The sequence below is a fragment of the Podarcis vaucheri genome, assembly GCF_965113315.1.
Source record: "Podarcis vaucheri genome assembly, chromosome: 13".
Taxonomy (NCBI): domain Eukaryota; kingdom Metazoa; phylum Chordata; class Lepidosauria; order Squamata; family Lacertidae; genus Podarcis; species Podarcis vaucheri.
Genome location: NC_138751.1, coordinates 51,532,591 through 51,604,679, shown reverse-complemented (window position 1 = coordinate 51,604,679; position 72,089 = coordinate 51,532,591). Strand labels below are relative to the sequence as shown.

The 72,089-nt window shown below is 43.3% G+C and overlaps 1 long non-coding RNA gene across 1 annotated transcript; it reads right to left on the bottom strand.

Annotated features, from left to right (window-relative positions):
- Positions 1-25,161: 25,161 nt before the first annotated feature.
- LOC309516426 lies at positions 25,162-68,949 on the bottom strand. The gene is made up of 3 exons (XR_014212908.1): positions 68,904-68,949; positions 27,982-28,345; positions 25,162-25,992 (listed from the first exon to the last, which is right to left on the bottom strand). It is a non-coding gene; the product is annotated as an uncharacterized lncRNA (long non-coding RNA).
- Positions 68,950-72,089: the final 3,140 nt, after the last annotated feature.

Genomic DNA, 72,089 nt, shown 5'->3' with positions numbered 1-72,089 from the left:
ACCCTGATGTTGGGAAAGATGGAGGGCACAAGGAGAAGGGGACGACAGAGAACAAGATGGTTGGACAGGGTTCTCAAAGCAACCAGCATGAGTTTGACCAAACTGCGGGAGGCAGTGGAAGACAGGAGTGCCTGGTGTGCTCTGGTCCAGGGGGTCACGAAGAGTCGGACACGACTAAACAACTAAACAACAACCACTATGCATACCTTCTTGCCCAAGCATATTTAAAAGCCTCCCCACTTAGAAGTTGGGAGAATCAGCTTTCCTACTAGTTCAGATGATCTCAGTAGCATCTTCAGGGCTCCCTGATTCCTAGAAATTTTCATTCATCCCTTATAGCCAGGACAACAGTGTTCCTGGAAGCCATGGGGTAATTTCTTTTGACTGAAGCAGTCATAGAATCATAGAATTGTGGAATTAAAAGGGACCCTGAGGGTCATCTAGCCCAACCCCCCTTCCCCGCAATAAAGGAATCTCAGCTAGAGCATCCATGACAGACAGCTGTCCAACCTCTGCTTAAAAACCTCCAAGGAAGGAGAATACACTACAGGGGAGGGGAGTTGGAGTCCAAACTTCTGGAGAGCAACAGTTTGAGAACAGCTGCCTTACTAAAAACTTGACATATATATGAATACTTGTTCTCATTAATCGAGAGCAAGATGACAAGGCACGATTCTGGGCATCAAGAGCAAGGTTTACTGCCTGCCAAGCACTTAGGTGGATTAACCAGGGAGCATAGCTAGGCCTTTCCTCAGAATTCCTTACCACAATGCAAAGTGTTTATTCTATCTGCTGACATGGAAATAACTACATAATGCATTTCAAATTTCTTTTAGCTCAAAATGCACTTTGAATAAAAATGTGGAGACTGCTGGGTGAGAGGTCACAGGCACACGAGGAAGTATACAGAACTGTTAAAGGTGCCTTAATGGCATTTTAGTGTAGGCAGTGAGCAATCTAGAGTACAAATAAGTCTCCTTTATCCAAAGGGAATGCTCTAACAGTTACTGCAACTGAGGGAGCATATTGTGTCCTCCTCCGCTCCTGTTATTAGTGTCTCTCTGGGCCCTTATTAGAGTCTGTCTCGGGGGAAAAAAGAACCTTTCCTATGTTCCCAGAGTTAGATTATAATATTGGGTGTATAGAACTTCCCTGTTAAATCTCACAAAGGCATAGACTATTAAACACTGAGAGCTCACCTCAATCCTGTTAAATATAATAGAATTAATTGACACAGGAATGGAAAATGTATGTGTTTTAATGAAGGTTTTAAATGGAAAATGGCTAAATGTATATTGCTGAAGGTTTAGCATGGGGAAATTCTATTGCTAACATTGGGTTTCTTTTCTGCAATAGGTTTCTAAAGGACTCTGAGCTGTAACTCAGGTAATGATTACCCATTGATTGTTTTTCTACTCTGTGCTGAGAGTGTACCTTTGATCATGTGATGAAGGTATTGAGTTGCAAATTTGCCATCCGGAAAGGGTAGTGGCTGTTAGCCTTTCTCTGAAGGCAACAGAGAACAAAAGGATGTGATAATGGCCCTCCAAGAAGTTGCATAGCCTTCCAGCTAAGGCAGGATGGAATGGGGGAGAGAGACACCGATTCCATTTTTTTATCTTTTATTTCTAAGGTGCTGAGTCTGTGCTGAACAGCTCAATGCATTGTATGGATGTATCTTTGATATTTATGTTATGTTCTTAAAGAGTTCTGCAAATAAAAGTCTGAATAATGTTTTCATGGGTCTGGACAATGATTTCTTCCAAAAAGAGTCAATTCTTAGGCATCCAGGCACTTCAACTTGCACAATATTGATATCTGCATTAAATCCTATCTGCTTTCCCCCCAAAGCATTTCCCAGTTCAGTCCTGTTCCTTAGGTGGAAAATGGCACTAACAATGACCACATGCTATTATAGTCGCCTGCCTTCAAAAGTATGCTTATTTCAAAAGTTTGCAGAAGAGGGATGGAGAGAGAAATCTCTGTGAAGGGTTCCATGTCATTCCTGCCAGAATTACCAATATTCCTTTATCTCTGAGCTTTATAGTGGCTTAGTGCTGTTCTTGCAGATGTCTATGGTTCACGAGGCACACCTATAGAATACAACTGTGTTCTCTAACAATACTAATTGAACAAACTTTGAGAAGGAACATATTGCCTCAAAAGTGAGGATCTCTCTGTTGGACTTTGATGGATGGTCTCCATTACTGAGATTAAACTTTCCGCTTTTGGAAGACAACTGCATTACTTAATAATGTGGAACATTTTACAATGAGAGGGTGTCAGGTAGACAAATGATAGTATTTTAATCAATTAACTTAGCCATGTTATCAAAACCCACATGAAAGGTCTACACACTTAGATAATGTCACATTTTAATGGCTTATAATTAACACAGTAGGGGAAAAGAATTGGATTCATCCCAGCTGAGAAGAACACAGCATCCTATCTTAAATGAAAGAAAATATTTTGAGATATTATGTGATTCTTTCCTGTACTTCAGGGGAAAAAACAGTCATTTAAAATTATGAAGTTTCTCAGCTGAATTTGCTCAGAGGTTTACGAAAGGCAAGAACACTTTAATAACTAGAAAGTCTTGCGCCTTTCCCCCTTCCTTCTTTCAAAACCTTTTTCCTTTTGTGTCATGACTTTTAGATTACAAACCAGAAGATGGGACTGTGTCTTATTATTGACTTTTATAAGTTGTTCTGGGAGTCTTGTTGTTGAATAATGGGGTAAAAATGCTTTTTTAATAGCCTTGCCCAAATGAAGAATATTAGAAAGTGTAAATATATAAACATGGTAGGCCAAAAAGGGAACTGAAGATAAAAAGTGGTGTTTTAATAAGAATTTATTTAAACTACAGTGGTGCCTCGCAAGACGAAATTAATCCATTCCGCGAGTCTCTTCGTCTAGCGGTTTTTTCGTCTTGCGAAGCAACCCTATTAGCGGCTTAGTGGCTTAGCGCTATTAGCGGTTTAGTGGCTATTAAAGGCTTAGCGGCTATTAAAGGCTTAGCGGATTAGCGGCTAAAAGGCTATTAGCGGCTTAGCGGCTTAGAAAAAGGGGGGAGCGGGGAAAAATCGGAACACTCGCAAGACGTTTTCGTCTTGCAAAGCAAGCCCATAGGGAAAATCGTCTTGCGAAGCAGCTCAAAAACGGAAAACCCTTTTGTCTAGCGGGTTTTCCATCTTGCGAGGCATTCGTCTTGCGGGGCACCACTGTATAAGGTGTGACCGAAAAGTTTGGTGAATGGTCACAGTAATTGGACAGCGAGAAATATTCAAACATACAACCTTACAGGCCTTCAAAGTAGGCCCCCTCTGATACAATGCACCACTGACAACGTTCATAGAACTGTTGGAAACTTCTGGAGAATTCCTCTTTTCGTACTGCTTTCAGTTCAGCAGCTTGAACTTGTGAAATGGGAAATCCGTGCCCTTTCAGTGCAGATTTCAGTTTTGGAAAAAGAAAGAAATCTGGTGGGGCCAGATTGGGAGAATATGGAGGGTGGGACAACTCAGTAACCTCAATAACGCTTTCACACGGAATATTCGATTCTTCCACCATCATTCGGACGGACAAACGCCAATTCCGCATCAATAGCTCACAACCTCTGTTGACATTTGCCGCCTTTCTGCTCATCGACAGTCTGCCAGACTTAGGGTCATCTTCAATGGTTTGCTGCGCTTCACAGAAATGCTTAAACCACTCGTACACTGTCTTTTGACGTTACAGATAGGTAGCCGTGTTGGTCTGCCATAGTCAAAATAAAAAAATTCCTTCCAGTAGCACCTTAAAGACCAACTAAGTTAGTTCTTGGTATGAGCTTTCGTGTGCATGCACACTTCTTCAGATACACTGAAACAGAAGTTGCCAGATCCTTCTATATAGTGAGAAGGTGTAAGACCTATTGCAGTCGTTAAGAGTCGTCAACAGGCTCATCTCAGCTATCTGCCAATCTCCCATTCCCACCACCCTTCTGAGTAATACCCCTTCCCACCTTCTCACTATATAGAAGGATCTGGCAACTTCTGTTTCAGTGTATCTGAAGAAGTGTGCATGCACACAAAAGCTCATACCAAGAACTAACTTAGTTGGTCTTTAAGGTGCTACTGGAAGGAATTTTTTTATTTTGACTGTCTTTTGAGTTATAGGTTCATCTCTGTACACAATTGTGAGCATTTTGTGGGTTTCTGATGCTGATTTACCCAATTTGAAACAGTATTTCATATTGACTCTCTGCTCCATTTTCAATCACAATACACTGCACTGTTAACAGCTACTAAACACTTAACACTTGAAAGTAGGCCTGTCAAGAAATGCTGAGACACGTGTGAATATGTTAGCGGAGATACAGACGAATGCCTCCCACGTGTCGCCGCAAATCCAGCAGTTCCCATTATCGCACACAGGTGAGATTCATCCTACTTCCCAGTCACAGCTTGTAGATCAGAAGTTGGAAACCAGAAAGCCACAGAAATGATGACCAACATTTCATGGGTTCATGGTCCTGTTCTGGCTTGTGCCAACAGAAGGTGATAGTGCTTATCACAACATCTCAAAAACCTTGACCTACTATGTCTGGCACATCAAGGTTTCTGTCACCACCACCACTGGTATAAGCTTTCTGTTATTAAAGGCACAGTGGCAACTCTGGTAAGAATAAGAATACTGTTAGCTAGCAACTCTAACAAGGGAGAACATGTGATGTCCATCTGCAACAACTTGAGCAGTGAGTTGACATCCGTCTCTCTCAGGAGTCAATGGAACAGTGTGCCTTTGATGGTGAAGTCAAAACACTGGAGAGTTACAGTACCTACTGTGGCTGTAGAGACCAAAATGGGAGAGACAAGATTTACTGCAGTTAGGGCAGATTAAGGTGCCCAGTTTCACTGGTGTGGATGCACGATGTCATTTCTTCTCTCTGTGCTCCTGCCGGTGGTCATTCCTCCTCTGGTCAGTGCTGTGGATATATGACCTGGCTGGCCATCTCCGGACACTGAGATCACCTGCATGGGATTCCTGCCAGACAGATTCAATGTTGTCAGCCTTCACGTTGAGGACTCACAGCTGAATGTGTGAACTGCGTATATTGAACTTTAAGGCAGGGGTCAGCAATCTAATGCCCATGGGCCACAAGCGGCCCATGGGGGTCATTTAACCCACCCATGGACCCCCGCGGCACACGAGGAGACCCCTGCTGCCCACTCGATTGGTTCCCAGGCACCACACTAAACCGGCACGGAGAAGAGCAGGGACCAGCTTCCACAATGCTGGCTGGCTTCCCATTGGCTGCAGGAAGCTCCTGCAGCCAATGGTAAACTGTGCACGCCTCCTCCACGCTGGAAGGAGTGCCAGAAATAGTGTTTGTGCATGTGTACATGCACACTCCGGCCCACTGCAGCGTCTGCGGGACCGTGAACCGGCCCAAGCCACAAAAACTTTGCCAACCCTTTCTTTAAGGTGATATGGGGATGGTGCCAGAAATAAGGCAAGGATACAAACTGGTTTGCTGGAATGTATTTTTTTTTCTTACTAGATGCCTGCCAATGGTGTCTTGACTAGTAAATGCCATTGCACGTGAGCCGTCTAACTGTCTGTTTGCAGACCATAAGAATGAAACATCTCTCCCCTAACATCTTCTTTTGGTCTTTCTCATGCACTCCTTCCTTTTTTTCTTGCACATGCATCTTTTGCATATCTCTGTGTACCCAAGTCTCTGTCTCTGTTGTGTCTCTCATCCTTGTCATATGCACTGTTAATGGTGGCTTTACTGCCAAAAGGACACCACAATTTAGACTCCCCCCTCCCCAGAAAGATGATTTGCTACATTTTCCACTTGTATTTTTGAATATCTGATTTATTATCCAAGCTTTTTAGAGGGAAGAAAGCATAATGTTTGGACAGCTTATAGATGCCTTGAATTCATGCATAATTCAGTGCTTGCAAACCTTAAATGACATAGCATTAGGCAATTTGGGGAAAATTGCAGGAGAATAAGAGTGATGTATTATCAGACAAATTTGCTGTTAATCTACAAAGGTTGGTTGTTTGTCAAGCTGTTTGTGAGTTTCCAGATGACCTTTAGAAACTGAGGATGAATCAGACTAATAGCGTGAATAATGAAAGTCTTTCAACAAGTGAGCAGAATATATCTCTGAACCCTGAGAGTACATTAAATTATCAAGGATTGTTTAACAGGGAAAAAAACAGGTTAATTAGAGGCACAGTTAATGTCGAAGCATGGGTTAGTAGTTTGGGGTGTATGTCACAAAATGCAAAGCTCAATGGAGCAGCCCTATTCATCGTTTACTTGCGTGTAGAACCAAAGGGTGCAGAACAAGGAGGGTAGAAGCTTTGCATCCACCTCTGACACCATTTCTGCCCCTTCCCACTAACTATGTGTTGCACACAGTTGTGTGAGCAGAACACAGAACTTGTGAACTCCTGCTCACATGCAGCCAGGATTATTTGGGTGACCAGATCACACGGACCCACTATGCACAAGTAGGAGCTTGTGGGCTGGACTTTCTGCTCACACAACTGCCATGGGCATAGCCAGGATTTTTGTTGGGGGGCAGGCCTGTTTTTGGGGGGCAGAACCTCAGTTTGCTATGTATTTTCATTGATTTTTATTTATTGGGACCAGGTGTCCCTCCCTGCCCCCCCCCCCGGCTACATCCATGACAACTTCAATGGTTAGTGGGTGGAAAAGAGAGACACATTGTTGGGAGCAGGGCTAAAAGCACAGCCCCTCTCCTTGCTCTACAGCAGGGGTGGCCAACTCCCAAGAGACTGGAATCTACTCACAGAGTTAAAAACTGGCAGTGATCTACCCCCTTTTGGGGGGGTTCAGGTCAAAGTTGTTGAGCTTTTTAAGGGAGGAGGTAAAATGTTGAGATTTTTCTAGGGGAGCCACAGTTGTTCAGCTTCTTTGGGGAGAGTCAATGATCTACCAGTGATCTACCTCCTACCGAGAGCCAGTTTGGTGTAGTGGTTAAGAGTGGTGGACTCGTAATCTGGTGAACCAGGTTCACGTCTCCGCTCCTCCACATGCAGCTGCTGGGTGACCTAGGGCCAGTCACACTTCTGTGAAGTCTCTCAGCCCCACTCACCTCACAGAGTGTTTGTTGTGGGGGAGGAAGGGAAAGGAGAATGTTAGCCGCTTTGAGACTCCTGAAGGGGAGTGAAAGGCGGGATATCAAATCCAAACTCTTCTTCTTCTACCGCAGACATGCAGTGATCTACTGGTAGATCACGATCTACCTGTTGGACATGCCTGCTCTACAGGATATAACAAAAAACAACCCCCCCACACAACTATTATTATTTAAACAACCTCTCCCTCCCCATCCTGTGGTTCTGATAACACACCACCATTTGACCTGTTGAAGTTGTCATTTGTGCAAGCAAGAAAGCTGCCATTGGCTCTAATGGACAACTCCCCATGAAGCAACCGACAGCATTGGGTCTGATGTCTAAACTGGAAGATCTGGGGCTTCCGTTATCACTTTGTGGGTGGATATTGGACTTTTTGTCAGACCGCCTGCAGAGGGTTCGGTTGGGCCCTTATACCTCTAATATGCTTAAGACTAACACAGGAACACCACAGGGATGCGTACTCAGTCCGCTCCTTTATATTCTCTACACGTACGATTGTGTCGCTACTCACTCTAGTAATAGGGTTGTCAAATTTGCAGATGACACAACTGTGATTGGGCTCATCTCTGAAAGGGAGGGTGAAACGGATTATAGAGATGAGGTGGAGTGGCTGACAGAGTGGTGCAGAGCTAACAACTTGCTCATAAATATAAGGAAGACAAAGGAGCTTGTGGTGGACTTTAGGAGACAGAAGAGCAACGTCCAGCCACTTTTGATTGATGGGGTCTGTGTGGAGAGGGTAACAACGTTCAGATTTTTGGGCATTGAATTACAAGAGGATCTGTCCTGGAGTGTCAACACAAGGGGGCTTGTGAAGAAGGCGCAGCAGAGACTGTACCTTTTGAGAATACTAAGGAAAAATCATCTTCCGCAGAAACTGCTGCTTGCCTTCTATCACTGTGCCATTGAGAGCGTGCTCACTTATGGCTTATGTGTGTGGTACGGAAGCTGTACTGCCCAGGACAGGATGGGGTTGTGCAGGGTTGTTAAGGCAGCAGAGAGCATTGTTGGCTGCCCACTCTCCACCTTAGAGCAGATTTATGCCACAAGGTGCCATAGGAAGGCACTGGACATAGTAAAAGATCCATTGCATCCTGGTCACTGTCTCTTCGAGCTCTTGCCGTCGGGACGGAGATACAGGACGATGAAGACAAGAACGAGCCGTCTTAAGAACAGCTTCTTCTCCAGAGCGATCTCGGCCCTGAATGGGAAGCCCGGACTTTGAAAGTCATCTAATCTTCCTTCTGTATTATACTGTATTGTTTAATTGGTGTTTTTATGGAGCAGTCAAGTAATTTCGTTGTCCCCGAAGGGGGCAATGACAATAAAGATATTATTATTATTATTATTAAGAGTGGTTTTTTTAATAAAAAAAATTAGGATTGTGGTGCAGGAGGAAAGGGTTTTTAAAAGACAAAGACAGAACCCCACCACACCTGCGTTGTAGTTTTGATCCTGATTGAGCTTGTAAACAGATGCTATTTTGAATTTTTACAATCAATAGGCAGTCCCACGCTGCACATTCAACATGCAGTGCCATTTGGCTCAAGCTACAACCTCAGAAGCCTCTTCAGATGCAGCAGCAACCTGCAACTCCCCATGTTACACTCAATCCGTGACTTCCGGGTGTGAGACCCAGGACTGGCTCAAGATGTTTGGCTGCCTGAGGCAAGATGGTACACACAGAAACCTGCTGGACTGTTGGCTAAATCTTACCTGGCGATGGGACAGCGTCCTTCACTGCATTTGAGGCAGCAGGGTAGCCTAGGGGACACAGCACAGCTCTGTCCTCCAGCGGCTCATCATTACTATCCATCCCCTAGCTTCTGACGCCTAAGGTGGCGGCCTCACATTATCTAATAGGAGGGCTGGCCTTGGAGAGTCCAGATTAGATACCAAGTAAAATAGGTGTGCAGCAAGATAAACAACAATGTAGGGGCAGGTATTCTCCTGCCTCTTTCAATGAGAACTTTGCAGCTTTGAGGAGGGCTGTTTCTTACGTGTCTTTGACTTCTGCCTACCTGAGGTTTTCCTTGGTGTGCTGGTACCTGTAATTTGTTTGAGCGGAGTCCATTTTGTACACAAAACCATCAGCATGCAGTGACCCGAGTTCAGTACTTGAGGAAAGGCTGATAAAGTAAATTTCGTATTCATAACTGTTCCATTGGGATGCTTGTATCATAAAATGCAAACATACAATTTACTGTGTTCCCGTGCAACATGTTGCTGTGTATTCATCTTAAGAGTGGAACACTTTATTCACATTAATGGGTGGATTATTTTCTTCATTTGTATGGAAAGCTGTGACAAAAAAAACCCCCATAAAATGTGTATGCCCCACTTAACGATGTTTATTGTGCAGTAAATGCTTTCCTCCAAAATAGTGCATAATTCAAAAATTACAACACCGTAAATTCTTAAACCAGAATATCTTAGTTGGTCACCCCCCACAATATGGGTATTTTGAATGTAGACAATAAGACCAAACCCACCAAAATCAGTCCTAAGATTTTTTTTTTAAAATACTGTTCCACATTTATATAGCCCAATAGAGTATTACTAGCAAATCATTATCTTGCAGGCTTTTCAGCCACCCTGGATGATAACCTCCTTCTCCATATTGCATTAACCTGATAAAAGGCCAGTCAAGATGTGATGTTCTATGCAACCAACAGGCTCTTTTTTGCCATGCAGCTAGCAACCAGGAAGAAGTCTGAGTGGCCTCTTGACTATATGAGTAGAAAGGAGGTTAACTCTTTCTCTCCATGCCATAGTCCCAACAAAAGCACCGTATTTTTCGCTCTATTAGACGCACCGGACCATAAGACGCACCTAGTTTTTAGGGAAGGAAAACAGGAAATAAGAAAGCAACGCAAAGCATCCTGAGCGAAGAGGGACCACTCCTCCCTCTTCGCTCAGGAGGCTTTGCAGGGCTATCCCTGAAGCCAGGAGAGCAAGCGGGATTGGTGCGCACCTCCTGGCTTTCCCCCCACCTCCCGCAAGAGCCACACACTCTTTAAAGGGAGCGTGGCTCTTGGGGGCTTTTCTGGGAGGTGGGGGAAGGGACAGAGCCGTGCGCTCTGTCCCTTCCGCCACCTCCCGCAAAAGCCAGGGATAGCTGTGCGAAGCCTCCGCAGGGCAGCGGGGTGAAGGCTCCCTGCTGCCCTGCGGAGACTTTGCACAGCTAAGGCAGAAGCTAGAACAGCAAGAGGGAACACTGCGCAGCGCTCCCTCTCGCTGTTCTGGCTTCTGGGATAGCCTCTGGCTTCTGGGAGAGCCTCGCAGCCTGCATTCGCTCCATAAGATGCATCACACACATTTCCCCTTACTTTTTAGGAGCAGAAAAGTGTGTCTTATAGAGCGGAAAATACGGTACTCTCTCTGAAGCTGCTATCTGCATTTCCCGGAAAGCCTCCATTGGTACGACTGAGAGCTTCCTTGAAAGATAAATTGCAGCTTCCAGGAGGTGCCTTTCCTTTCCTGTCTTCAGTGCTTCCTCTAAAACGTAGATGAATAGGAGGAAAGAGAGAGAGCTATAGGGAGCCCCAGTTGATGAAGGATCTCTGCCCCACCTGACAAAGTGTCAAGGCAAGAAGAACAGCTGAGCTAGGAGAGGCTTAGTAACACACACTTGTGCAATTATTCATTGAAATCAAAGGATTAGACTAATAAGGATGGAATAAGATCACTGTGTTCTAGGAGCCAAATCCTGAAGATATACATACAGTGGTACCTTGGTTCTCAAACGCCTTAGTACTCAAACAACTTGGAACCCAAACACTGAAAACCTGGAAGTAAGTGTTCCGGTTTGTGAACGTTTTTCAGAAGCCGAACATGCTCTATTTTGAGTGCTATGATTCCGATTTGAGTGCCACACTTCCGTTTTGAGTGTTATGCTGAGGTCTGTGTGTTTTTGCTATTTCTTTTGCGTTTTTGTTTTTGTGGCTTCTTTGTTTTGTTTTTTTGTGACTGTGTGGAACCCAGTTCAGCTACTGATTGATTGATTGTGTGACTGCAGTACATTGTTTATTGCTTTCATTTTGTGGATCAATGGTCTCGTTAGATAGTAAAATTTGTGTTAAATTTCTGTTTTAGGGGTTGTTTTTAAAAGTCTGGAACAGATTAATCCATTTTGCATTACTTTCTATGGGAAAGCGTGCCTTGGTTTTGGAACACTTTGGTTTTGGAACAGACTTCCAGAACAGATTAAGTTTGAGAACCAAGATACCACTGTAGCTCAGTAGCTAAATTATCGGGGTAAGAAGCGTTTAGAAACATCATTTTCAGCCCTACACTAGCAGGGAAGCTTGAGGGGCCACCATAAACTAAACTTCAATTCTGGAGGAGCAAAAAAGAAAAATTCTCAAAAACTTAGTTCCTTCCCTATCTAGCTACCTCCTTTCAATATGCATCCTTAAACTCCCAATGCCAAGCCTTAAAAACAGGTACAGTGGTGCCTCGCAAGACGAAATTAATTCGTTCCGCAAGTTTTTTCTTCTTGCGAGTTTTTTGTCTTGCGAAGCACGGTTTCCCATAGGAATGCATTGAAAATCAATTAATGCGTTCCTAGGGAAACCGCCTTCAGACCAGGTCCGGGGACAGTCTGTCCCCCGACCTCTTCTGAAGGCTGGGGGGGGGGAAACAAGGGCTTTTCTTCCCACTGCCAGACTTCAGAAGGCTGTTCTGAAGGCTGGCGGTGGGAAGAAAACCCCTTCTTCCCACCTCCCGCCCCGCAAGCTCCGGGGACAGGAGGGCTTTGCTGCCGACCGCCAGCATTTTAAAAGCCCCAGCTGTCCCGGGGCGATTTTAAAATGCTGGCGGGCGGGAGCGAAGCCTCCGCTGTCCCGGGGAGATTTTAAAATGCTGGCGGGCAGGAGCGAACGCTTCGCTCCCGCCCGCCAGCATTTTAAGATCGCCCGGGGCAGCGGAGAAGTCTCCGCTGTCCCGGGAAGGCAGGCAGGGGGGAGCAAAGACTTTTGCCCCCTGCCGGCCTTCAGAAGAGGTCCAGGACCTCTTCTGAAGGCCGGCTGTGGGCAAAAGTCTTTGCTCCCGACCGCCAGCAATTTAAAACAGGTCCCCGGAGATTTCCCTATGGGCTTTCGTCTTGCAAAGCAAGCCCATATGGAAATTCGTCTTGCGAAGCACCTCCAAAACAGAAAACCCTTTCGTCTTGTGGGTTTTCCGTCTTGCGAGGCATTCGTCTTGCGGGGTACCACTGTATTCATCTTTTTTAGCTTTACAACAGTCGTTGAAGAGGGAGGGAGGGAAGAAGTAAGCAAGAGGCTTTGTTTGACATCTCTGAATTGTCAGTGGGGACAAAGACCTACCTTGTGAATAACAAATAGAGCATGTGTTCTGTCGAACTTGCAGCAAGAATGTAACTGTGGCACAAATGTACTTATAAGCAATATTACTTCTTGCTTGTTTCGAAGCTGGCAATCCATTTCTCCGGGGATTAAGTATTCACGCAGTTATCCAGCTGTAAACATTTGTGCCAATCAATTATTTCTGTGCCTCTTGACACACAACAACATTTCTGCTTTGTAGCTAATGCAAGAATGTGTCAGAAAGGAGTGGCAGTAATTAATAAGGGTGTGCATCAACTCAGTGTGCGCCCCAGGTGATGGAGTGAAAGAGCGATTCGGTGAAGGTTCTCATGTTCTGAGTCAGAACATGAGGGGGATCAGGGACTCGCTAAGCTTCCAAATGCTTCTGAGAAGGGATTGGGAGAGGTTCCGGGAGATATTTCATCTTGTTGGGCAGGTCCAGTTTATAATCACAATGAATTATTTCTCCAAGGCATTTTATTCACAGTGATCTGGGGAAGGGATTAAAAAATGTGGCTGTGTACAAATCATACATTTAATTCACCCCCCCCAAAAAAAATCCTGGGAACTGTAGTTTATCTCTCACAGCACTACACTTCCTAGCACCCTTAACGAACAACAGTTCTCATAATAATTTTTTTTTTGGGGGGGTGCTTTAAATTGCATGGTGTGTACACAGAGTATGTTTGCTTTTCATGTAAATCTATGCCATTCCCTATGCAATCCAGTGGAGAGATCCCCGTTGTATCTCCAAAAATCCATGGGTAGGTGATAGAAAACCACCTTCACTGATGGCCCTTCAGGAATCAGGGTCCTTGGTGGGAGGTGGCATTTTCCCACCCCCAGTCTTTCCTAGGGATCCCCCTATGCAAATCAATAAAGAGAGAAATTGCTCCCACCTTCTCACTATATAGAAGGATCTGGCAACTTCTGTTTCAGTGTATCTGAAGAAGTGTGCATGCACACGAAAGCTCATACCAAGAACTAACTTAGTTGGTCTTTAAGGTGCTACTGGAAGGAATTTTTTTATTTTGCTTCCAGGGAGAAGAGGCTGTATTCCAAATTATTTGTGCTAGTGGGAAGCCGTCACACATACACCCAATGGTGCTTGGGGCAACTGAATCGTTGACAATTCCTCGCCCCAGATTTTCCTGGGAAACCATGATATTTTTTTTCAATACCACCCCTGACTCATATGAGTCTTATACCCATCGCAAAATAGTAGTCTGTCCTTGTGGGAGAACAGCAAACAGCTTTTGTTCTGAAATCTGACAGGCTTTATCCCTTCAGAAATGGCAACCACGCCTGCAAACTCCATGCAGTTAGACTTCTTATTAAAATAATAATAACCAGACATTGGATTTTTATTATTTTTGTCCCCTGCATTAAACTCCCTGGCTGTATCTTCCTACCATTTGTCAGGCTTAATCCATCCTCGAGAGCTCCTGTGCCGATAAATTTCATCAACTTTGGCTAAAAGGTTAATAAAGTATTAGCTGTTTTATATTCACAATTATACTGAATGGGAAACACCGAATTTTGTTTTATACAGAGCAACTCAGAGCACGTTCTGGAACACAGATTGATGTATTGAGAGCAATGCAGAAATCTACTAGAATTTTAAGAAATGCACAGATTGAAGGAGAATCTTTGGGGCCCATGACCACGCTCAGTAATTGCCAGAAAAAAGTGAGAAACCTTGTGGGATGAATTGCCTTTTTTTAGCATGCTGCTCTCTTTAGGGTCCCTAAATTTTAGGGGTACCCAAATATTACTCTTATTAGCACCCTGAGGATGGAAATGGGATTTTGTCAGCATGCTATAATGAAGACTTTGTTATCAAATGTGAAATCATACCATATTTTGATTAGTGCCAAAAGCAAGACCTCCATTTCAAGGTCTCCCTTCCCAATGCTGTGCGAGATTTCCTCTTCACATCATGGCGGCATAAAATAAGATGACTTTAGGGGGGGGCGGCGAGCATAATGCAATGACAATATGGCGCATGGCAAATGATCCCCCACATTAAGAGGGAGAACTTGAGACAGGAATGCCATTTCCTCTGGCAGCCCCATGTCGAGTGTAATGTGTTCAGCACAGCTAGTTATCTTGTGAACTGATCTGAGCTTTTCAAATCCCTTCCTAATATTTTCCATTTATGCTCCACTTCCCATTGTTCAAAGCATTTCACATAAAGCTAACGGATTTAATCCATGTGTACTAAGGGGGGTGGGATTAAATGTAGGTTTTTCTTTTCAAAGCTTGACGATTATTATAATTATTAAGACCAGGTTGAAATCCCAACCCCTGTTTCCCCGAAAATTTTCTCCTCCTGTGAAAATTGGGGAGGGGGCAATATTCTGCTGTTTCGTTTGGGGATGAAGATAAATTTCTCAAAAAAATACAGGAAGGCTTGCTGCTTTCCTTGCTTATTCTCCTCAGGAAGAGCAGTCAGCAAGAATCTGTAGAAAAGAAGAAGAAGGGTTTGGATTTGATATATTGTGTCCTTCCTAAAAGAGGGCATGTGTTGTGGTGAGACCTGGAGACTGACCTCCTGGTTGTGGGTAGGTCTATTGGATAGCCACAGCACCCGATTGGTAGGTCCCTCATTGCTGGGTGTAATCTGGCCAATGGGTGCAGTGTAAATGGATCAAGGGACCTATATAAACTCATGCATGTGTACCAGAGCTTCCTCTTTCAGCTTGTACATTTGAACACCGCCCACCTCTCCCTAATTTTAGGGCATTTTGCGATTGACCTTGCTATGCCGTTGTGTGTCGTCTGTCGTTGGGACAGGGGCATGGCAGGAATTTTCCACACTTGGCTGATTGGCTGTGGCCATTTGGGTTTCGCCTGCTGCGTAGCAAATCATCACAACTTGTAAGGTTGCGGATAGGCACTGGTTCAGGTGATAGGGATGGGAGAACGCTCTCGCCATCCCTATGTGAAGGGTATTCTGTTAAAGGATACAGGGATCCAGGGATTCAACTTGGTTTGGTCAACCCACAAAAGAGTCTGTTCCCAGGCTTTTCACCTGCCTCAGGTGTTCACCCTTGGCTGACCTATGATAGAGCTCTGGGTCAACGCTACCTGCAATGGTGTAGGGAGCTAGTTGACCCAGAGCCTATGCAACCGCTCACTTTTCTGTAATCAATAAAGTTGTGGCCCAAATTCTGCCAAAACCTCAAACTAAATTGAGTCAAATGTGTCTTTATTTAAGGGGGAGGTTTCTGGGTCTGAGCACGCAACCCACTTTATCACTACCCTAAGGAGTCTCAAAGTGGCTAACAATCTCCTTTTCCTTCCTCCCCTACAACAAACACTCTGTAAGGTGAGTGGGGCTGAGAGACTTCAGAGAAATGTGACTAGCCCAAGGTCACCCAGCAGCTGCATGTGGAGGAGCAGGGAAGCGAACCCGGTTCACCAGATTATGAGTTCACTGCTCCTAACCACTACACCACGCTGGCTCTCATGTGTGACATGTACTGCTTTCTGGTGACCACACTTCCCAGAGTGCATTGGAAGTGATGCAAAGAGATAGGACCTGGTATCACTCCAAGTCAAGGATGGAGAGAAAAAATGGCACCCCAATACACTTTCTTGACAGTACACTCACTCAAACATCATGCTGGGTTTTCTACCGTTAATTGTGAGCTACAATACTTCCTTTCCCCCTGCCCCTGTTTTGCTGACCATAACAGCAACAGCAACATTTGTTTTTTTGGTACTGTTTGAGAAGTTAACGGGCATTTGATGGGCAAGATTTCCAAGTTCAAAAATGAAATCTATTTTCTTACATATTTACCATACTGCTGAATGCTGCTTATTTCTGTTCAGTGGTGTTATACCTTTGCTGAAAACGTTAGTTTAGGTAATTGAATCAGTATGCAGTTATTCCCCTCCCTGCTGCCCTTTTCAGAGGACTGTGTGAGCATTTTGCATCTTTTTTTTCTGAAGAAAGCTGCACCTGTTTTTATAACGCAGTGGCAGTTTTTCTTAGTAGAACAATGTGTGTGTGTGAATCAAATTTCAGAGGGGAGGTTGTGGTACATATGCAGACATCATATGATTAATTAATTAATTAATTAGATTTCTACCCTGTCTTCTCCCAAAGAATCCCTGGGTGGCATGTTAAATCAGGCCATTGCTCATCTAGCACTCTTCCATGTGCCACCCTGTACGAGAGCCGTAGCTAGGTGAACCGTCCAGATTGTGCCCCCTAGTCACGGATAAATTAGTTCTTCTTTTCCGTCTCTCCTCCAACCCTCCAACCATTCAATTCACCTTCTATTTAAAACCTTTTCTTATGAGGCAATAATGGATTTCTTTCTTTCTTTATTGACAATTTTTTTAGCCAACTTTGCCCTGCCCCCTCGCCTGCGTCCCTGGCAGCCTTGCCACCCCCTAGCTACGGCCCTGCCTGCACCCCTGCAGTTGTGATGCCTCCTCCATTTAAATTTTCCTGTTGGAAGGGGTGTGTGTTATACAGTGGTGCCCCGCAAGACGAATGCCTCGCAAGACGGAAAACTCGCTAGACGAAAGGGTTTTCCGTTTTTGAGCTGCTTCGCAAGACGATTTCCCCTATGGGCTTGCTTCGCAAGATGAAAACGTCTTGCAAGTTTGTTTCCTTTTTCTTAACACCGTTAATACAGTTGCGACTTGACTTCAAGGAGCAATTCATAGAACGCAGTGTACATAGTAGCCTTTTTTGAGGTTTTTAAAGACTTTGGTGATTTTTGAAGCTTTTCCAAAATTTCTTTTGCAGCCATTTGGTAAGTTATGGTAAGCTTTTAAAACTTTTTTGGGGGGGTTGGATTTTCGGTTGGGGTGTTTGGAATTCAAGGACTTGGTGTTGGGAAGGGGTTTGCAAGAATCTGAAAGCTTGTGTGTTTTTTTCCTGCATTTTTATGATTTTCTGTGACCATTGGGCCACTCTGCTGTTTTTTAAAAAACAGTCTGGGTTTGAATTTTGAAATGCTCTTTACAGTATGTGTGACTTTAAAGAGCACTTAATAAACTCTTGTTGTACCAAATTTGGCTTTGTTTGGACTTTTTTTGACCATAGGAACACATTAATTGATTTTCAATGCATTCCTATGGGAAACCGTGCTTCGCAAGACAAAAAATTCGCTAGACGAAAAAATTTGCGGAACGAATTAATTTCGTCTTGCGAGGCACCACTGTACAGCTGAAATTTCAAGCAACTGGCCTCTAGGCTTGGAGTGGGAAAAGTAGGAAAGAAAAGGGGAGCTTTGTGTGGCCTCACCTCGACCTGCTTTTGGAATGGATCTGTGATCAGGAAGGGAGACCCTGATCCACCACCCAAACTCTGGGGCACACAACTGCCCTCCCAGCCACTTTGAGCAAAACTCTTCTACTTCATTGCTCTCCCATCCATTCCCCCCATTCATGTGTTCACCATATTAATATTTCTGCAAGGAGGATGGCTCCTTTACGCAACCACATGTGGCATTGATGGAGGGGGCAGTGCAGGAAAAGAGAAAATCACCACATAGCATGGGTTGTTCCATGTGTCTTTTCCACATCTGCACCATCAAGAACAGCACAGAATGCAGGACAGGACTTGCCCATATCTGCGATCCCCCTTGAGCTGCGCCTGCTCCACTTGCACATCAATCACATGGGGCTGTTCTTGCCAGGACTACTTCTGATTGGTAGCTGTGTCATGGATTTGTGTGATACCATTTCTGAATTAAGTTTTGCTCATCATTCCTCTCCAGCAGGCCTTCTACCAGTGTATCTGTGATTCATCGGCAACATGGCATAAATGCGTGCATAGGATTGCTGTTGGTTAAATGCAGATGACACCAAACTGGGAGGGGTGGCTCACACCCCAGAGGACAGGATCACACTTCAAAACGACCTTGACAGAATAGAGAACTGGGCCAAAACAAACAAGATGAACTTTAACAGGGAGAAATGTAAAGTATTGCACTTGCGCAAAAAAAATGAGAGGCACAAATACAAGATGGATGACACCTGGCTTGAGAGCAGTACATGTGAAAAGGATCTAGGAGTCTTGGTTGACCACAAACTTGACATGAGCCAAAAGTGTGACGCGGCAGCTAAAAAAGCCAATGCAATTCTGGGCTGCATCAATAGGAGTATAGCATCTAGATCAAGGGAAGTAATAGTGCCACTGTATTCTGCTCTGGTCAGACCTCACCTGGAGTACTGTGTCCAGTTCTGGGCACCACAATTCAAGAAGGACACTGACAAACTGGAACGTGTCCAGAGGAGGGCAACCAAAATGGTCAAAGGCCTGGAAACGATGCCTTATGAGGAACGGCTAAGGGAGCTGGGCATGTTTAGCCTGGAGAAGAGGAGGTTAAGGGGTGATATGATAGCTATGTTCAAATATATAAAAGGATGTCATATAGAGGAGGGAGAAAGGTTGTTTTCTGCTGCTCCAGAGAAGCGGACACGGAGCAATGGATCCAAACTACAAGAAAGAAGATTCCACCTAAACATTAGGAAGAACTTCCTGGCAGTAAGAGCTGTTTGACAGTGGAATTTGCTGCCAAGGAGTGTGGTGGAGTCTCCTACTTTGGAGGTCTTTAAGCAGAGGCTTGACAACCATATGTCAGGAGTGCTCTGATGGTGTTTCCTGCTTGGCAGGGGGTTGGACTCGATGGCCCTTGTGGTCCCTTCCAACTCTATGATTCTATGATTCTATGAAATGGTAAGGTAAAGGTAAAGGGACCGTCTTGTTCAAGTTACACTGCTTTCCAGTTTGTTTCAAGGCACAGTTAAAAGATAAAGGGACCCTGACCATTAGGTCTAGTTGTGGCCGACTCTGGGGTTGTGGCACTCATCTCGCTTTATTGGCTGAGGGAGCCGGCGTACAGCTTCCGGGTCATGTGGCCAGCATGACTAAGCTGCTTCTGCCAAACCAGAGCAGTGCATGGAAATGCCGTTTACCTTCCCACCAGAGTGGTACCTATTCATCTACTTGCACTTTGATGTGCTTTTAAACTGCTAGGTGGGCAGGAGCTGGGACCGAACAACAGGAGCTCACCCTGTCATGGGGATTCGAACTGCCAACCTTCTGATCGGCAAGCCCTAGGCTCTGTGGTTTAACCCACAGTGCCACCCGCGTTAAATGGTACATTTCACTATTTTGCAATGGGAAGAAGACCCACGTGTAGAGCTCTTTTTCTAAATCTCAGAGAGGTCAAACCCATTTAGTAAAGTTGTCACCTACGTGCGCACGAGATTTTTGTAAACACAATGGAATATTCAAAGTTCATTTCTGTAACTTAACAGGAGATCAAAAAGGTGAATCCTATGTTCTTTTTAATCCACTTCAAACATTTGTAATGAATTTAGTTAAGGGTGAAGACTTGGCACTTCTCCTTGCTGTTTGAACTCTATTAAATGTCCAGAGGTCTATTATTATAATTTCACTGTCACTGAAAGAAGTGAAATCTGACGTCTGGGCATTAATATGAACTTCTGCTGCATATTTTTCCTATATAAAAAGCAACTGCTTCATATATTTCATCAACATTGCGGCAAAGTTTTGCCCAGAGCTGGATTGTAACCTCTTGTTGGAGGAACTGGACATGGAAGGTGGTGTTAATTTCCTTCAGGGGCACAAATCACCCCAGGTATGGGACAAGCCAACAAGTGCCAAGCCACTTGCTATGGCAATGGCCCGTCTATATAAGTGACTAAGGCATGTCAGCTCATTAGTCAGTCAGTGAGTCTGTCCATGAGTTGGAGTCTGTGTTATGCCTTGAATTTCTGGAGCAACAGAAGTACTTTCTACTTGTACATATCTGTATCTGTATCTGCAAAGCCCACAAGCTGTATGTATATCTCAACATCCAGAACAGTATTACTGAAGCCTAATCTTCTGTTGCAGTAAAATATTTTGGACCCTAGGCTGCCTCTGTGTGGTGACTGGAACCGGGGACAACTTCTGCTATGTGAGTATCTCACCTCAGATTCCCAACACTTCTGTGTCTGATGTTGTAGATCATTGGTCTTTATAATTGGTGGGTCAGAATCCATTAGTGGGTCGTGGCCTAATCCAAAGAGGGTCACAACAGGAGTACTACCACCATGCAAATATGTGGTAAAATGTTAAGAAATGCATGCTTGGATTAAAAGTGGATCCCAGAACTGAACAAGTTGAAGATACCTGCATTAGATTGTATGAGCAGGGATATTTCTTTTCTTGTTGGGTCTCCCTGCCTGCTGCCCTGCCAGTCCCCAAGGGCACCATCAGCCACCACTGCGTACCCTTCTGGATTGGTTCCACCACCTCATTCATTAGAACAGGCTTAAGTTTCTTCATTGAGAAGAGCATTAATGGCAGACAGGCTTTTCTGAGCAACAACTTCCTTATCACTAGTGAATGAATTTAGAGGGAAGCATTGGTTATGCTTCCCAGTTTGTTTGCAGTGACGTCCGACATGCCTATCCAGCATCACGGGTGAATTGAATGTGCCAAATGCTCCAGAACCTTCAGGAATTCAGCATGGGATTCATGGCAGAGAAATTGATGTAGAACATGTTTTCTGAAGACTAGAAAGTTTGAAGACTACTGATCTGGAGCAGACTGGTGTTCTATATTGCTGTAGGATAAGAATCCCATAAAATGAAACTTCAAGGCATACAATGAAACCTAAGGGAACAAGAACAAATAAAAAGAGGTCAAATCTGGGAAGGTTCTGCCTTCTGTGCCCAGAATAGTGGACTTAACTGATGTGATATCATGAAAGTGTTCTCTTAACAGCCTCACAAAGTAGAGAATTGCTACACTGTATGTTTTAATGTGTTTTATTTATTTAGAATTTCTCTAATGCCATCTGGTCACTACAGGCATGACGAACAAAACAGACATTTAAAATATTAAAATCCAAATTAACATGTATAATTAATAGCAGCTTGAGGGGGGGGATTGAAGCAAACTTCTGCAATCCAGTACAGGTTCAGAGGCAGTTACAGAAAAACATTTTTTAAGAAGTATACAGTTTAATAACAATTATTCCCCTTCCACTTGCTTGCAAAGTGTATGTACCATATTTTTCGCTCTATAAGACACACCAAACCACAAGATGCACCTAGTTTCTGGAGGAGGAAAACAAGAAGAAAAAAAATTATGAATCTCAGAAGCCAGAACAGCAAGAGGGATCGCTGCGCAGTGAAAGCAGCAATCCCTCTTGCTGTTCTGGCTTCTGGGATAGCTGCGCAGCCTGCATTTGCTCCATAAGACGCACACACATTTCTCTTTACTTTTTAGGAGGGAAAAAGTGAGTCTTATAGAGCAAAAAATACGGTAGATTGTAAGCAACTTGGGGCAAAGCCCCATTTTGTTTGTTGTTCATATTACTCTGCAGAGCACAGTGTACACTGATGCAACTGTATAAGTACATTTGTTTCTACCATGCCAGTCTCAACACTGCTCCCCTCTCTACTTCCTCATGAGTAGCACTGATGCAGGGCATCAGGTGAGCTAGCCTGTCTCACCAACCTTTACTGACTAAATCCCTGCAACCTATGTGTTAATTACTGTCTTTCTGTGTTAATGTATATAAAAGCTCTTGGTTTTCTTAACTGGATTTAGTAAACATGGCGTTTTTACCTTTTTACCTCCACTCCCTATCTTGCTAGTCTGTTCTCTTTTTTGTGTGGTTGGGTTTTCTGTACTGCATTTTTGTGGTTCCTTTCAGACAGATTGTTCTCTGCAGTAGATAAAGCAATTAATCTCTATCTTTCCAACCTGATAAAAGAATTAACAGAGATGACTCTCAAATGATAATTGTAAAATTTATATAACATGGAACTTTTTTCATAATGAGATTTCCCACTGTAATGCATATTTAGGGACAACAAACTTCACAGAAAAAGCAGCTATATATATATATCAAGTATAGAGAAATGTATCATTTCAGAGAAGACATAGTGGAGAGTACTGAACAGCTAAATTATTATCGAAGCAATGTCTTAACAGTATGAATTGAGTGATTCAATAACTTTGACAAGCTGACAGCGGCAGCTGTCAATTTAAACTGATGATATATTGTTTTCATGAACATCTGTGGGGTGTGTGGTTTTTTTAAAAAGGTTATCAGTCTGAACTATGAAGAAATGGAATACAAAGTAATTTTTTAAGGAGGGCATCAATTAATGATCAAAATGTGCAACCTTTCCCCTCGAAAAATGTTGCGCCATTTCATCATTTCACCAGTGCGCAGCTACACCATTGCATGATTTTAAAATGGAAAAAAGAGGAAAACAGACTATTCTTATCGATTTTTGTTAGGCAGTTTGGGTGTTTTTGCAATTCAGCTTTCCTTCAGAAAAAAAGAGATCTGAAACTCTCTTCCATAATCAAATCAGATTCCAACACAGAGGCACAGAAATCCAACCACCCGATCTGCCGTGCTGGATAAGATAGAGATCTCTGTCTGGATCTGCTTGTTTTTCCTGGTGGGGAGTGCTCCAGATCACATGCTCAAGCAACCCCACCAGTGAAGCCAGTGGTAAACCCCCAAATGGCATGTGTTGGGACTGGGGAAAGGTGAGGCTGGCTTAGTACAGGACCTACTGAATTCTGAGTCACTCTACTGCAGGTCCAATCTGGGTCTCTCTGCTGCAAGAGCCTGGGATCTGGAGAGGAGCTGGCATCCCCCCCCCCCACTTCCCACCTATGGTTCTAGGTAAGGTAAAGATAAAGGACCCCTGGGCGGTTAAGTCCAGTCAAAGGCGACTATGGGGTTGTGGCGCTCATCATGCTTTCAGGCCAAGGGAGCTGGCGTTTGTCCACAAACAGCTTTCCGGGTCACGTGGCCAGCAGGACCAAACTGCTTCTGGCACAACAGGACACCGTGACAGAAACCAGAATGCACAGAAACACCATTTACCTTCAATCTGCAGAGGTACCTATTTATCTACTTGCACTGGTATGCTTTCAGACTGCTAGGTTGACAGGAGCTGGGACAGAGCAACGGGAGCTCACCCCGTCACGGGGATTCGAACCACCTACCTTCTGATCAGCAAGCCCAAGAGGCTCAGTGGTTTAGACCACAGCGCCATTACACCCCCTCTCGCACAAACATTCTGTTCTGGAAACTATTCCAGAAGCTCTTTCTTATATTTAAAATGCTGCAACAACAATGTATCTTTGGCTTTCATCCTCTGCTTGTGTATCATTTTCCACAGCTAATCTATTAAGAAAATGCAGAGCTTCAGTTTTTCTGGAAAGAATGAACAGCACATAACACCACACATGAAGGCGCCTTAATTGCTTTAATTGGGTTTAATCTTTAATATTGCTGTGTATGTTTAATAAACACATTTGGTGGAAATACTTCAGCTATATTACGGGCTGTAATTTCACTTTTCTTTCGGAGATATGAAAAATATGGCTGCAATTAGAAGAAGATCATTTTAATTAGCACCCCAGCTTACCCTCTAACCCTTCCTCTTTCAGGCATAGGAGATTTTGAACAGAACGCAGCTCTTTGGCTTAATTCACTGCACAGCAAGAAGAGAGGGGCACATTGTCTTTCCATGTTTTTAGTTATTCTGCAGTGTCTCACATCTCTTGAACAATAGCTGACAGCAGTGGACTCTTAATCTTTCCTTTTAATTGGCACTTCAGAGACTCTAAAAATGTGAAGCTGTGGATAAAGGAGCAGAGTATCTTTTATCACAGAGTACATGTCTAGCACACACAATCTCCCATCATGGCTGACCATCATTCCATTATTGTTCACTTTGCCCTGTGCTCAACTCCACCTGCCTTCTAGGTAGGGAGTTTCTAACTTAAATTTCTTGGAGAATTTCTATAATTTTGGATTAAAAAAAATCCTTCCAGATACACACTGAAGAAGTGTGCACTGAAGAAGTGTGCATGCACACGAAAGCTCATACCAAGAACTAACTTAGTTGGTCTTTAAGGTGCTACTGGAAGGAATTTTTTTTATTTTGACTATGGCAGACCAACACGGCTACCTATCTATAATTTTGGAATTGGTGTGTACAAAATTTGCCACAATTATTAGTTTATATATTCCCTACCACCACCATTTACGGTTTACCAGTGTATACCAGACCATGGACACATTTATTAAATCACAGCACAAAGCTAAATCTTGGTGCAATCTCACAGTCAAAGCAAGATTCCTTTTTTTGTGCTTTGATTAAATCAATGACCAATGTCCATTTGTACCAGTGAACATCAGTAACCTGGTTTTTGTTTTAAAGAAGTAAACTGCAAATTACAGCAGTTTGGAGTCCTGGGAATATGACTGAAGTACAACATAAAAATACTCTTTTAAAATAAATACTTTTAGAAAAATAAATAAATGCTTAAAATAAATAAAAATAAATACTTAAAAAACACAACAACAGAAGAAGACCTTAGCAATTTGGTGATTTGGAATCCCAAAATCGGAGGAGAATCTTGAATGGAGAATATTTCACAAGCATTTCTCTATCCCAACCCCCAGTTACTGTTGGGATAAAGGACCATGACACGAATGGCGACATGGGGTCTGGTGAAGGATATATTTTACTCAGCACATAACTGAGTGAAGCCTTAGAAGCTCTGGGTCTTTTGAATTTAAATACCCCTCTTATTGGTACACTATATTTACTCGAATCTAATGTTCACCTTTTATGGTCAAATTAAGTTGTTAAAATTAAGGTGTGTGTTAAATTCAATGGTACTTTTACATTCACCAGCAAATACTTCTTTGGTTCCTTTTCTTATCATAATTTTTATTGAGTTTTCCATATTTCGTTTCAATTCAATACACATATTCACAACTTATATTATTTGCTCAGAGGGAGCATTGACCTCCTTCCCTTCCTCTTTCTGACTTCCCTGTAACATTAACATATCTACCGCATTTCCATAATCACTTATTTACCTTAGATCAGCATTTTTTAAAAAATCACTCTCTCATTTGTAAATTAGCGTTTTAGTTTCACATTACTAAACATTTCATGTTAAAGCTACAAACGTTTTCAAGTAAGTACAGTTTTCTTTCAAATAATAAGTAAATTTGCTCCAGTTCTTTCGAAATCTTTCATCTGGTCGATTCCTGATTTTCCCCGTCAACTTTGCCAACTCCGCAAATTCTGCCATCTTTATCTGCCAGTCCTCCAATGTGGGGAGTTCTTGCTATTTCCATCTTTGGACCAGGAGGATTCTTGCTGCCATTGTGGCATACATGAATAAAGTTACATCTTTTTAATGAATTTCTTCACTAATTAGCCCCAGTAAGAATGCCTCTGGTTTTTTACTGAAATTCTATTTTAGTATCTTTTTTAAATTCATTGTAAATAATATCCCAAAAGGCCTTAACTTTGTTGCAGGTCCACCACATATGTAGGAAGTTTCCTTCCGCCACCCTACATTTCCAACATGATTTATCCTGACACCTATACATTTTGGCAAGCTCTGGTTTCTCTTCAGATCGTATAAATCTTTCGCCTTTTACTTTTTTTTGGTTTCAAGGTTCTGAAAATTGAGATGTGCATTAGATTTAATGGTGCATTAGACTTGAGTAAAAATGGTAAACAAACAATCTAACTTTACATGTGTATTGATGAACTCTGAACGGACATTCACCAGGGATGGGAAAGAAATTCCATTTGGTTCTCATCTCAAAACAAGCCTAACTAATTCACACTTCCTGAAACATTATGAGGACCAAAACACAGCAATCATAATTCTCACTGCTCTGAATTTTGCAATGCAGTTCTCCAGCCAAATAGCACATAGCCACACTAAAAAGCCCTGCTACACCTCATTCTTTTTAATGGGAAATAACATTGTAAAAATGGGTAACTTAGGTAAGATTGCATACAAATATGTGTAGATTAAGCGAAATCTGCATTAAAATGCTAATGGATTTTCATAAGGATTTAAAAATTAAATAAATTGCGAACTGATGTGGCAATGTAGAGAACTGAACTTAAGGTATAAAGAATGAGAAGCTGAATTTGAGAAATTTTCACATCTCTAGCAGTGACTAACCTGGAAAGATATGTTGGAGTCAATGAAAACATGGTTTTCCTGTCTATGGGTTGTGAAAAGAAGGTAAAATGCATGTCAGGGATAAACAGAAAATGATGCTGATTCAATGTCTTTATTTAAAAAAAAAAAAAAAACTGTGGTGGAGTTGCATTTGGGATGTTGTTCTAGTGCCTCATCTCAAAAAGAATATAATTGTGATTGAAAAGGTGTGGATGTGGGCAACCAAAATAATCAGGAGGTAGGGGCGCCTTATGAAAAAATGGATGAAGTGTTTGGGGCTTTCTAGTGTAGGGAAATGACAAGGTTAATAAAAATTATGGACGGCGTGGCGAGAGCAGAGATTTTCTCCTCTCCTGATGCTGATAAAACTTGATAAAAAATATCCAATAAAACTGATTGGCAGGAGCATTGGAGAAGATAAAAGAAAGCACATTTTCAGGCAACACTTGATTTATCTGATAAAATGTGTAAACCACTCAATTGTAAAAAAACCCCAAAACACCTCTAAGTGATTTACATAAGACACACTTTAAAATAATCAATAAAAAGTCAGGAATTAAAAGCAAGTAGGTCTTAAAAATTCAAAATGTATATAAAATCAGCTGTTAAAATATGCACATGAAAATTCATATATTGCAATGCCTGCCCATTTACAGTGGTACCTTGGTTCTCAAACTTAATCCATTCCGGAAGTCTGTTTCAAAACCAAAGCGTTCCAAAACCAAGGCGTGCTTTCCCATAGATGGTAATGCAAAACAAATTAATCCGTTCCAGACTTTTTAAAACAACCCTTAAAACAGCAATTTAACATGAATTTTATTATCTAATGAGGCCATTGATCCATAAAATGAAAGCAATAATCAATGTACTGTACGATAAAATAATTAAGACAGTATTGTAGATGATAAAAATGAAAATTTAATTGTTTTCATTCCTGCACTGATGATAGTCATTGTTTGGATGGGGGGCTTTTATCCATTTCCACAGTCACACAATCAATCAATCAATCAATCAATCAATAGCTGAACTGGGTTCCAAACAGTCACGAAAACGAATTTACTGAAAAAGCCTCAAACACAAAGACGCAAAATAAATAGAAAAATCAAAAGCGCCAAACTTAATCCATTCCAGAAGTCTGTTTGACTTCCGAAATGTTCGAAAACCAAGACACAGCTTCTGATTGGTGCAGGTGCCCCGGAAACAATAGCCGACAACCGCATTGGACTTTTGGCTTCTGAAAAACATTAGAAAACCGGAACACTTACTTCCAGGGTTTCGGAGTTTGAGAACCAAAGCATTTGAGAACCAAGGCGTTTGAGAAGCAAGGTACCACTGTATTTGGGTAGGCTTGTCTAAACAAAACTGTTTTCAGCAGGTGCTGAAAACTATACTTCAAAGGCACCTGCCGGATATCACTGAGCAGGGAGTTCAAGGGTGAAGTGCCGCCATGAGGAAAGATTCATTTCTTACAAGTGAGGAAGGGCGTTGAGTGGCACTTGTAAAAGTGCCAGTTCTGCAGGTCAAGTGGACATACAGAGCGTTCTATAGTTAATTCGCAGGATTCGCCTCAGGACGTTGGTCATTTGCCTGGAACGAAACCCCATAAGGGTTAAAAATGTGTAGACTTATGGGGATTCTCAACAGCACAGAGGCTTCTAATCACATTCAGTCAAACACTCTGGGAGGAACCCGCATACATGGTGTGGCGTTTGCCCATTCTTTGGGGATACTTTTGTCTTGGGGGAGAGAAAGGGTTGATAGGTTGACCAATAAGAAAGCCCGGAGGCGGAGCCTACCTGATTTTGAGGCTCAGCCCAGAGGTTTTGACAGTTAGCTTGGTTGGTTCTTTTTTGGGGGGGGGAGATAAAGGAGTCAGAGTGAGTTAGAGACAGGGACAAGACTGAGAGGGAATAGAGTGACAGCGTTTTGAATATATTTTAAAACTTGTTGATGTTTGAAATAAACTTTAATCTTCATTGTTAACTCTATCTGACTGAGACTCCAAACGTCACTGGAGAACCCTGGGTCTTTTCCACAAAAATGGTGGCAGCGGAAGAATAAAGTAGTGGTGTACAGGTCAATAGTCTGTGAAATGACCGGGGGCTCTGTACGAACGCCACACATGGAGATATTGCGGGGGGCATTTGCATGTGTGCCCCATGTAACTTTTAATCCTTGCCATAGGAGCCAACTCCTAGGGGTCAAGGTCCCTTTGTCCCCCCAATAAGCTATTTGAGGGCACCGCCCCCCAAAGTCGATGGACATTGCCATTCAAATGGTGTGCAAGTGCCACATCTTGTGATTGATTATGTGGGGCGGTGCTTAGCTTCCCCCCAATAAATATTTTATTCAAGTTTTCATCCCTGATCCTTACACTGATGCTATAAGAGGACAACTTAAATTACTTCAAAATGGATTGTATAACTTCATGGAGGAGAGGTATATCAAGGGTTGTAACCTGATGGGTGTTGGGAATGTCCAGATTCAGGGACAGTACTAACCCCTTGGTGAACACATTTTTATTCTAGCAGGCTTCTGCTTGCTGAGTACCTGGTGTTTAATTTTATTTTTTAAAGGTTGCTCCTTATCTGTGGTCTCTGCCTCTGCCGTATTTCAATTGAAGGCATTGTTTTTATGTGATCTGCCATTGCAAAGTGTTACCTTGAGAAATGCATGGGTACTGAGTGTGTGGGGAAGAAATCTTTAGAGAAATAAATGAAATAAATTGATACTATTTGCTAGCAAGCAGCAGGGGGAAAGGTGATTGTCTTGGTTACGGCTAGGGAGGCCAGGATTTGCCAGTTTCTCTTCTCTCAGTTCCTCATTTTTCCACTTAAAATTGGTTCACGTTTGTGCAGCAATTTGAAAAAATGAAGCAAAACAAAACCCTCCTGAAACCTATTCAGTGTTTTAGTTCCAATTTCTCCTAATCAACACATTGCTGTGTGCCATTTGGATACATTCCCCTGATATACACATTTTTAAAAATGATGCTTTGGCTGGAGAACTAGGTTCCAAAATTGACTGTGTCCATTGGATGTGTTTTGGTTCACATATTGGTTTGGAAAGTGTGGATATGATAGATTCAGCTTGAACCGTGAACTGAATCAGATCTCTTTTGCACCCCCAGTTATGACTTTCTGGAAGCACTGAGTTTTGGGAAACAAGAATGTTGAAGTCCATCGGCTTTTGGTGTGATCCAACAGGGTTCCTCTTATGCTCTTGGTGTTTGTTGCTATGTAAAGTAAATACCAGGCACGCCAACTCTCCAGCCCCCTCAATATTTGTTGGAAGGGGGCCTGGCGCACATGTGTGACATCACACATGTCGCAGCTTCAGCAACTGGCTCCTCCAGAGCGCTTGGACTCTGTTGGGACGTTGCACATGTGATATCACATGCACACAATGCACGCCGGGCCCTCTCAATCTTGGGGGAAACCTGGCTCCACTTGGCGCTTCTATGCACTGCTTTGTGTGCGCACACATTGTTTTGTATAAGAGTGCAATGCATTTGGCCTGTTTCTGTTCTGGAATAAAACCTGAAGAGGCAAAATTGAAAAAAAATGTTTGGAGCCAGCTAGAGCTCTCTAAAGTTTTCCACCGGACTTTCTTCTGTTTACACTAGAAGCTTATTAAATGTTTCACCCCTGAGTCGGCTGGAATCAGGATTAGTCCCACCCTCATAAAACCCCTCTAATTGTCCTCTGTGTAATGGGCATGCATAATATGTAATTAATTGTCATGCATTATTAACCAGCGAACAAAATGCAAATTGGGATAGCTTTGGGGGCAAATAAAGTGCTTACCCATTAAGAAATTTCTGTTTTTCACTGCAATATTTAAAGAAGACAAAACACAGCGTTCGGCAGTCAGCTCCTTTTACATTGCAGGGGTCAAACGTTCTGTTACTTGGAATGGAAAAGTAACCATCTTAATGTATTGATGGTAATAGCTGGCATGAACTGTTTAGTTCTGCATAGTTTAAATACACCTCACCCGCTCAAAGATGTCAAGGCAAGGCCTCCTGTTTTTCTTAGGAACTCCAGCCCTTGCCAGGACTGAGCCACTGATCTTAACCTCTACCCCTTGTTCCTTATCAGGTTTGCAGTGTAGTTGGCTGCCGGAAATATGAATAACTGCAGCTGGATTTCCTAGGCAGACTTCATGATGCAACTGCCACTAGGCTGTGTTTGTTTCTCTAGGGCCTTCTTACTAGGGCCAGCCCGCCCATGAGGTGGACTGAGGCAACTGCCTTAAGCAGTGGAATCCCATGTGGCAATGCCCCCACAAGTGCCCCACCTGCCCCTGCTGCCGCCACTGAATAATCAAAGCAAAGCCCTGGCTTCTGGTGAGATATTGCTGGGAACTCCTTCATGCCCCTGGTAAATGAGGCTTCGGCAGCAAAATGGGATAGGCTGCCCCCTGTCATGTGAAGTGCCATTTTCACTGCCCTCCAGAACAGAGAGCAGAGGTACCAGAGTGGACTGTAGCCCCCATTGTGCTTGGCCATTGACCATGCTGGCAGTGGCGGAGGATGCCTCTGGGGCACCTGGGGCGGCGTACCCAAGGGCGGGGCAAACTGCCCATAGGGGCGAGGTGCACAGTGCCCATAGGGATGGGGTGCAAGGCGCCCATAGGGATGGGGAGTGACAGGATGGGGCCTCAGCCACCCTACAGCTGGGAAGGAGGCAATGGGTGGACAGCGCTCAGTCTGCAGGCGCCTGAGACGTGTGGCTCGGGCAAGCTGCGGCAGGCCCCGAGATGAGTGCCGCCCGCCATTTTGTCACCCCCATCCAGGTGGCACCTGGGACGGACCACCTCCCCCTTCCTACGCCCCTGCATGCTGGCTGCAGCTGATGGGAGGTGTAGTTAAAAATATCTGCATGGCACCATGTTGGCTGCCTCTGAGGAAATGGGTGACTTTGTAAAGTGGGGACCTTCTGTACCTCATGGAGGTTGTTGGTGTCTTTGTAAACAATGGACAATCAGGGGTCCAAAACACATGGGGAGCCTTCATGACAAGATCAGTCATTACATCAGGGATAGATGTTTTGAACTGCAAGTATCACCAGCTTCCCACCTGAAAGCGCCTCCCTTCACAAGGTCACCTAGAGGGTGATGAGAATGGGAAGAGGGGAGCAGAGTGACCATTGCTAACCCATGTAAAAATTTAACCCATTCACTGGTGCATGAAGAGAACTTGATTCTAGATCTGAACGGGGTTCCACATTCCTATCTGATGGTTGCCTTCTTGCCCCATCTTCCTACTTGTCCAACCCACTGATTATGGCCTCCTGTCCTGGTCTTAACATGGTTTGGGCTCCCCCCCCCCCCGCAATTAGGATTTGCCTTTGGCCTGTAGCTCCATGGCTGACCCACTAACATTCTTTTAACAATCACAAGATCCCAAGTTTATTTTGTGCTGATACCTAATTTGAATATTTCTTAGAAAACCTTGGTATGAGAAGCAAATAAGCATTCTTTATTTCTACTAGAGTGAGTGTAGAGTGAGTCATATGAAGAAGAGTTTACAAGAAAAGAAATAATGCAACAGTTCTTTATGGTGGGGGAATGGCATTGCAGTCTATTTTCTTGTTTTTATCAGGCCATGGCAAAATACAATGAGAGGGGTGAGTGTTGTAGCATGAATGATGAAAGGTGAGAGGCATTGCTAAGTATCACATCTTAGGATTTGTGTTTTGCATATTTATGCAATGTGGGGTTCAGTGGTATATCGAACAAAATATTAGAGACTGTCTTGGAAGATACTCGGTGGGGACAAAGCAGAAATATATTCTAACAGAGCAATCACAGCCGTGTCTTCTCAGTAAGTCATACTGAATTAAGTGGGACTCACTCCCAGATAAATTGGGTTAGGATTGCAGCCTAAATCAGACATGTGAATGCAATTTTGCACAATGAAGGGGAATATGTGCCTGTCTGTCACCTCTACTGCAACATCATGTGATGACTGGCATGTGTGAATTACCATCACTGATCAAGCACCGCAGACAGAACTTGCACCTCACCTCGCACGCAATATCGGAATCAGCTCACACATTTGGCTGAGAGTCGTCAAGTGCTCAGAAATCAAAAACATGCACAAATCAAGCAGGGCTCTTGATATCCCTTGGCCTGATTTCAATTGCAACCTTTGTTTCTGTGAGTGTCTTCTTACTGGCTTTATCTTCAAGTTGAGCTCCACATACCTGACTAGTCTCATCCTGAATACCCCACCACTATTTCCACAGCCAGTCCAATGCAAATTGTTGACCGCATCATCTGTGCAACTAGTTCAGGCTCTTTGAGGTTTCAGAGAGGTATACTTTGCTTCTCACCCACTCCTTTCCTCTTGGTGATTATAATGGAAAGGCTACTCTCGAGCTTTGTCAAATAGCACTGGTGTCCTCTGCCCTGCTATACTGAAATAAAGCAAAATATATGGGCTATCCTGTTATTAACTTTATATTTCTAACTCAAGTGTGATCATATCAGTAATGGAAGCATTTTGGCTTGCTTCCCAGAAACCATTTTCCTTTCCATTTGCAAGCCACCAAAGCATAGCATTAACTTTATAAACTGTTGCACTCCTTGAAAACAACTCAGATGCAGGGGGATATGAAAGTTGAAGCAAATATGCAGAGTTTTAGAAGCTGTCTGCAGCAGAGTGGAAAACGTGGCTCGATGGCTGATCTGGAAGATAATGTGCAGTCTCTCTCCTCCCCTGACTTCTGTCTTTGGAAAGAAATGGAAATGCAGTCTTTTGAATCTGTGCAGAAAAATGAAAAACCTGTCTGAGAAATCCCAGAGGGAAGAGAAAGGGAATTGTATTATATGCAAAAGCATATGGCGATAGAGATAGAATCCGCAAAGCTGCTCGGCAAAGCAGCATGTATGTGCTTCACATGGTGAGGCTGGAATGCAGTACCTTGCAACATTATTGCTGCATTTAGAAGGCTTGAGACTCTTCAGAGCAAGAATACAGACTAGCTTCAATGTTGACTTTAATAGCTCAGTTCCTCCCTGCATATAGCCACAAACAGACTTCTACTCTTCTACTCCCTTCCCCTTCCCGTCTAGCAAAACTCCAGGGATGGATCAGCCATTGGTTAATCCAGGGCAGGAATCCCCAAACCCGGCCCTCCAACTGTTTGGGACTACAGCTCCCATCATCCCTAGCTAACAGGACCAGTGGTCAGGGATGATGGGAATTGTAGTCCCAAACCAGCTGGAGGGAGGGCTGAGTTTGGGGATGCCAGATCCAGGGCATACTAAAATATAGGCCTGGATCATGGAATGGATCTATCACAAACATCACATCCTACTTCCGCCCTCAGATATAAACCATAAATTGAAGTATGGTTTATAAATCCACTCGGGCACCTTTTAAAAGTGGATTAGATAATTTCTGGAAGGATACGGCTATCAATGACTGTGAGCCGCAATGCCTATTTTTCTGCTTTCACTTTCAGCCACAGAATGAGTCTGTATACCAGTTGCTTGGAATCACAAGCAGGAAGAGTGCTGCTGCAATCTAGAATGCTAGATTATATTTTGGATTAAATGGATTGCATATAAATCCAATTAGCCCCTTTGTTGCTGATGTTGGATTTGGTCTGATCCAGTGGGCGGGCTCACCCGTGAGGCAAGGTGAGGCAACCACCTCGAGCAACAGAATCCACAGGGGCAGCAGATACCAGATATTTATTGCCCCTTGTTCTGGATGTAGGGGAGGTGCCATTTTGTGGTTTGCCTCAGGTGCCAAAATGTCTTAGGCCGGCCCTGTGATCCAGCAGGGCTTTTCTTATGTTGAACATGAACCTGAGCTGTAGGAAGACTTCTGCAACTATATTAAAACATCTTCTGCTGATATGATTAGAGCAAAACTGCACAAATGAAGTATCAGAGAGACCTGGCCAATGCCTTCACAGTTCACGACAGCAGCTTTGTTGAGTCCTACAACTAGGAATGGGCAAATCTGTCAGTTTGTCTCCCTTTCTCATTTTTGCTATCTTTAATTCAGATCCCTGCATTTCCATATCAGTGTGTGTGTGTGTGTGTGTGTGTGTGTGTGACGAAAATTCATCAGCATTTTATTGTGACCTTATCCTAATGTGCTTACAAACATTTTCTCAATATACACATTTTTTAATCCCCCCCAAGCATCTCTCACTATAAAAGCATGCATTTTTGTATGCCATTTTCACTAATGCATTCATTCTTATGGAAGTTTTACCCAAGCATATATATGATTCTGTAAGTTGCATAGCTGGAGAAAGGCACTGCAAAATTCAGACAACTGCAGATTTTGAAGGATAGCTGAGTTTCAGTGCTTGTTTTCTCTCAGAAAGTGTCAGTCAGTCAGTCAGTTTTATTGCACATAGCCAAAGGCTGCCGCATTGTACACAAAATCATTCAACAATTAAAAGAAAATATACTGGATTGATACAAAAAACTTAAAACATTTATGTTATCAAGACATTACCTACTCTAAACAGAACTATAAAAGTACCCTAATATACAAATTAGGACATAGCCAAGGTAGCCACCAACTGTAAAGGAGATGAATTTATTTGACCCTACCTACATCAAGCTATATTCTATCTCTCAGAAAGTGTGACTTGGGTAGATTTTCCTTTAAATGTGTTTGGTGCTGCAGGAGTCGTAGGTGGGGCAACATTGTCACTCTGCACATAGTAATCAGCATTGTCCTGGAATTTGAGGTGTGCTGTGAATTGGTTTGATATGAGATACATTTCTATGCAGTGACCATTGTGCTATTATCCCTAGATATGATGCAGTATAGAATGGCATACTGGGCTGTTTCTAGGCTGCAGAATTTTATTAAGGATCACAACCTCCCATTTTGCATTACATTGCTGTGGCTCACTTGCACTGGTCAGCTTTCTGTTCCCAGAGCAGAGCACAAAACTTAAGGTGAAACACTACAATACAACACAACTTATAGCATGTATCAACCCATTTAAAACCACCAGGAGAACCTACATAGTAGCAAAAGAATAGTATTGTTGCAAGCTTTACCCTGTCATCACACCATTACCCTTCAGTGGGGTGCCAATTTGAGGTAATTTTGCCTGCACCTTCCTGCCAAACATGATAGCTGGTGCTGTGCCTGTAGAACAGTGAGGAATGGTTAGATAACGCCAGAGAAATAATAATAATAATAATCCCTTCATATCTGCTCCCTCCATTGTGTAGGACTTTCTTGATGCCCTCATAAATCTTTCAATTTTGCCATCTGCCTGTGGCCAACAGGTTTGATTTTTCAATGTTTGAGCACAAGGCAGTCTGAAAACGAAGAAAATTGTTAGTGTTTAACAGGTGGCCCATTGACACTTTTCATAGTAAGTGGGTGTGCCCACAAAATGAAGAAGAAGAATAAGAAATTCTCTAAATTGGGGATTACAGCATTTGCTGTCGTAGTGGAGGTGACCATTTCAACCTCTAGATAATGGCCACAACAATCAATATCAACCAAATAACAATCCTAAAATGTCCTCACTATCTACAAGATCACAAAAATAGGCAGCAACTTCTACCCACGATGATGGGAGAAGGGGAGAAAGTGGTGAAAAGTGGTTCTGTTTGGCGTAGCTGGAAAGAGGCATACAAGACACCATCCAACTGTCTTAGGGATTCCACTCTGGATTTGTGTAGGGTATATACTGTATATGCTATATACCGTATTTTTTGCTCATTTTTCCCCTCCTAAAAAGTCAGGGAAAATGTGTGTGCGTCTTATGGAGCGAATGCAGGCTGCACAGCTATCCCAGAAGCCAGAACAGCAAGAGGGATTGCTGCTTTCACTGCGTAGTGATCCCTCTTGCTGATCTGGCTTCTGAGATTCAGATTTTTTTTTCTTGTTTTCCTCCTCCAAAAACTAGGTGCGTCTTGTGGTCTTATAGAGCGAAAAATACAGTAACTGTTTAACTAGTTATTCTGAAAGGAAGCAGAGATTAATTAAGAGACTCTCAAGGTTATTTCCCTCACTTTTAGCTAAACCCAGTCTTGGATTAGTAACTGAAAATGCAAACTGTGAAGAAAGTTAAGAGATAAGTGTATCACGTCCTCCATCAATGTATTTTATGACCCCAATGATGAGTTGAGTTGTTGGCAATATGCATTCATTGAAGCTATGTCCTAAAAACATTTGTAATATTTCACTAATAAAACAAGAACACTTCTCAGAATGTCACTGTTCTCAAAATATCTGTTTTGGTATACTGTAATGTGTAATTTTAACCAGCTAATTAACAAATTAATGAATGATGGATTCTAAATGCTTTTTTGCTTGACAGTCTTAGAATATTCTGGGTATGCAGAGTAGATTTGGCTTGAGAGCCCTGGTCTCAAAGGTTAGAAGGTTAACAGCTTTCCTCTAACAAAATTGTAATGGATGGGAGATAATTATGGAAGCGAGGAGCAAGGGATATAGTCCAATTAGTCAATTTCTGTTCCCTATCTGCATAGCTTGGACTATGACAAGGCCAAAAGTGATTATTGCAGTTTTTGAAAGATGTTCCATTTCCAAATAATTGTGCCAATATTTCTTTCTGTAAATCACATTTTTCAAATCCTCAGTATCAGAATAATTCCTGTTCAGGTTACTAAGTGGCCTGCTTTACACATCACATTGTCAAAATATGTCTTAGTATGAACGAGCAAATATGCTAAGTACACAGTTAAATAATCATGGTATTTTAATCTTCCCCAGCTCAAGATTGGGAGCTAAGACAAAGTTTGGCTTACTGTCGAACCTGAACCAGGGCTCATAGTTTGTCTTATTCCAAGCAGATCATAAACTGGAACCAAGGTTTGTTCTTCACTTATCACTCATGGTTTGCTCAGGGGAGAAAAAACACAAGCCTGGGTTAGTTGCAATACCAAAACAAACCATAGATTATTTCTTGGTAGTGTGAAGGCAACAGGGATGAAAAAGTGGCCTCAGTTTTCTAACTATGGACCAGCAGGCTTGCTCTTTCCCACTTAGCCAAGGTTTGATTTAGTGCTCAATGCAAATAAGACCAGCATGTTGAGTACCAGAGAGAGTGAAAGCAAAGGGTCGCTTGGATAAATGTGCTAGACCTATCTGGAACATTCCTAGAATAGCTAGGATATATCTCCAACTTGCAGTGGAGCATCTTAACACTTCTTTTTACTGGAGTGTGAAAGGTTTATGGAACTCTGAGCTAAATATGTTCTGATTGCCCAGCTGCACCCCTATCTGGACAGGGATAGCGTAATTTCAGTCTTCTATGCTCTGCTAATCTCTAGGTGAAATTACTACGACATGTTACATGTAGGGCTGCTTCTGAAAATGGTTTGGAAGCTTCAGCTGGTGCAGAATTCACCAGTCAAGTTGCTCACTGGGACAAGGTGGTTTGAGCATACCACACCGATCCTGGCCTGACAGCACTGGCTGCCAATTGCGTCTTCAGACCCAGAAACCTCCCCCCTAAATAAATTCACACTTGACTCAAATTTTGGTCTTGGTTTTTGGCAGAATTTAGGCCACAACTTTATTGATTACAGAAAGTGATTGGATGCATAGGCTCTGGTTCGACTAGCTCCCTGGCATGCAGGTAGCGCTGACCCAGCGTTCCAGCATAGGTCAGCCAAGGGTGAACACTTGGATAAGCAGAAATCCGGGAACGGGCTAACACCGCCACCCAAATATCCCCCTGGACTCAGCCACGCGCACAACCCCCTCTCAGGGGTTGACCAAACCATCGAGTCCCTGGATTCCTTTAATGGAATACCCTTCACATAGGGATGGCGAGAGCGTTCTCCCAGCCCTATCACCTGAACCAGAGCCTATCCGCAACCTTACAAGTTGTGATGATTTGCTACGCGGCAGGCAAAACCCAAATGGCACCAGCCAATCAGCCAAGTGGGGAAAATTCCTGCCGTGCCCCTGTCCCAACTACAGACGACACACGACAGTATAGCAAGTTCAAGCACACAGCCCTAAATATAGGTAGACGTGGGTGGGTGTTCCGATGCAGGCGCCGAAAGAGAAAGCTCTGGGTCACGTGCATGGGCATAAATAGTTCCCTCAAACCGTTTGGACTGCGTCCCATTGGCCAGATTGTACCCAGCTTCGAGGGACCTACCAATCGGGTGTTGTGGCTGACCAATGTACCCACCCACAACACAGGGTGTCGGTTATCCAGGTCTCACCACAATATGTGCCCTCTTTAAGGGAGGACCCGATTTAGCTTCTGCACCCAATTTAAGGTGCTAGTTTTGACCTATAAAGCCTTAAACAGCTCAGGACCACAATACCTTAAGGACTATCTCTTCCAATGTGAGTCGACCCAGACCCTGTGATCACCATCTGAGTCCCTTCTTTGTGTACTTCCTCCATGGTGAGGTCCATTACATATCTTAGGCACCAGTTAAACACATTCCTTTTCTCCCCGGCCTTTGGCTAATTAAACAATCTATGGTTTTTTTTCAACTGTGTGTGGGGTAGGAGATTACAGTTGTTATTAGAGCATGTATTTTTTTGTGTTTCTATATTGTAAACCATGCTGTGATCTTTGGATGAAGGGTGGTATAGAAATTTAATTAATAAACAACAACAACCCATTATTGTAAAAATGCAAAAAGAAACCCAAGCATGAGAAATTAGTGTATTTATTGTCTAATCAAAGCAGCTGTGTCATGTTCAGAACAGCAAAATTCCATTATAGTAACTTGTTTTAAAAGATTCTCAAAATTAAATGAATGCAGTCAATGATGTACTTGTGAAATTTCTAGCTAAGACTTCTCCTTCTACACTGTATGTATGTAACGGTAGCCAGTAAACCAAATGGGTCTATTACGTTAATTTGTATTTTACTTCTCTCCATAACTCTGAATCTTTTAATGTGTACAATCTTATTTTCTAGATTAATGCTCAATATGAAACTAAATGGTTAGAGGACTTTCCCCCCCACTGAAATGGCATGATGGTTGGCTGCTAAAATTACAATAATATCTGCTTGGCTGGACTAATTAGCCCAGTACTTTTTAAAAGGATGGCTCCAGGTTGCTTTTTCTGGCATAATTAAGAATTGGATATTACAAATTAGTGAGCCTTTCTCTTTGATGGCATCTGAGTTTTACTTTCTAGGCCTGTTCATCTAAGGGCTAATTACATTTTTTAAAGAGTGAGCAATCTCCACCATCTATTAGCTCCAAACATCCTGTACGTAGTCTGAAAAGTTGCCTTTCCAAGGGCTCCACTTGATTGTGCTTTCACAGGCCCAACATACCATATGCTCATAACTCTATCTACATTTGCTTTCATGAGGAGAGGGTAAAATTCCTTTGTGGTAGTCTGCGTGCACCACTTATTGGAGATACTGGATTCTCACACACTGAATAGTGAAGGTCTTTAATGGCTTGAGAAGTTCAATACCTCCCATACAATATAATCAAAGCTGCTTTCAAATTAATGGAAGTATTTCCAAAAACGACAGAAAGATCAACATAGAGAATCAAATCAATCCTGTGGCTGGTACCTAGAAACTAGAAAACTGGGACAGGAAACCCACAGCCCTCCCAGATGTTCTTGGACTCCCATCCCCATCAGCCCCAGCCAGCTTAGCCAATGGTCAGGGATGATGTGAGTTGTAGTCCAGTGACACCTGGAGGGGCACAAGATCCCCTCCTCTCCAGACTGTACCCGATCTACACCACTGCCATAGCTTCACAGACAAGTGAGCCCCTGGAGTATTTCTGCTATAATGCAGATGTCATGGAATTCTACTCCAGATTGATCCAGAGTAGATTCCAATATATAGTTAGCAGAGTAAAAACTTAAACACGTTGCAGGATTCCCAAAAATACAGTGGTACCTCGCAAGACGAATGCCTCGCAAGACGAAAGAGTTTTCCGTTTTTTGAGTTGTTCCGCAAGACGAATTTCCCTATGGGCTTGCTTCGCAAGACGAAACATCTTGCGAGTTCTTGCGAGTTTGTTTCCTTTTTTTTTAAGCCGCTAAGCCGTTAATAGCTGCTAAGCCGCTAAGCCGTTAATAACCGCTAAGCCGCTAATAGTCGCTAAGCCGCTAAGCCGCTAATAGCCGTGCTTCGCAAGACGAAAAAACCACAAGATGAAGAGACTCGCAGAACGGATTAATTTCGTCTTGCAAGGCACCACTGTAGACAGGAGGCAGTTTTTTTTTTTTTAATCCAGCAGAGCTTTTCTGCTACTGAAGAAATCTAACACATTCAGGAATTGGCACTGTCCATAAGAAATCCAGTTGCAGCAGACTTAACTTAAACTTACAATAACTTAAAGGTAAAAGGTAAAGGACCCCTGACAGTTAAGTCCAGTCACAGATGACTCTGGAGTTGCAGCGCTCATCACGCTTTACAGGCCAAGGGAGCCGGCGTTTGTCCACAGACAGTTTTTCTGGGTCATGTGGCCGGCATGACTAAGTCGCTTCTGGCACAATGGAACACTGAAACCAGAGCAGCACATGGAAACGGTGTTTATCTTCCCACCTATTTATCTACTTGCCCTTTTTGGGCATGCTTTTGAATTGCTAGGTTGACAGGAGCTGGGACCGAGCAACGGGAGCTCACCCCATCGTAGGGATTCGAACCACGACCTTCTGATCGGCAAGCCCAAGAGGCTCAGTGGTTTAGACCACATCGCCACCCACGTCTCTACAATAACTTATAATAAGACTGAACCTTAACACTATATACAGAACACCACACCAGAACGAAAGAGAGATAGAAAGAGAAAGTGAAACCCGGGCTCCTTCTGGGCTTACTATTATAGTCAACATGACCTTGACAGAAGAGATAACAGGACCAGTTTAAATCAGCTGTACTCAGCTTCTCTGAAGGAATGGCCCAAACATCACGAGCCTTCTGCTTGTTTCTGTTCTCATCCTGAGGTAAAGTTTTTAACTCGAGTTTCTTTTCCTGGATTAGTGAAGTCTGTAAGCTGAAGCGTCTGTAACCTGAAGTGTCTGTAACCTGAGGTACCACAGTACCTTTTAATTACTTTACAATTCCACCCAATGTGGCAAAACATCCCTTCTTTCTCTTCATACTTCCAACATACAGTGGTACCTCGGGTTAAGAACTTAATTCGTTCCAGAGGTCCATTCTTAACCTGAAACTGTTCTTAACCTGAGGTACCACTTTAGCTAATGGGGCTTCCCACTGCTGCTGTGCTGCCGCCATGCGATTTCTGTTCTCATCCTGAAGCAAAGTTCTTAACCTGTGGTTCTATTTCTGGGTTTGCGGAGTCTGTAACCTGAAGCATTTGTAACTCGAGGTACCACTGTAAATTAGAACTTGTGGACTCTGTGGGACATCTGAGTAGCAGGAAGGTCATGTCCAGCTTAGGAGAAACAGGAATGTCCCACACCCTCAGTTTACTTACCTGGGTTGTGCATCAGTGGCTGCAAAGCACTGACAGTGGGTTCTGGAGAGATCTTGTGAGATTTTGGCAAGCTCTTGCTGGAAACTGATCAGGCAGGCAGGGCCCCTGCAGGGAGACAATCTCTTCTGCTTCTGCCGCCCAAGGCACCTGGTTCACCCCACCTCATGGGTGGGCCTGCCCTGCTGAGTAGATTTTATAGGATTGTACTGGTACTAACCAATTTCTAGCTTCTGCAGAAGCAGTTGCTTCAGAGTTAGATCTTATTTAATCGACAGCAAGTTTCAAGAACTGGAACAAAGATATGAACAGCAAGTTCAATGATGAACAGCTGCCACTGTATTCTGCTCTGGTCAGACCTCACCTGGAGTACTGTGTCCAGTTCTGGGCACCACAATTCAAGAAGGACACTGACAAACTGGAACGTGTCCAGAGGAGGGCAACCAAAATGGTCAAAGGCCTGGAAACGATGCCTTACGAGGAACGGTTAAGGGAGCTGGGCATGTTTAGCCTGGAGAAGAGGAGGTTAAGGGGTGATATTATAGCCATGTTCAAATATATAAAAGGATGTCACATAGAGGAGGGAGAAAGGTTGTTTTCTGCTGCTCCAGAGAAGCAGACATGGAGCAATGGATCCAAACTACAAGAAAGAAGATTCCACCTAAACATTAGGAAGAACTTCCTGACAGTAAGAGCTGTTCGACAGTGGAATTTGCTGCCAAGGAGTGTGGTGGAATCTCCTTCTTTGGAGGTCTTTAAGCAGAGGCTTGACAACCATATGTCAGGAGTGCTCTGATGGTGTTTCCTGCTTGGCATGGGGTTGGACTCGATGGCCCTTGTGGTCTCTTCCAACTCTATGATTCTATGATTCTATGAACAGCCATTGCCCAAAGTAGAGGCCACTGCTACTGAAGAAATTCAGAAAGGACAAATAAATCTGAGTGACCAGTTAAATGAGCGCAGACAGATTTAAAAGTATGTGAGTCAGCTGTTTCCAATAGCATCCAAAAACTTTTTTTTAAAAAAAGAAACAACTGGCAGCTTTAGATAACAAAAAATAGAAGGTGTAATTTAAGTAGTTGAAAAAAGACATGTTGATAGCATATATAGCACATTTATCTGCAACACTCCTGGGTTCAGAATCAAAATGTTTCTGTAGAAAGAGCTTATTGTATTAACTAAATCTATGCCAAAAAAGCAGATTTTAGATAGAGATGTGCCTTGACTTTTAAAGATCTAAGTTCAAGAGTCCTGGCATTAAAGATGGACAATCCAAATTTCAGATTAGATGGCAATCAGTTTTTACTTCTAATGCCTCATTCACCTATAACTTCGTGAAAAGGGTGTGAATTGTGCTTTGCCACAGGCAGGCTGATAAAGGAAGAGATTCAATATCAATGGCTCTTTCCCTTTAGATGTGTTTAGATAGATTATAATATAACTCCTTCCTGGAGAATATGGCTGCTAGGACTGGAAGCTGGGACTTTATTACACCAGTACTTGAAGAACGACATTAGCTTCTGATACATTTCTGAACACAATGAAAAGCAATACTCCTTCAGGTACTTCTGCCATCTAAGGAGAAGGAAGTGGTTATCCTTGGAGAAACCATTTTTGTAGCGACACTTTGCTTATGGAACTTGCTCCATGGGGATGCTTTCCTGGATCTTACTTTGCTTGATTTGTAGCATCAAGCAAGGACTTTTATTGCTCGTTTTCCAACAACTTTGAAAGTATTTTTCTTAATCCTATCTGAACTGCTGCTTTTAAAATTCTGCTCTGCTATAATGCATTGCATTGTGAGCTCCACTGGAAGTCATTAAAATGCTCTATGTTTTGGCAGTTTTAGGATTACATCCTGAAGAATTCCTCTATTCAGTTGAAAGGCGTTAGATATTGATTGCAGAATCACTTTAAGTATTTTGTATTTCAGAGCTTAGGGTACTTTTTTGGTGCTTTTCTGAATGTTCCTGAACTTTGGTGAGCTGTTTTGGTTCAGCCCTAGTGTAGTCTCAAAGTTCTCAGACATCACATTCTTTAGCCTCCTCCTCCTCCTAATCTATTCACGCAAGTGGATTACTATGAACCCATTTTGCAATTACTTTAGCAGTCTATATTGCTGTTGAGTTGATAAACATACTCTAAGTTCTCTTCACATTAATCTCCTCTGCCTTCATGTTTTTACCTTTATCTTAAATAAAGTTATTCCACAGTAAGACATGCATGCAAGTCTGATCCATTTTAGGAAGCATTATGCACAACTGAGCACAGAATTTGCAGTAAACAAAACTACAGATTGCTTTAAAAATAATGTATACATCTATGCATTGAGAGACCTATCTTCTGAGGGAAGGCTGCAATTTCCATTCCTTGAATTACACTGTATTTGATAGCATACTGAACAGTCTAACAATTGTTTCTGCTGCTCTGTAATTTATTGGTCTTGCTTCTGCAAAAACATGAAGGTATATAGAATAAATCTCCACGTATAACAGATCTTACATTGATTACTTACACTGATGACAAGTCCCACTTGTTCTCCTCTGGTGTGTCTAATTTCCATCTAAAAGGAAAAAGGACACAGTTCTTGGATTGTCTCTGAAGAGATAACAGTGGCTTTCTCTCTCCCTTCTAAAAGCAAATAAAGAAATAAATTGTGTTCTTTTCTCACGGTTCTGTTTTATATTTGCCTTCTGTTTGTATTTCTGACAAAGATGAACAAGTTACCTAAGCCAAAAGCTTCCAGTTAACATTAGAATACCCCCCTTTTTAGAAGACCCTGGAAATTCCTTTTAAACATTCCAGACGTAAAATAGGTAATGATTTAGGGATCAAAGTGGGAAGCTCTTGGCTGGATCAATGGACCAACTATGAGCAACTATGAACTATGGGCACTCAAATGCCTGCCCCTCCCCCCCTCTCTCTGTGCCAGATCTTTGAGCAGAAATGAAGGCGACGGGAGAAATTCTAGCACATTTCTGGGAGGGCTTGACGCCTGCTGATATGCAAGTGTGTGAATTCCTTGCAAACTGTTTTGCAATATGTTCTGGTGGCTGGTGGCTGGTGTCTTAATTTTACTTTTAAAATGAGGCTGTGTTTCAGCAGCAGAGCACAGGACAGCTTCCATACATTTGGGAAATAGGGACCTGCCAACTCAATATAACAAATATTCAATGGGGGCAGCATACTTTCCCCCACAATGACGTGTTCACAGAAGGATCTTTACCCTCTCTCTTCTAGTAGCGGCTCCTCACACCCTTGAAAAGATCCTCTCAAGTGTTGAGGAACCCCTGGAGTGCCCTTTCAGTCGCTGCAGGAGGTGCAATCAATTGCAGATATGGAAATGAGCACATGAAGTTGCCTGAGAGCAAGTCAGACCATTGAACCACCTAACCTAGTATATTGTACTCCAACTTGTGGGATGTAGTCCATTGGAGCAGTCAAATACAACATTCCTTGTTTCCCTAGAGTGGACACAGGCAGGGGGATGTTAGTCCAGCCAGCATAACTTCCTGTTCCACTGGTCTGGAGCGTCCTCCCCCTGTATGTGACCAGGGAGATGGGCGTGACCCTGGATGACTCCATAAAAGAGCCGAGTCATGCAGCCATCTTTCTCTCTCTTGATGCCATGCTGCTCTCCTGCAGCCATTTTGTTCTTTTGTTGCTGTTCTCTTAATGTATTTTGCTGTCTGCTGGCTCTCAGCCAGCAGCACATGGGCTCAATCCCAATATGGGATGAACTCACACTTTGTTTTGTAATTACAAGCTAAAGCCTGCCTTCAGGGATCATACTGTGAACTGAATGTGAGTAAACGTCTTGTAACTTTTAAGGAAAGACTCTTGTGCCTTTATTCTTTTAATAGGGATAAAAGGGGACACCAGGAATAACCCATCTGGGCAAGCCAGATTGGATTGCTTAACTAAAGAGATTCAAATGAATTTGCAAACTAGCTTTCTGTTGTATTGAGGGGAATCTGCTCTGCTACATGACTTACTAGTATGAGTGAAGGAAGGATAATATGTAATCAATATATCCTCACCTACTATCCTTAATCATGGATTGTCATGGCGAAGGGGCTTGAATAACTCAGGGAAGCTATATGCTATGCCGTGCAAGGCCACCCAAGACGGACCTGTCGTAGTTGAGAGTTTAGACTAAATGTGATCCACCTGGAGAAGGAACTGGCAAACCACTCCAGTATTTTGCCACGAAAACTCCATGGATATAAAAAAGGAGAAGCTTTGAGAAGGAAGTGTGAGTTTCCAAGGCATGCTGGGGTCATGGAGAGTCGAACACGACTAAAACGACTAAACAGAAACAACTATCCTCATGAAATTAAAAGATGCCTGCTTCTTGGGAGAAAAGCAATGACAAACCTAGTAAAGGTAAAGGTAAAGGTACCCCTGCCCGAACGGGCCAGTCTTGACAGACTCTGGGGTTTGTGCGCCCATGTCACATCTATAGGCCGGGGGCCAGCGCTGTCCGGAGACACTTCTGGGTCACGTGGCCAGCGTGACAAAGCTGCATCTGGCGAGCCAGCGCAGCACACGGAACGCCGTTTACCTTCCCGCTGGTAAGCGGTACCTATTTATCTACTTGCACCCGGGGGTGCTTTCGAACTGCTAGGTTGGCAGGCGCTGGGACCGAGCAGCGGGAGCGCACCCCGCTGCGGGGATTCGGACCACCGACCTTTCGATCGGCAAGCCCTAGGTGCTGAGGCTTTTACCCACAGCGCCACCCGCGTCCCTAGAGAGCATCTTAAAAAGCAGAGACATCACCTTGCCGACAAAGATCCATATAGTTAAAGCTATGGTTTTCCCATTAGTGATGTAGGGAAGTGAGAGCTGGACCATAAACAAGGCTGATCGCTGAAGAATTGATGCTTTTGAATTATGGTGCTGGAGGAGACTCTTGAGAGTCCCATGGACTGCAAGAAGATCAAACCTCTCCATTCGGAAGGAAATCAGCCCTGAGTGCTCACTGCAAGGACAGATCGCGAAGCTGAGGCTCCAATACTTTGGCCACCTCATGAGAAGAAAAGACTCCCTAGAAAAGACCCTGATGTTGGGAAAGATGGAGGACACAAGGAGAAGGGGACGACAGAGGACAAGATGGTTGGGCAGTGTTCTCGAAGCTGCCAACATGAGTTTGACCAAACTGTGGGAGGCAGTGGACAGAAATGCCTGGCATGCTCTGGTCCATGGGGTCACAAAGAGTCGGACACAACTAAATGACTAAACAGCAACAAATCCTTAACATTCCCACACAACTGACAAACTTTGATGGGTTTTGGAGAAGCAAAGCTGGGAATATCTGCATAAGAAGCCGGTGGCCTACCATGGAGCTACAGCTCTTCCCTGCATGTATTCCACATTCACATGTTACAGGTGGGAGAGAATGGAACCAAACCCAGAAGCAGCACCTGGGTCATGTTTAGAACCGACTGCTGTAAGCTGTTCTGAGTCCAATGGGACAGAGTGGAGTGTAAATCTAGCAAATAAACCATTTCCTCTTGTGCATACGCGGGGGGCTCCTTTTTGGCTTTCTCAGTTTAAAGAGCCCTGCTGGGTGCACATATGAGAGCTTTCTGGATTGGGCCCGGCATGCAGAGAGTGAGACGAGAGAGAGAGAAAACAAAGATGCAATTTCTCCCTTGGCAGCACTGCTTAACTCCAAGACTTGAGGTTGATTGCTTCCTAATAGAACTGTCAGCCACTTAAAGACCTTACTTGATCAACTACCTTGCTTGCAATTGATTAATTAAAATAAATATTACAGTATATATCTCCTCATCAGGGCTATTTTGAGGCTACTTAATCAAAATAAACAATTCCCTTGATTAAATTAAATGGCAATGCCATGGACTCGTTAGCAAATGGACTTAAAATGCACTGCCTGAAATTAGGCTTCACTCCAGGTTTTTCTGAAGCAATGGAATTTCAGCTGTTGGTGGTAGGGCTTTGACACTGTAAAGGGAGAAGAAGGGGAGGCATCTGGCCAGGAGAAGATTCATATGCAAAGCAGTGAATATGGGTTTTAAAATTAAATAAAAACAAGATGCACTTATGCTAGCTAGTTAATTTTTGCCCTTTCTGTTCTCCCTCAGACCAGAAATGGAAGTATCTCTGCTGGGAAGATGGATTTGAAAATGGTGCCAACGCGCGCGTGCACACAGACACACACACACACACACACAAGACAGGACAAAACAAAGAGCTTCTTCAAACACCACATAATAACATTATGGAGTTCACTGCCGTAAGCTGTGGCAATGACCTTACACTTAAATGCTTCTTAAACGGGTTAGACAAATCTGTAGGGAATAATTCTATCCATGGCTATTGACCGTGATACCTAAGCAAAACCTACATAGTTCAGAAACTGTGTAGCTCTGAGGACCAGATGCCAGGGGTAAGTAATAGGGAGCAGCCATCCTCTTCACCCACTGCTTGTGAACTTCTAGAAACTGTTAGAAACATAAAATTGAATCCAGCAAGACAGTGCAACTTGCCATAGCTTGATCTGTGGTGTTATAGAAAAATGCCTCAATCTAACTTTCATTTTAAATTGCCTTTACAGCTTCAGTGAAATTCGGCTCACCTTATTTTTGTGATTGGATATTATTTTAAACTGCTTTTAATATTGTGTTTTAATGTTGTTTACCCACCCTGGGACCTTAGCGTGAAGGGCAGGTTAATAACAACAACAACAACAGTTATTTCAGGCACATTTATAACATATATACAAGATTAATACTTCAAAATGCAGTGCTCTCAGTCCCTTATAGTTTGCAAACTGTGTTCTATTGTTTGGATCCAGGGATCCAAGGCTGAAATTCAAAACTTTCTTTTTATGAAAAACTCAGCATTTATTGAGCTGTTTTGTGCTTGCGTGCATGTGCACACACAGATGTCCATGCTCACACATGTGCAAGCCATGCCTTCCAATTCCGTATATCCTGACAGATCTAACTTGGATATCGGGTCACTGTATTTGTAGCACAGTTCTTTGAGAAGAGGATGAAACTGGATTTTGTCTATGTCATAATATGTTCTATTTCACTCTTTTGCAAGTTCTCTGAATGTTAGAAGGAGTTTGGTGGAGTTTGTTCATCTTGTTATGTCAGTATCTTGCCAAAGATTTATAGAGGGTATACTGTACAGTGGTGCCTCGCAAGACGAAATTAATTCGTTCCGTGAGTTTTTTCGTCTAGCGAATTTTTCGTCTTGCGAAGCACGGTGTCGGAAAAGTTTTGGAAAAGCTTCAAAAATCACCAAAAACCTCAAAAAAAGGCTACCACACCGCGTTCTATGAGTTGCTCCTCGAAGTCAAGTCGCAACTGTATTAACTCTTTTGCAAGTTCTCTGAATGTTAGAAGGAGTTTGGTGGAGTTTGTTCATCTTGTTATGTCAGTATCTTGCCAAAGATTTATAGAGGGTATACTGTACAGTGGTGCCTCGCAAGACGAAATTAATTCGTTCCGTGAGTTTTTTCGTCTAGCGAATTTTTCGTCTTGCGAAGCACGGTGTCGGAAAAGTTTTGGAAAAGCTTCAAAAATCACCAAAAACCTCAAAAAAAGGCTACCACACCGCGTTCTATGAGTTGCTCCTCGAAGTCAAGTCGCAACTGTATTAACGCTGTTAAGAAAAAGGAACCAAACTTGCAAAAAACGCAAGACGTTTTCGTCTTGCGAAGCAAGCCCATAGGGAAATTCGTCTTGCGAAGCAGCTCAAAAACCGCAAAACCCTTTTGTCTAACGAGTTTTTCATCTTGCGAGGCATTCGTCTTGCGGGGCACCACTGTATTCCTATAATTCCAGCATTATGCATGGCCAATGAAGGAGTGTTTGTAATGGAAATCTTACTGTATATTTGCAATGCAAAATTGCGTGTCCTTTTTTTTAAATGTCTCAAGTAGCAGCACTTTATAATTTGTATGTTTAAGCTTTTATAATAAATATGTATAAATGTATTAGTTCATATGTTCAAAGCTGGCTGCTGAAAGTTGTAAATTTCTAGTGGGATGAATCTACCGCCAGGATTATTAGGATGGGCACTGGTGTTAGCTGTTTACTAAATAGAAATAATCAACAGAGTAAATGTAGGGCACGATCCAATACTGATGATTAGTTGGCTGTGGAAGGGGTGGCTAACCCGTAGCATGTGGGCTGGGTCCAATCCCTCACAGGGTTTTTCTCCCCAACACAACAGTGTTGTGATGGGCAGGAAATTTGTGGCCCTCTAGACACCACTGGACTACGTCTCCCATTGTCCCAGAACCCTGGTCTGGGGCTTATGTGAACTGTAGGACTGCAGATTAGTTACTCCATATTGGATGAAATTGAAAACAGCAAAAAAAGACATTTAGAGGATGTCCAGTTTAATAATATAATGGTGCCAAGTTTTAAAACTGGGAGCATGAGTGTGTGTGCTTGGAAACAACCCACTCACATTTCAGGAACAATTACAAGCCAACACCCCTCTGAATATTTGCTTGGTTCATAAATAAGAATGGTCCATTCTGAGCTGCCCTCCCTTCACCTTCCTTTCCCCCAAACCTTTCCTTGTCATAGCAGAGAACTGGGAGTCCTAAAACCCTACTGGGTACTTCCTCTTGGTGAGGATTTTGGGCCTCACAAAGACTGAAGGAGGAGCCCTCCCTCCTGAATCTTGTGGGTCCCCTGCCTGTGTTACTGTGACGTTAACATATGAGAGTGCTGGAGGTGAAATAGTTAAACAAGTTACCCAATCAGAACCCAGGGGGGTGGAGTCAGAGGGACTATAAAACCAGCTCCAGGAGAGGCGAAGGGGGGAGTTCGTTGGGAGTTGGGTGGTTTGTTGGAGTGGGAGTGAATTAGGATAGAGTCTGTGGGTAGGTTGAGTTAGTGTAGAGAAATAAGTTGAGTCAGGAACAGTTAGGAGCTAGGAAGACAAGTAAATATCTGAGAGGTGGTTTAGTGAGTGACAGCAGGTAGTGGAAGTTATAGGTCTGGATAGGCACCCCATGATTGTAATGGACCAATACCGTTTATGAAACCACACGCTTGTTAAACTGCAATAAAGAAACAGAAGTTTATGTTCCAATTTAATCCTGACTGGGCTCAGTATTGTACCAGGTAGAGCCTGGGTGGTGGCAGCGAGAAATAAAGTTGGTGGCACAGGGATCAATAGACGGTGAAACGTCCGGGGACCCTGTGTGATCGCCACAGTTACATTCATGTAACTAGGTAAACTTGGGGAACAGGGTGGGATCACAAGGCAGGAGAAGAGGGAAGGTTGGGGCCAACAAGGAAGAAGTTGGAATGGCCTGGACCTTTTACAAGATTCAGGGAATGTCTGAGTTTTTCACAAGTATCCCCCTAAGCAATTCACAAGAATTCTCTGGGAAAGCTTGGAAACAATTCCATTTTGATTCTGAATTGAGATTTCCATGATCAAGCAAATCTGATTCCCCCCCCCAACATGAACAGATTAGGTTGACCCAGCGCTGCTAATGATCAAGAGATCCAAATTTTCCATATGTTTGCTGCATTCATGCAGAATGCATGAATGCATTCATGAAGGGCTTTGATACAGAGACAGACACCTAGTTAATATTTATGGTATGTGAGTCTTTTGCTCACGTCAGACTTAAATGCCTGTGAAATATCAAATATTTTCTGCAGAGGGGCTCAGAGAACAAAATTCAGTGTGACTTTTCAAGGTTTCCCATCTCCAGAGGGGGGAAAATAGAAAAAGAGTTTCTTTTTATTCCTTTTCTCTCTTTTTTTTCAGCAGAAAACAAATTCAGCTCTTTTTTCTCCAGCTGTTATTTTCCAGGGGCCATGCTTCCCAATATGAAATAAGGTGGTAGAAATATTATTTAGCGGATAAAGTGATTTGAAAGAGAGATTGAAAGTGTGTCTGATGTGACATTTTCCATGCTGCACTATAAAATTTGCAAGGGAAATAAAGCCAGCCAGCCACTCTTTATACCTTAGGCTCTGCACACACCAAATGACTCCCACCGCCTGCAGGCACTGATGACAGCTTTTTGCTCACTGTCAAACTGATTCAAAGGGGCGAAAACCACAACTGTTTTGCCCGTTTCCACTGGAGCTTCCTACTGAGAGTCAAATAGGCTAGGGAGCCTTATGTTTCGAAATACCCTTTTTTTAATTTCCATTCTATTCTGTTTAGCTAACACAGCTCAGATTACCTGGTCTGCGAAGCCCTTTTAAAATGGACTGGGTTCTCAGATAATAGCGAGCATTCCTTGCAAGCAACTCTCATAGATTTCGGTGCTGAATAGGGGGAAGACTAGAAACTGTCCATAAGTTTGTGAAAGGATATACACTTGTTGCTCTAAACTTGTATATGAGTCAGTTTACCTACATGTGAACTCGCCAGCATTTTTCCTTAGATCAAGCCGGTAGAAATGGAGGCTACTACTGGATTATATAGGCTAAACAGGTTATTTTTTTGCAGACTCCTTCTAAACCTTTAGAGCTGCAAAATAAAGCCCAGAATCTCTGTTCAGAATCTCATGATATACACTTGGAGGCCTCCAAAAGCATATCCGGGCAGGCCTAAAGAAACCAAATTTTGAGTGACCTCAAAAGCGCTATGTAAGCACTGAGCAGAGTATGCTAATGAAAAATGGTGAGCCTGGGATTCAAGGCTTTAATTGCTTTGCCCATGGAATCAGGATGGGGGGAAGAAACTGCCAAACTCAGATTGCAAAGCAGACTCATGCAATTCAATCCCAGCAAATTAAAACTTGAATGTACTTAAGAATCTGCAGTCCAGTGGATTCCACATTTCTGCAGTAATCCATTAAGAAAAATTCCTATGAAAATTCTTCATCGTTTTGGTGTAAATTTATCATAAACATATGCAGTTTTAACTGAAGTACAGTGGTACCTTGGGTTACGAACTTAATTTGTTCTGGAGATCCATTCTTAACCTGAAACTGTTCTTAACCTGAGGTACCACTTTAGCTATTGGGGCCTCCCGCTGCCACCGCACAGCCACCGCACAATTTCTGTTCTCATCCTGAAGCAAAGTTCTTAACCCAAGGTACTATTTCTGGGTTAGCGGAGTCTGTAACATGAAGCATCTGTAACCTGAAGCGTCTGTAACCAGAGGTACGTCTGTACAAATCTTGGGGTATGTGTGTGTGTATAATAGAAGTGGCAACCATTTTGCACAGGGGTTCTGTTCCTGACCCCTGCATGCATTGGCAGACTGCGCATAAAACCACCCTGCCCCATTACACCCTGGTTAGCCCCTATCCAGGGGTCAGCAAACTTTTTCAGCAGGGGGCTGGTCCACTGTCCTTCAGACCTTGTGGGGGGCCGGGCTATATTTTGGAAAAAACAAACAAAAACAAATTCCTATGTTCCACAAATAACCCATAGGTGCATTCTAAATAAAAGGACACATTCTACTCATGTAAAAACACGCTGATTCCCGGTCTGTCCGCAGGCCAGATTTAGAAGGCGATTGGGCCGGATTCGGCCCCCGGGCCTTAGTTTGCCTACCCATGCCCCATGTTGATCGCTGTGCATCAATTGTCACTGCCTGTATAATGCATTTTGTATGCTATTTTCACTAATTTATCAATTTTTATGCCCATTTCCCCCAGCATTTGTATATTTGCAAATACTGGTTGGTTGGAAGACTGCATCATAAAATTTAGATAACTGTGAATTTCAAAAAGATGTCTGTGTTTCTCACATTGTTTCAAAAAACATGGATTTGATAGATTTGGCTTTAAATTCGAACTGAAATTAATTCTCCCTCCTCGTCTCCTTGTGGTATTTTTATGCTGGGAACCACGCTAATATCTATGGATGAAGGGCGGTGTACAAATTTAATTAACGACAACAATAATGTAAATATGCCACCTATACCCTCCCTGATATCTGATATACAAACAGTGCTTTTTCTGGGGGGTATTCAAAGGTATGCAGTACTGGCAGCTGTCCCCCCCCCCCGCAGGTTAAAATTGTGGCACTTTCTGTAACAACTTCATGGTGAGTACCAACACTTTTTCTTTTTTCTTTTTAAAAAGCACTATATACAAGAACAAGGATATGGTGGGTCTTTATGATAATGTTATGACCCATTATTTCCATTGGCTTCTACTGCATCTAGATACTAAACTAAAATATAAATTTAGTGCGATGTATTTCTTGAAAGATGCCGTTTACATGAACTGCCATAGCTCCTTCCTTTATTTGCATCTCTACAGTGCATTAATGATTGATCTTAACAAATATAGTTGGGGCTTGGGACCCCACAAAATTTATGCTTTGCTTTATTTTTAGCCTTGTCAGCACTGCAAGCATGAATGCAGAACTCTTCCAAACAGTAAATACTGAATATTGCACCTTTAACTATTATATCCCCCCTGATTCTATAATAGCATTGAAACAGTTTTGATTCTCTTGCACTCAGCAAGTAAACAACTGCAGTTATTCAGAACCATTTTGAATTTAGCAATGAAAATATATTTTCAGCTTCTGAACACTGGAGCAAAGCGGTACAAGAAGTCACCTGTGATAGGAGGCTACTAGATAACCTTCGACAAGCCTCCAGTGTAAGTTGCTGGGTGTATACATGTCTCCAGTGGTTTGACTTCACCCCTGGAGGCGCACTCCATTGTCTCTCGAGACAGACAGATAATGCCTACCACTAAGTTTCATTCAATCCTCAGTTTGGTGTTTCAGAAAGGAGCCCAGAGCCTGCTTGATTTGGGTTGAGGTCTAAGGAAGAGCCGGAGCCTCTTGAGTATCCTCCTTTCACTCCTCTATTAAGACTACAGTGCAGCTGATTTGCATTTGGTCTCCAGGAAGCTGCATGCATGCAGTTGGAGGTTCAACTCTGCTGCCTCTTGCAAACCTGGCTTGAGAGCAGTACATGTGAAAAGGATCTAGGAGTCTTGGTTGACCACAAACTTGACATGAGCCAACAGTGTGACGCGGCAGCTAAAAAAGCCAATGCAATTCTGGGCTGCATCAATAGGAGTATAGCATCTAGATCAAGGGAAGTAATAGTGCCACTGTTTTCTGCTCTGGTCAGACCTCACCTGGAGTACTGTGTCCAGTTCTGGGCACCACAGTTCAAGAAGGACACTGACAAACTGGAACGTGTCCAGAGGAGGGCAACCAAAATGGTCAAAGGCCTGGAAACGATGCCTTATGAGGAACGGCTAAGGGAGCTGGGCATGTTTAGCCTGGAGAAGAGGAGGTTAAGGGGTGATATGATAGCCATGTTCAAATATATAAAAGGATGTCACATAGAGGAGGGAGAAAGGTTGTTTTCTGCTGCTCCAGAGAAGCGGACACGGAGCAATGGATCCAAACTACAAGAAAGAAGATTCCACCTAAACATTAGGAAGAACTTCCTGACAGTAAGAGCTGTTCGACAGTGGAATTTGCTGCCAAGGAGTGTGGTGGAGTCTCCTACTTTGGAGGTCTTTAAGCAGAGGCTTGACAACCATATGTCAGGAGTGCTCTGATGGTGTTTCCTGCTTGGCAGGGGGTTGGACTCGATGACCCTTGTGGTCTCTTCCAACTCTATGATTCTAAACTAGCTACACCTCCCCTAACAGACCAGGGCCTTGGGCTATGCTTAAACTAACTGTTAGGTTCCATGCTGCTGTTAATTCACATCATGGAGATCTTAGGCTTTTGTGTTGCATTACATTACAGGAAAAGCATGAGAAAGTTTTGAAGTTATATATGTTATGTGGAGACCTCCTCCACTCCTTCTTTGTTACTTATTGTTGTGTTTGGGGTATCTTGCACTTTAGTTTCTCCTGCTCTGACCTATTACTTATTTTCCTTATCACTTTGTCAATGCTGCCACCATGTATCTCAGTACCATTTATTTTCTTTCTCTGCATAGTAAGTGTATAAGTGTTGAACAAAATAACACAGAGACCCAACGTACAGTAAAAAAGTGATTATATATTAATAGAAACCGATGGTAATGTTTATATGCAGAACACTGTCCAACCATCTTGTCCTCTGTCGTCCCCTTCTCCTTGCGCCCTCAATCTTTCCCAACATCAGTATAGGGTTACTTTAATCTTAAAACGAAACAGCCAATGCAATTCAATGTTACTTTCCCTTTGAGATAGTTATTTGAGTGTCTGTTTCTTCCCCTATTCAAAAACTACCGTATTTTTTGCTCTATAAGACTCACTTTTTCCCTCCTAAAAAGTAAGGGGAAATGTGTGTGCGTCTTATGGAGCGAATGCAGGCTGCGCAGCTATCCCAGAAGCCAGAACAGCAAGAGGGATTGCTGCTTTCACTGCGCAGCGATCCCTCTTGCTCTTCTGGCTTCTGAGATTCAGAATGTTTTTTTTCTTGTTTTCCTCCTCCCAAAACTAGGTGCGTCTTGTGGTCTGGTGCGTCTTATAGAGTGAAAAATACAGTAAATCCCTCACATCACACTTTCCCAGTTAACATGATCAACTCTGCACCAAGAACTATACTTCCAATCAACTCTATGACCTCTTCTCTCTAGAGTCTCATGATTCTCACAGGACTTACGCTGCAGTGGTTCAGCAGCCACTGTTGCCTCAGCAATCCCACAGACTCTTGGCTGAAGAGCTCTCCTGAAGGCTACCTCTTGAGTCATGCACTCTTTCCTTCAGACCTTCTACCTCAGTTCTAGACAGTGACCTCAGCTCTTGCCTCTTCCCAGACTTGTCAAGCCTCTCTAGGTGACTTGATGTCCACTGCATGACTCCAACTTCCACTGTTCCTACATACCAGACACCCTGGTCTCAGTTTTTGGCCAGAGCCTAGACAATTATTCTCACCATAAAGATTTTGGAATTTTGCAATCCAAAGACAACGTTTGGGCCAAGTACTCTTTGGGGAGAGAACCCCAGCAGAGATTTAATGTTGCAAAACATACAACAAAGAAATACATGGAAATATAAGCTGCATAACTTTTAAAATGTGCCCTTTCAGTGAGTCCCAAAATGTCCCTTTTTCAAAGCTCTCTTTCGCTCTTATTTTTTTTTTTTTTTTGGTACCTTCTAAGCTACACCACTTCCCCATAATAAAGATAGACCACATGTTTGGTAAGTCACAAAATGGTTTACTTACAAAACTCTTTAAAGGTAAGATTCCTGTGCTTTTCCATACAGCAGTCAGAAAAGATGCACAGGCAGTCAAAAGGGTTGCTTAGTTACAAAAGATTATAAACTACTGGTAGAGAAATATGCTAGTTTCAGATTCCATTCTGGAAACAAAAGAGGCTGGGTAAAGCCATGAGGTTGGATGAAGCACCTCAGAGCTCTTTACATCCTGAAATCCACATGGAGAGAGAGAGATAACAAGGGCTTGGTGACCTATTTCTACTCATGGTGGGAAGTGATGACAATAGGCTATGCCTAGCAGGGCAGCTTCTGTCGGGATTTAAGCCTGCCTTCAGGAGAAACTGGCCACTCTCCAGGCACCCGGCTTGAATCTCCGGTTGACCTCCCTGTCTGCATTCCCGGCAAGATCCAGGCAAGGTCGCGATAGGCGATCCTTCTCAGCGTGAGAAGAACACACCACTCTTTCCTGCCCCCCCCAGGGGCAGGGGAAAGAGATAGACAGAAACGTATTTACATGCCTTTATTTCTGTCTTTGCAGCGTTACAGAGAAACACGTCTGCTCTCTTCAAACTCCAACAGCAGAGAGACAAACTCCACCCATACTTCCTGTACAGCTCATATTACACTGTGAGCTAATTCTGGTGCTTCGCACTGTGAAAAGACTGTCCCTTTGTTTCCCACGGAACAATCCCAACATTCCCATTATGTTTTGCTTCCAAGCTAGCAGCAGCTCGCGGCCGCATTGCTTCTATATCGTAACAGCTTCCTCTATGGTTTAACCCCTTCATGCACTAATTAGATTCAAACATGCTAGGGTTATAAGAGACTAGAACCCTACAAAAGATAGCCTTCTTAGCCAATCATTTCAATTTGGGCAGAAATCTGTCCCCTCATTGGCCTATAACTATAATCTGGTAGGAAGACATAGACTGACCAGTTAGAATTTACTACTTTCTGATGTCTTGGCTCATCTCTATAGAAACAGAAACCTCACTCTCAGAATGAACCCTGATCCACTGTAAAGAACAACAGTTGAAATGTCGCTCAGCCCCCCATGGATACACTATAGCTCCACAGCAGAACTCATGACATTTATCCTCTTTATATTCAACTATGCATAAATCCCTTTATACATTTTTTAAAATAAAAACTATACCTCAGAAACTAGATGATTCCTTCACATCTTCAAATAAAGTTTGCCCTGGGGGAGGGGGCCAGGAATACAATGTTTAAAAAAACAACAACTTTTGGACATACATATTCCAAGGGAAAAAAAAATTTCCATAAAGCAACTTTGCAAACTGCAGCACTGTCCAATTTGGACAGAATAAAAACTGAGGTGATCTTCATCACTTTGTGAAACAACCCTTTTTGTCCTGACACTCTGAATTCAAATGGGAGGTGGGCTGATACTTTCCATATGAAGGTAAGCGTGTAGCCGTTTTACATTGATGATGATTTGTGATGACAGCAGAGCAGATTGCTTGATGATAGGTTTGTCTCCTCTATTCTGTTCTCCACTATTCTTGTTTTACTCTGCTTCCTCTTTTGATCTTTATATTACCTTTGAGAAACACATATTTAAGGAACAACATTTCTGCTTTTATTCTTCCAACTGCTATGACAAGACCAATTTCTCGTTACCCAGGGCCCAACAACACATTATGTTAAACACGAGGTGACATTCATGTGTCTTGATTGTTGTTGTTTTATTGTGGGATGGGGGGTTCATGTTATTACTAGGCATGTGAATACTGTGAATCTGAATGTCTCAAAATCAACTATCAAAAGACCAAGATACTCGCTTTTGGCTAAAAAAAACCAAAGCTTAGAAGCTGGGAACTCCAAGGCCATAAATTAGAACAAGTCACAAACTACAAGCATCTGGGAATGGTGGTACAGGCCTCAGGAACCAACAAACTACATATAAACTCCATCGGGAGTTCAGCGGAAAAAAAACACAAATTGCGTTCTTAAATTCTTCAGAGCACAAGGGGGCTTCTTCGTCCCCGTAGCTCTAAAATTATACAAGGCCAAAACTTTGGCACAACTCCTGTATGGTTCCTTTTTGGGTCCGCCTTTCTCTGCTTTCTCCCCCTTGAGAGAGTTCAATCTAGACTTCTTAGAGCTCTCCTCCAAGTCCCCAGATGTGTCTCAAATGCATGGGTGAGATTGGAAACGGGGATGATGAGAGTGGAGGTTAGCATTTGCTTAACATCAATCCACCAGGCATGTGGGGCGGGTAGGATTGGGGTGAGTTCGGCATTTTTCTGGAATTGGACAATTGCCCCAGAGGCAAGTATAAAGTGAGCTAAGGACAGTCCCCAAGCTATACAGGTTGCCCATTCCAAGGGCTCAACTCAACTACAGTGGTACCTCTGGCTACGAACACTTCTGGTTACAAACACTTCAGGTTACAAGCTCACTAACCCGGAAGTAGCTGCTCCTGGTTGTGAACCTTGCCCCAGGATGCGAATGGAAATCACGCACCAGAGGCGCCCACGCAGCGGGACGCCCATTAGCCAATGCACACCTCAGGATAAGAATGGTTTCAGCTTAAGAATGGACCTCTGGAATGAATTAAGTTCGCAACCAGAGGTACCATTGTATTGTGTTGTCATTCCAAGCTCAGTTCCCAGTATTGTATGAACAAGACTTTTAGCTGCCTGAGGCAAAAGACATGATGGCACTTCTCTGTTCCATGAACAGAACCCAAGTGGACTGGCAACAGAATCTTTTGAATAGAGACAGCATTTCCCTGAAACATTAGCAGAATGTGAGCAGCAGGACATTCCGTTGCAGATATTATTGAGTTAGCTTTCCTGATTATGTATGTATTTAATTTAATTTCTGAAGATCACAGGGTGGTTTACAATATAAAAATGCAAAAAATACATAACATGGTAACAAACAAAAGCAACACACACACACATTATAACACCAGCACTTTTATCCTGGTTTCAATTTTTATTTACACTTTGTTACTTATGGCATTATGTGGCTTTTTGATCAATATTCTACCACTATGCAACACAAAGTTTTATAAGACAGGACAGAATGGTATGTCTGAATGCCACCCGACATTTCAACACGGGAAATTACAGTGCGAAACTCCCAAGATTCCCTGGGTTTGCAAGAGGTGTTTTCCTGCAAAAGCACAGAAATGAGCAGTAAACCTTTGCTAGTTTTCCAGGTGTCATTTACATGGTGTGAAGGATTGCATACAGTGTGGAAATTATCGAGTAAGAAAACACCAGGGAAATGTAATAAAGTGATGTCTGAATGCAGTCATGGTGAGTCAGCCAGCTAGCCAGGACAGCAACAAACAAGAATCAGTGCCACTGGAGTTCTAGGATAATAATGTAGATTCTGCTTACAGCTAAGTTTGCTAGGTCTTCTGAGGATGAGATCCTGAGACACGGTGGTGGTGCTGGAGCCTGGTAGCCAAAGATTTACTGCAATGCAGTCTTTGCAGGGGCTGACTTTGAAGATTTATAAGAATTTCAGTTGGTACAAAACAGAGATACTAGGCTATTAAATGGGACTGGCTGAGGGAACATATCTCCACCAGTAAGCTACACGTGCTGCTGGTCTATTTCTGGGCACAAGTCAAAATGCTGGTAGTTTTATTTAACCCTATGCTTGTAGTCATTTGTAGAAAATACAGCAAGATGTTCCACAATGCCTGCTTCTCTCTAATTCTCTATTCTCCCCCCTTCTCTTTCTCTGCTCCTAATCTTAACTCTTTTTTCATGTTGCAGTGGGTTCTTATAATAAATAATAATAAATTTTTATTTATACCCCACCCTTCCTGGTTCAGAAAACCGGGCTCAGGACGGCTAACAACAAATTTAAAACACTTAATTGTGATACAACAAAAAAAACAGCATAAAATACAGTGTAAAAGTGTGAATAACAATAAATTCCAAGTTCAAAAATCAAGTTTGGGGAAAATCCATCCAATAAACATTAGATGATCAGAAGGGTGGTGGGAATGGGTGATTGGCTGATAGGTGTGGTAAACCTTTTTGACGACTGTTAACGATTGCAGTTGGTCTTACCAACTGGACTATGGCAGACCAACACGGCTACCTACCTGTAACGAGAACTATGTTGGATTCTTATCGCATTATATATGATAAAGCTACTTTTAGCCATCTCACCCCTTGCTTTTTCCTGTAAGACCAATTGTAGCCGTTTACAGTTGTCAACAGGTTTACCACACCTATCAGCCAATCACCCATTCCCACCACCCTTCTGAGTAATACCCCTCCCCACCCTCTCACTATATATAAGGGTCTGGTGACTTCTGTTTCAGTGTATCTGAAGAAGTGTGCATGCACACGAAAGTTCATAACAATGACAAACTTAGTTCGTCTCTAAGGTGCTACTGGAAGGATTTTTTTGTTTTTTGTTTCAATCATAACACCATTAAGCTTCCTGGCAATCATAAATGGATGATTACCTGACCTGCTGAAACCATCAGTTGAACAGTATAGGGAGCCTGGGGGAAAAGAAAATAGGCATTTTCTTGGTGCTGAAACAATAGTAGTCTTGGTGCTTGGAGGATGAGAGTATGGGCAAAATCCCAGAAATGGGGTGCTACAACCCTGAAAGTTGCCTTCCCAGTCATCTCTTGCCTCACTTTAGGTTCTAAGATTGGACATATCCAGAAATGAAAGGTAGCACTAAGAAGAGGTGATGATGTTCTTTCTCACTAAGTTCTTATTGTTGGGGAAATACCCTGCGGGTGCCTGCAAGCCCCCCAAACTCTGAGTGTCCTCCGGTACGTGCAGCTCTGGAAAATACATCTCCCTTCTCTTCCAGTGCGCTTCTAGCAACATATACCAGCTGGTATATGCACACTAATCTGGCAGAACACAGCAAGAAGCATGAGACCTCGGAGAGCTAATCTACTATTTATTCACACACTAAAAAGGTAAAGGGACCCCTGACCATTATGTCCAGTCGTGGCCAACTCTGGGGTTGCGACACTCATCTCGCTTTATTGGCCGAGGGAGCCAGTGTACAGCTTCTGGGTCATGTGGCCAGCATGATTAAGCCGCTTCTGGCAAACCAGAGCAGTCATGGAAACGCCATTTACCTTCCCGTTGGAGCGGTACCTATTTATCTACTTGTACTTTGATGTGCTTTCGAACTGCTAGGTTGGCAGGAGCAGGGACCAAGCAACAGAAGCTCACCCCGTTGCGGGGATTCGAACTGCCAACCTTCTGATCAGCAAGTCCTAGGCTCTGTGGTTTAACCCACAGTGCCACCCGCGTCCCATATTCACACACTATGTACAGACAAAAGCATAATGACGTCCATTCTCTCCAGCTCCAAGAGAACAAACAGAAATAAAGAAAAGCGAAAGTACAGTGTAATAGTACCCACAGCGGAAGAGATAAGACCGTCTTCCTTTCCCAGATTCGTCCCAGACCGGCATGTAATTTACAACAATCCCATCTGCAACATCGGAGGAGTGGAATTGCTAACCCTTATATCATGTGAAAAAGTGGGTTTTTAGAACATTTAAAATTGCAAACTGGCAGAATCAGACTACGGGAAGGACTCTTTCCGGAGTGGGGAGACAGTAGACTAACATTTGTTGGGACTTGGTGTGTGTTTTATATGGGGGATTTTTGGCTGGACCAGCCTCAGCCTACAATATTAGCAATGAAATGTAACTTCATGACTGTCATAAGCAACTGCACCTAAGTCACTCCAACTTCCCTAGTCAATCTATAATATGGGGAGGTTGATCATTCTGGATTTCTCCACTGATTTCAGTGGTTTGCACCCACTTCCACCCTGAGAAGAAAACATGTGCAGGTGTATAGATGAAAGGGGGTAGCTAAAGAAACTAAAGAGTCAGAAGCCTGTATGAATCTAGATATTGTGGGAAATTGGGGTGATCTGGAGGAAGATAAGGCTTCCTGGGTCAGTCACCTGGGATATCCCAGTCCACACAAAACCTTTGGCTACGTGACGCAGCAGTGGAAAAGAGAAACAAATACAAGGCAATGTAAATGAATAGTCAACAAATACTGAAAAAACCATCAGAACAGGTGGATTCCCCCCCCCCGTTGAAAATCACAGAAATGTCTGAGCAGTTTTAACTCAATCCTGCAAAAGATACAGCGCCAGTGTGTCTAATGACTGCTTTTTAGCCCTTGAAATGTTCCCCCTTCTGTCATTTCATTGTCACAGTGGGAATTGTTTAGCATATGTTCAACTTTTTCATTCTAATAAACTGCATAATAATAGAAAATGCAGAGTTAACGCAAGTACTGTACTGGATGTATAGGAGATGAAAACATTCACTCGATCACGCTAGGAGATAATAAGACAAGCTGACAGGCTGCATTTGACATTCAAATTCCTCTTTTACAAAAAAAGTTCTTTGTCTATGGGTTTATACAAATTAAAGCATCTAAGCAATTAAATACTTCAAATATTAATTCTAATCAATTTCAAGTCTCATAAGTTTTCTGGGTTTTTTGCTGCGCTGAATGTATAATTGATCCATTGCTGCAATTTTAATGATATTGTTTCCAGTGCTCAGTAACAGGGGGTGGAACAGGGGGGCTGAGACCTCTGACTTTTAGTGTGGGTCTGCAAAGCTACTGTTTTTGGAAGGCTGGTGGGGGCTATGATTTCATTAAAATTAGGGATAATTGTGGGGAGGTGCTTTTTTATTCCACCGAGTACCAAAATTGTCTTGCATAATTTCAGCAATGGCCGCCACCACCCCAACAGCTAAGTTTATTTATTGCTTTTATATCCTACCTTTTCTTTAAAGAGTTCAGACTTGTGCAATGTTCTCCCCCTCCTCATTTATTCCCCACAACTACCTTGTGAGGTAGGTTACACTGAGATGGCCACAGTCATCTAGTGAGCTTCACAGATGGGGGGTCTAGTCCATTCTAACCACTCCTCTATGCTGTCTGTCTCTTGTGGGCTGAAGTCTGCCATCTTATGCATAAGGTAAAGGTAATGGGACCCCTGACCATTAGGTCCAGTAGTGGCCGACTCCGGGGTTGCGGTGCTCATCTCGCTTTATTGGCCGAGGTAGCCAGCGTACAGCTTCCGGGTCATGTGGCCAGCATGACTAAGCCTCTTCTGGCAAACCAGAGCAGTGCACGGAAATGCCATTTACCTTCCCGCTGGAGTGGTACCTATTTATCTACTTGCACCTTGACATGCTTTCGAACTGCTAGGTTGGCAGGAGCAGGGACCGAGCAACAGGAGCTCACCCCGTCGTGGGGATTCGAACCGTCGACCTTCTGAACGGCAATTCCTAGGCTCTGTGGTTTAACCCACAGCACCACCCGTGTCCCATTATCTTATGCATACAGAGGCATAAAAAGTAATTTCCTAGTATAACTGTTTCCCTGTTGACTTTGTGAGCCTGTCAATTCTGAGCACATCGCAACTCATTCGCACCAATGAGGTCCTTCTATGCCCACCTTAGCACCTGTGCTTCTCCAGAAGTGGCACACAGACCTTTCCCAGCAGAAGCAAGAACAGTGATAACATGGAAATGTGAGTACAGGGATAAAGTATGTTTGAAAGTGAGGGCTGCTGGAAAATACCCTGGGGTGCCCCTGTAGCCCCCAAACTCCTAGCGTCCTCCGGTATGCGCAGCTCTGGAAGGCATTTCCCTTCTTCTCCAGTGTGCTTCAGCGACATATATCAAATAATATATGCACACTAATCTTCTACCATAACACAGCAAGAAGCGTGAGACATCGTAGAGCTAATCTACGTATTTATTTCCACACTATGTAAAGACAAAGGATTCATGGTGTCTTCTCTCTCAGTTTTGCAACCCCACCACATATGGGGGAGGGAGTACTTTCTATTGTTTTACATTTCCAACACTTATTTTCTTTAGTTTTGTACAAGTTTGCTAATTTAACTGGAGTTAGATACCATCTATACATCACTCTAAGGGACAAGGGTGGTGCTGTGGGTTAAACCACAGAGCCTAGGACTTGCCGATCAGAAGGTCGGTGGTTCAAATCCCCATGACGGGGTGAGCTCCCGTTGCTCGGTCCCTGCTCCTGCCAACCTAGCAGTTCAAAAGCACGTCAAAGTGCAAGTAGATAATTAGGTACTGCTCTGGCAGAAAGGTAAACAGTGTTTCTGTGTGCTGCTCTGGTTCACCAGAAGTGGCTTAGTCATGCTGGCCACATGACCCCGAAGCTGTACGCCGACTCCCTTGGGCAGTAAAGCGAGATGAGTGCCGCAGCTCCAGAGTCAGCCACGACTAGACCTAATCGTCAGGGGTCCCTTTACCTTTTTTTATAAATCACTCTAGGCCACCCAACCCAAACTGTAGTGATTTGTGGCTATCTGTACCCAACTCATTCAAGGCCCTTTGAATATGCCTAATTTGGTTTGGAAGCTGGGACTTAGCCAAATCTGCTGCATAGCCCTAGCTGCTTTATGAACTGGTGGAATCTATATCTAAATTCTTCTGAGGGGAAAATGTTTTCCAGGGAAGCCATAAAAGACAAAAAATTACAAAGCTATTTGAGTAGCTTCTCTAAGGTTTTATTCTGCTATTAATGTAGAGTAATGGCTTCTGAAATTACGCTAAAAGTACAGTTCCTTTTGAACTCATATTTTCTCAAGAAAGAAAGACAAGCCTAACACTCTGAATTAGTTAATGGCTTTGCAAATAGCACCCAAAGTGTCAGCAAGTCTGTATGTACTTTAAGACACAGATCCAAATGTACATTTTGCAAGAAGAGAGTGGTTTAAGAATGTAATCTGTCAGTCTGAAAACCAAGCTCTGATTCAGAGTTAAAATTGACGGTGTTTTCATGAGCAACATACTCTTGGTTCTGGGCAACTCAGTTTCTAATGAAATCAAGATTAGGGCTCAGTTCAGATACTTGTTCTTTTAGAAAAGTAGATGACAGCCCCGTCTTCATCATAAGCCTGCTGGTAATAGATGCTCCACATGGAACCCACCTATATAACCCATGTACATGCGGGCTTAGTTTGGAACATTCCATGATATCACAACACTTCAATCAATGGTTGGGGTGGGACGCCGTCCCATTAGTGTAACTTGTTTTCAAAGCCATATTGCTTGTGTCTAAAAATTAAAGGCTTTTACAGTGGTACCTCAATTTACATACGCTTCAGGTTACATACTCCGATAACCCAGAAATAGTACCTCGGGTTAAGAACTTTGCTTCAGGATGAGAACAGAAATTGTGCTCCAGCGGCACTGCAGCAGCAGGAGGCCCCATTAGCTAAAGTGGTGCTTCAGGTTAAGAACAGTTTCATGTTAAGAACGGACCTCCAGAATGAATTAAGTACTTAACCTGAGGTACCACTGTATAGGGAATAAGGGACGCTGGTGGCGCTGTAGTTTAAACCACTGTGCCACTTGGGCTTGCCAATCGGAAGGTTTGATGAGTCCCTAAGCTACTGGAGGTAATGGGGCCCTTTATATGTCCAGCTGTCCTTTGTCAACAGCAAATTGCCACTGTTTTTTTGTGTTGAATATATGCTATATGGTCATTTATGGACCTAATAGGTATCAAAAGCCATTTGCACATGAAGACTGTAGGCACCCTATATATAGAAATGAGCAAACCAGTGATATTTTAGGGAGCAGGCTAGCAGGCAGGGCCCATGACTTACATCATAGGAGCCTACACAACACAAAACACTGTTGCTGTACGTAGGTTTTTTATTATTTGTTTTTTATCTTATATTTTGGAAAGGTACATCCAGGTGTTGTTGTTTTTTCCTTTAATTTTTTTGGGGGCCCCGAAGAGAGTGGGGCCCTAAGCTATAGCTTGTTTAGCTTATACGTAAATCCGACACTACTTTTGAAGCATGCACAACTAGACGCAGGATTGGAAGCGACTTGCATTTTTTTGATCCATTTTGACAGAACTCGAGGTGATCATTTGCAGATAGATGCCAAAAATCCATTTGCCCCACATAGACGAAAGTTGTTATGTCATGATTGGATAGTTCAGCAGGTTCACCAAATAATAATTCTACCGCATGTCAGCACATCTAACACAGCACATCACTTTCACATAGTAGCTTCAGTGGCCTCACTGAGATGTTATGCAGCTGCTTGTCATTTGCTGTGTGAAATGTTTCGACGGGGTAAATTAATAATGCTAAAGTGCCCATACACGAGCTTCGAGTCAAAATCTGAATTGTGTGACCTGATACAGTGAAGCGCCCTATTTTCCTATGGCTCACTCATGACTTGTGTAATCAATTATGTATATAGTATCATATACAGTGCTTTACAAAGTACAGGTCTGGCAGGTCCCTGCCCCAGGGAGTGTACATTCTGAAATAAATAGTAGTGGAAATGTAAACAAATATTTTAAGACATTAATGCTGTCAAAACTTGTTGTTGTTTAGTCATTTAGTCGGGTCTGACTCTTTGTGACCCCATGGATCAGAGCATGCCAGGCACTCCTGTCTTCCACTGCCTCCCGCAGTTGGTCAGACTCATGTTTGTAGCTTCGAGAACACTGTCCAACCATCTCGTCCTCTGTCGTCCCCTTCTCCTTGTGCCCTCCATCTTTCCCAACATCAGGGTCTTTTCCAGGGAGCCTTCTCTTCTCATGAGGTGGCCAAAGTATTGGAGCCTCAGCTTCAGGATCTGTCCTTCCAGTGAGCCCTCAGGGCTGATTTGCTGTCAAAATTAGCACCCCTTAAATAAATATTATTCTTCTCTCCCCCAATCCCCTACATCTTCTTATCCCACAATCATGGGAAACAAAATCCCCTCACAGGTAGGACCTGCGCTCAGCCCTTTATTGGGTCTTAATTATTTCTTCTACCCAACACAGCCATATTTGATTAGGTTAATGTGCTAAGAGAAATGGCATGAAAACAAAATCCCCATATTTTAATGCAGAGGTTGGTATTTGCAGGGATTCATCTCTGTAGGAAAGAAAAATATAGTTCTTGCATGCATGTTAAAGATCTGGTGTGAAAGACATTACATGATTAACCTATTTCTGTGTGAATTGAGCCATTGTAGATCAACTTCCATGTATGTTCTTGACCCAGTAGAGGCAAAATACTTTCTTTCTTAAAAATTATATTATTATAATATACAATGCACACACAACTACAATCATTCAAATACCGACAATACAAAAATACAAACATAAATGTTACACCTCCGTGACTTCCCTCCACCAGTGTTCGTCATTTCTTATGTTTATTGTATTCTTATTTATATTGCAATTTGTAACTCTCATCTTTAATGTTGTTATTTAACTAATATTTTGTTTTCTGAATCAACTTTACAGACTTAATCTAGACATATCAGCATGTTGTCTTTAGAACAGTGTTTGCTCATATATTCTTCTAACCATTGAGGCAAAACACTTTCTGAGGGAGTCAGTTTCACACATTCATTCTCCAGTCATTAGATGTAGAGAAATCAACTGATACATCAGCATGTGCCGACCTGGTTATGGCCTCCTTTTCCTGTTCTTTTCAGACATCCATAAATGCAAAGGGAAACCTGGAATTTTTTTGCATCTGACTCATTGTTACCTCAGTCAGTGTGTGGTGTAGTGGTTATGAATATCCAGCAAGGACCTGGGAGAGGGTTGTTGCAAGGATAAAATGGAGGGGGAGGAGAACCACACGAACTTGAGCTCCTTGGGAGAAAAGGAGGATATAAAGTTCAGTTCAGTTAAACTTTTTATTGCACTAGCCATAGGCCATGGCATCATTCAGAAGAAGAGCAAAAGGAAAGACAACAATAACCATAAAAATAATCAGGCACCACACTAATAATAATAATAATAATAATAATAATAATAATTATTATTATTATTATTATTATTTATTTATTTATTTATACCCCACTCACTGGCTGGGCTTCCCCAGCTACTCTGGGCAGCTTCCAACAAAATATTAAAATACAGTAATGCATCAAACACTAAAAGCTTCCCTAAAGAGGGCTGCCTTCAGATGTCTTCTAAAAGTCTGGTAGTTGCGTGTTGAGTCCCACAATGCCACCCACCAAATAATTCACACATCACTCCATCAATTTTTGTTTATGGTTTTTGGCATAAATTTTGGCCACAACTTTATTTAAATACAAAATGTGAGTGGTTGCTTAGGCACTGGTTATGACTATCTGCCCTTGCCCTCAAGGACAGTGCTGGCCCTTCCGTACACCAACGGAAGCCAGCGTGGGAAACAAGTATTGGGTGAGAAAGGAAGCTGGGAATCAGTCCCTCCCTTCTCACCCTCATGTTCCGATGGGGCTTGCACGGCCGCAGGTCCGACTCCGGGGACAAGGACAAATTGTATGGCAAGCCCCTGGATTCCTTTAACGGAATTCCCTTTCCGCATCATTTGGAGGGGTAGGCACTTACCCCTCCAAGCACCAATTTAACCAATGCCTAACCGCCAACCTTACAAGTTGTGACGATTTGCTACATAGTAGGCAAAAACCAAATGGCACCAGCCAATCAGCCAAATGGCAAAATTCCTACTAGGCCCCCGCACCAAGGCGGACGACCCCATGACAGGCAATAGCAAGGTCAAGCGAACAAAACAAAAAACCACCCTATAAAAGGGCGGGAGGGCGGGTGATCCGATGCAAACAGCCAAGAGAACGTTCTAGCCTCTGGCCCCTATACTTAAAACCTCTGACCCCTCCTCCAAAATTGGTAACAAACAAAACTGCCCAGTAACCCAATTAACCCTTAAGGGCTCGGGTCCTTGCCAAATCTGCCTAGTCACTTCCTGGTGGCCTGTTTCCCCAACCGCAACACGTGCTCTCTGTTTAATGGAGAACACGCTTTGCGTGTTGAGTCCCACAATGCCACCCACCAAATAATTCACACATCACTCCATCAATTTTTGTTTATGGTTTTTGGCATAAATTTTGGCCACAACTTTATTTAAATACAAAATGTGAGTGGTTGCTTAGGCACTGGTTATGACTATCTGCCCTTGCCCTCAAGGACAGTGCTGGCCCTTCCGTACACCAACGGAAGCCAGCGTGGGAAACAAGTATTGGGTGAGAAAGGAAGCTGGGAATCAGTCCCTCCCTTCTCACCCTCATGTTCCGATGGGGCTTGCACGGCCGCAGGTCCGACTCCGGGGACAAGGACAAATTGTATGGCAAGCCCCTGGATTCCTTTAACGGAATTCCCTTTCGCATCATTTGGAGGGGTAGGCACTTACCCCTCCATGCACCAATTTAACCAATGCCTAACCGCCATGGAGCCCTCAGCTCACCGCCAAACCACTCACAGCCCCAGCCAAGACCTCAGCTTGGCGGCCACCGCACCTAACCAAGCCTCATTCCCTGAAGCAGAAAGGTGCACGCCATCATCCCTGAAAAAGGATGGCGTCTGGAAAAGAATCGTGGGGTGGGAAATCACGTCTCCCCCCAGGTCAAAAATCTTCTTAGCCACAGCAGCATTGATGCGCTTTCTGGCCCTTTCAGTGGCCACTGGGCAACGACTGCCCCTCCAAATGTGTCGCTGCAACAGCTTTGACCAAAAGATTTTTGCTGTTGGCACCATTGCCTGCAGCGTCTCCAGGTCCCCCAAGATTGCAGCACGCAGCGTAAAACAGCCCATGTCCACCAAATCGTTCTCGCCCAACTGTACCACAATAGCCGCTGGCGGCCCTTCCAGGAGCAACTGCTTCCGGATTTTCGGCAGGAACTCTGGCCAACGCATTCCCCGTCTGGACAGCCAGGACACACGTATATGAGGAGGAAGGCCGAGATCTGAACCAGTTCCAGATTGCCGAGCAGCGACGCCAGCCCAATGGATGATGCTGTGCCCCACCATCCAAATGCGGACCATTGGTACGCCTAAATAAATAAACAAAACAGTGTAAGAAACCAAAAATCAGCGAACATAACCTCTGAAAGCATTTGACTTCCAACGGCCCAACTCCCTTATTCTGGCGGCTGACAGTCCCCAGTGGGCTGCTGTCGTGGCAGCCCCTATCCGAAATGAATGGGGGGCGAACTCATGGGCCATGTCACCACAAGCCAAGATTGCCTTACGCATAACCTTCGCAAACTGGTGTCTCGATAGGGGCAACCCATTCTCATGCCGAAGCAGAGGCCCATCCCCATGGGCGCGCACCGCCAGATACTTGCTGACATCCTTTACCGGGCAGGGGCCCACTTCCCCTGTGGCCGGAAGACGAACCAGGGCACCCCCTACCCCTCTGATCCGTCTTAGAATGCCTAATAGTGATTCTCAACTCTGCAGGGAGTAACTGAATATCATGGAGCAAGAGGCCCCTGGAGCGACCATCCCCAAGATCCTCCACTACAAGCTCCCCTACTCTCAGTGCTCCGAAAAAGGCAATGGAGAAGGCCGCCGAAAAAAGGCGAGCCTCATACCTTGACCAACACACCACCCGTAACTTACTTCGCATCCTGCACAACAATTCAAATGAAATGGGGCGCCGGTTTGCCGGCTGTGAAGGGCAAAGTCTACCCCAACCTTCCAGGGCCTTGCGAACAATAAACTTCGCGCACGGATCTACGTCAAAGCAAGTCTTACAGAAGAATGCTATGGCTGCCGCCTGCATTCTAATTGTTTTAGCTGCTCGCCCCAATTGGAATAAGTGTGCCAGATATTTTAAAACCTGCGAAGGAGTGGGGGGGTCCCTTTTTATCTCACAGGCAGCTTGACGCATAAATGCCAAGAAATCGTCCCAGGCTTTCGTATAGGATCGCAGGGTGGAAGGGGAAACCGAAGCCGCTACTCCCTGAAAAACTAATTGCTGCCAAGGTTCCAGAGATGATCCGGGAAATAATCCGGACGGATCCGCGCCTCTGGAACCAGTAGTCTGAACCGCTCCATCTGAAAACGGGACAGAGCATCAGCAATTTCGTTAGACACCCCAGGAATAAAGCGTGCCGAGAAAACTATATTACAGCGCAAACAATGCAACACGAAGTCCCGCAACAGGGCAGACACCCTGGGGGAGCGTGATGATAGTTTGGCCAGCACATTCACCACCGCTTGATTATCAGTCCAGAAGCAGACACGCCGATTCCTGAACTCCTCGA